Below are 72089 nucleotides of genomic sequence, written 5' to 3'. Positions count from 1 at the left end.
ATAATGTGATTATGATAAAGATGACACGTTTTCCCCTATTTGGATCATGAATTATGTAATGTTACATTGATAATCTGTTGAATAATTAGAAATATTCACACGTTATAGCAGGCTAGTAAACACTTAGCGCGTGAAATCAAGGAAAAGATTCCATGTATGTTGCCGACTGAATTCGCGTCGACTTGTGACAGTAACGTCTGTGTTTTACCAAATACTGAATCCTAGTTGTATTACATATATGCAGTTATCAACTACTAAATACATATAGACTGCTGTATTACATATATGCAATGCTATTGTCTGATGTATTACATATATGCATTAATTTTATTTTTATAGGCAAATGGCGTTTTCACATAATGCGGTGTGTATGATATGAGGCTCATGGAATGCTTCAAGTGTAAGAATGAATTTTACGAGTGTTGTTTCATTGATGAAGATATTAGAAAGACTGAACAATTAAATCTTCTTAGAATATTGTATGTTGCGATTTTGTTTTCAGATGTCAGCGTATGCAAGCAACGGGTGATAGATATGCAAGAAAACACTGCATTGGAAAAATCCAACAGTGGAACTAGTTAAAAGGGCGTACTTTTTATTGTTTATATTTTTGTTATGTATGATAGATTTTTGCATCGGTTATTAGAACATGTGATTGAATTTGTATATGAATGTTATAGTATACTTACTTTATGTTGTAATTGATGTAAGAATTTTGTAACCGACTGTTGCGGTTAAAACTTGTATCACATGTTCATAAATGCAAGTGATGCATATACGCAATGCATTCATACATCACATATAAGCAAGCATATAATACAACCATACAGTACAAACGTATGATGTTAAACAAATGTTATATATATTATGGTCTATGGAGTGCCAATATAGATTTTTTTAAATGAATTTAATACAAATACAGAGTGCATATATGCAATATAGCCATACATTACATATATGTATTACAAGCAATAATGTTAAAGGAATTTCCCATATTATGGAGTGCACGCATACAATGTTTAAAAGAAAGTAAAAAATTAATACAAGTATGTGATACAAACGTACAAAACACATATGTGATACAGACATACATTACATATATTTAATACAAACATATAATGTTGAACAAATGTTGTATATTATGGAATGCTCGTATATAGTGTTTAAACTCCAAGTAAAACAACCAATACACATAATTAATACAAACATACAATACATATATGAATACCCAAGCATATTTACTAGAACATTCATAATCAAATATATCAATCTATTATAAATACTTATAAACAAACAAAAGTAGTCATTGCCGACCCATTAACCAACTCTATTTCTTGTTCGTTTTGTCAAGTTAATATGTTTTTTTCTCTAATGTTTGAATTCTGCGTACGTTTGTCTCTGAAAGAATTATCCTCCACTTTGTACCTCAAAATCTTTCCTTATGCTTATGTGCTTCCCTTTGTCAATTATGTCACCCTGTGTTTAGAATACTTTATTCTTGCATTGGTTGCATGACTTGTATACCGCGTGTTGTTGTCAGTGGTGTTTACTTATGTTCTATTTTGATGCAGGTGGCATGTTATCTCTATATCAGTTAAATGATAAGTGCTATTTTTTTTTTCAAATAGCATCTACAAACAAAAAAACACGCATACATTTTGATTTTATTTAAAACTGACATAAATTTAAGAATATGCCAATACTAAAATTATACTATATATTAACAATTACTAAAATGCCCAAAATTTAAATGTTTTTATCTTCTTTCTGATTAACAAGAATTAAATCAATATTTACGGCTACAAATTTTGACTCAATACCAACGAATGATTAGACTTAGTTGGTGGTTTATCTTAAATTGGTACACTAGAAAAGAAGCTAAAAGGAGCGCTTAGATAGATTGAAAGTTGCACAAAAGTATATGTTAATACATACTACAAGCTAAACTAATCTATTTAAAGATTATTAAGATTATATACAACCACACGCTTAAACCCAGATCTCTCCAGCGCATTAATGAACCAAAAGTAACACCTTTAAAATTCACTATCACTTAATAATAGTTAAAAACAACAAATAATAAAATGATGATATTAACGATTAGAATCAAAGCCAAAAATCAAGAACAATTGACACGTTGTACCATAAATAAAAATGCAAGTGTGTGACTTTGGTTATGATATGGTTCTTGTAATTAGACAGAATTGTTTAGTTGTATTAGTTTGGTTTTCTCGACTTCATACACTCGACTTATTATGTCTTTCATATTGCTTTGAAAGCACAATTAGTCTTGAAAAATTTCATTCTATGAATACTCCAAAGACTACTATCATTTTAACAAAATACTATAAAATGCAGAGTGATTTGAGCTAAAAGTTAAGAATGAAAATTCATTTGATGATTTAGTTTAAACGTTGAGTTTACTCTAGTATTTGACTTAACTTGAAAAAAAAACAAACTACCCAAATCACCACTCTATATAAAACCATTTTCAATGGGTGGAAACTAGAAACGGATCTGGTACATCACGGGTCACGTCGGTTATTTGTCTAACGCGAATCCAAAGTAGTTCACTTTATTAACTAGCTGTTGTGAATGTAATTAAGTGTTGTGTGCATACCGTGATCTAGTTGTTGAACAGCTCCATTGCTTCAGCTATGGACACCTCAGGTTCTTTTGTCACAGAGGTTCTTTTATCACAGTGGTTGGATGATATAGAGACTTGGAGGGGTTATGTACCATGGCTCCTTATACCTGCAAGTAATTTAGGAAAATTCAATCTATAGTATAATGGACTGTAATATATAAGATTTCTTCAATCGTCTAATCGAGTTAATGCTTTGGCACATGAAGGTTCTTTCAGTTGTTTAAGTTTCTATATATATATTAATGCTAAAGAAGCCTAGAAACTTATCCATCTAACCAAGTATGCAATTGAAGCACCGAAACTTTAATTTAAAGTTTTAACAACCATACACTGATAAATGCCTAAAACATGATTCAAGCATATTAAGCTTAAACACACAAATACCATGTAACCGACAAACAAGCCTTATATCATAACAAAATAGACTTTTACGTAATACTAAAAGTATTACACATACGCATACGCAATACTAATAGTCTTACACATATGCAATACTTTGTATGACACGTAATTACTCATTTCTACTACTCAAGTATCTCCTAATAATCTATTAACTCATGATTAATTAATTAAAATTACAAATCAATACACGATAGAAACAAATTATGTTTTTTTCTCTCAAGTAATAGCCATTTTTGAACTATATTATGTAATTTCTATCCATTTTTGACCTAAAATCACTAAACTCTGGAATTAGTGTATAATAATTGATTGCAGAACTTGCAAATATAACAATATCTAATCAGTCTAATAGGAAACCGATGAAAATTAGTAAAACAATACACAATTAAGGAAGATACACATCTGAAATCAAAGATACCTTGAATTGAAATGTTCAATGGTTGAAATCGAGGCTGGAGATACAATTAGCGACTGCATATGCGTAACAGCGCACAATCAGAGGATCGATTTACAATACATTCAACGATTTAAGGTTCATAATCATCAACTTGAGTTGATTCATGATGTGTAGGTTAGTAGGTGTTTGGGGAAAGTCCATCACAAAGAGAAAAGGTCGTACAGGGGAAGGCAACAAAGGGTGTTATCTAGTTGGGCAATTTACAAAAATAACCCTCTAATTAGGAGTTCTCTAGTTCTCTCCCTAACAAAGAGTTCTCTCTTGATCCTTCACCTATATATATATATGAAATTTTATATATTTTCACCCGTGTGCAACACGGGATCTAACCTAGTTTTCAATATATTGTACAATTAATCATCTTAAATATATATAAACAAACCTTTAAAAGCTCTTTGTCTGGTTTCTATAGTTTCTCTCAAGTCACAAGATTGCTTTATTTGTAAATAGAGGCTTATCATGCTTTTAACCTGAATTAATAGGTAGGAGTCTCACCAAACCTAGATTGCCCATAAACAAGTTATAGCATCCCATTAAATTTAAAAATAATCTCACCAACTATTTGATATGAAAATCCTACAAAATAGGGATATACTAAAAATTAATATCTTATTTAAAAAAAAGATATTATTTATAATTAAGAAACTGTTTTGTAGTAAAAAAAGAAGAGCGGGTCATAGGTCTCACTAAACCCAAATAGCTTTTAAACCAGGTTATAACATCTCATTTATTTATAAAACCCTTTCATCATTATATGCTAAGTGTATTTGACGTAGGCTGGCGTGGTCTACTCAAAAACAATTAATTAAAGACTTAAATACCTTTAAACTAGTACGGGTAAGTAAGGTCATCTCCACTGGGACTCAAGGAAAGTGCTAATTTTAATACTACTAATTTAATTATTACCTAAGTCGGATAGACGATGTCAAGCGGTTTTTAGAAAAAGATTAATTAAAACTAACAATTACTTAAAAAGATTTGTAAACAATATTAATTAAAAAGTATTCATTCTAGGTTCGGGTTATGTGTTCCATACGTTAATCACAGATTCTTTCGTCTTTGGTTCTATAATTATTGCTAATCCTATGGTTTGATTGATGACAAACGATAACTTAAACCGAATTGTTGACACAAATGAACCGGACACCTCAATTACCAATTCATGTTTTATGATAATTAATTAAGTAACATTAACCGATGATTATTAGTTCAATGACACAAGAGCCTAACCCTAAATGTTGATGAACAAACCAAACAAGTGATGTACTAATCAATAATCGCAAACACAAATTGTTTAAACAACCAAGCAATCAATTGAACAAGAATAAAGCAATAAACTAACTCAAGTTCATAAACATTAAGCACGAGAATCTGTTCTCAACAGTATATCACACAAAACCTTAGCCTAGAACGAACACGTGAACTTAGCCGAGCGTCGACATAATAGTTAAAACACTTATCTTGATGAACATATGATCAATGATGGAACCGAAAGCTTCGGGATGGATGAAAGTCGTCCTAAAACACCTCTTCTGCCTCTGGAAGTCGTAATAATCCGACTAGTGTCGAAAAATCATTTATATAGTGCAAACCCTAATTTTTTCCGACTTTGAGCATCTTCGCGTACCGCGAAGGACAAAATAGTCGCGTCTTGATTCCTGCAACTTCGCGTATCGCGAAGTTGCCCCTCCTGGAAGATGCACTTTTCAGCAGAAAAATTATTTTATTCTTTTCAATGCCTCGTGATGCGTGCACTCCCAATCTCTCACTTTTAAGCCTTCATTTCAAGCCCGTAAATATCCTCGATAAGCTCCATAACTTCCAAGTTCCTGAAAACACATAACAACTCTTGAAGTACCAATGTTCGTTCATTTATTTAACTAAAATTAACTAATTAATATATAAAATTAACTAACTTTTACCTAACCATCACACCCCCACACTTATCCTTTTTCGTCCCGAAAAATATTTTGAAATTGAATCAGAATCGGAGATCATTCTCAAAATACTTCATAGATTATCTTAATTAAGCACAAAGAACACAAAAACCACGATTGCCGATATTGTTGTCCACTTTAACCCTTGCCTCAATACTTACCAGGAAAAATAAGGTGTGACAGTTTTATTAGTTCATATGATTAAAATGGAACCCACACCTCAAAGCCCTGAAGCCGCCTTACCATGCTTCATTATAGTTTTACCGAACCAGACCACCCCTACTTGACTTAAACCTTAAAATTAGACGATCAAAATTTTGCACATTTGTACAATTTTTCAAGCCCATATGTAATAGCTAAGACAATCTTGGATATTTTTATCGAACCAAAACCTAAACTTAAGCATTAAAGTCCACCAGAATGGCCATTATATACGATTAAGGTGCAATTAGGTAACCAACTAGTAAATAGCCCCCACTACATGACATACCCCCACTATCAAGCAATACCCCAAAGTCCATCACTATACGTGAGTAGGCACGAATTCATCTGTAGGGATTACATATGACGTGTCCTGTGTGGTCCGTTTCTTAATGGTAATGAGATGCGAGCACGGGGACCCCATATGACTAACAGCGTGGATGATCAAGTCAGTAGTGAATTTGTACTTTTAAAGCACTTTTGCGATCATGTTTATTGACTTATGAATTGGCAGATAAACTACGGGTTTGCTCTTTGAGCTCTTTTAAAATACATAAATCCACTTAGGATTTACGCATACCCAGATGATAAACCGCATACCAACCCATGGTCTCCGAACCCCTGAGCATCCCATCAATACAGGATTTAAGGCCATAAAATCATACGCCTATGAAGTGTTAGCCACTTAAACTAGCAGTATTTTCATTTATGTTTATATCACAAGCCATCTAGCATACTCTAATGTTAAGCCTATCCAAGCATTATACTATAGACTATTCATATTAAAATATATTTTTGGTGTTCAAATCTAATAAAAAGGCTTGAGTATGGCCTAATCTTTCATTCCAGTCCTTACACAGGCCTAGCCAAACAAACAAAACCCTGAAGGCGTTTCCCACTAAAAATCAAGCATTTAAAGTTCAATTAAGTCTACAACCAAATTATCCTTTCATTCTCAAGGCTGAGCCTACAGACACATCTCAAATTAATTGCGTTCCCGTTTTATTTATCTCATATTATATAACAATTTTGAAAAACAACCCCCGATTTTTCTATCATTTTCCATTTATTGTGCAAAAAAACTTAATTCAAGGAGCATTAAAACTTTTTAAATTTTCAATTTCTCCCCCATCCCCACTCTTGAGGCAAACAGTGTTCTCAATGTTTAAAAATATGACACTAAAATAGAGACGGGGTTAAAATTCACTTTGACAATTTTAAAAACCGGGCCTAATGTGTTGGTGGTTATTTATTATACATTTATACAATTACACTTTTAACACAAAACTAATAAAACAAATGAGGTTATGAAAACGAAATCACCTGATAAATAAGAAAAACTCTCATGTGCAACTCTCGTACCCTCGGTGATCTCTCGGTGAACCTTACCTCCTCAACTCTCAAAATAAAATCTGCAAACTGTAACGCCCGTAAATTTCGTTAATCGGCTCGATCTTTTATAAATGTTTGTCAAAAAAGCCAGGGTTTCATCTTTCTAATTTGGAGCCTTGTAATACGTTTTAAAAGTTCGTTTATCCATCCTTTTTTCCCAAACATCCCCTCTCATAACTTTAAGTATTATATTAGTATGTAGCACCCGACATTTTTGTTTAACAGCATGCACGTTGTAGAGTTTGTATATTTATCAGGTTTGAACCGGCTTACTTCAGGGACCTCCTTGTCATACCCGTAAGTTGAATTAATTAACTTTCCGCTCAAGTTGTTCCACCTTTCTTATATGAGGGACTAGAATGTAACTTGTTGTTTTATTTCATAAAAGAAAAACCCTAGCCCCCTCCCTTTTGGCCGATCGCAAGAGAGTAGCAGCAGCAGGGGTTCTTTTTCCTTTTTCCAGCCATAATATAAGTACAAAACTCATATTCAAGGTTATTCCAATGTTCCTACTAGTCTTCTAACGCGCTTATTGGTTGTTAGGGTTGAGTTTTGGTTAAAAGGATTTCTGACAGATTCGTACTCGTTTATTGTTCGGTCTGTAACTCGATGAAAATATTTTTTTTTGGTCGATTCTTGTTTCTATGATGTTCTACTTTGAGTCTAGTTTTCAGAAAGATATAATACGTAATTTTTGGATGAGATTTGAATGCTTTTTATGATTTTATAAGATCGAGTGTCAAAGCTGATGCGGGATGATGGATTCTGGTCTGTCTTCCTGACATCATAACTCTTTTTCGACAAGTCCAAATTAGTTGGTTCCACTTCTGGAAGTTAATATTTTAAGTTAGGAACCAAACCCAATTGGAATCGTTTAATTGGGCTAGTTAATGATTTTTATAAAAATAAAACCATTTTGTTGCGCACTGAAATAGCTGCACATACCTTTCTATGTTTGAGGAATTTTTATTATTTTTTTGTCCACTAGAATAATATAATAAAAATATTTTGATAAATCTAACACATTTATTAAAGTTTGGTAAAAATTTTAATAATTTATTTCAAAGTTTATCCTATGTAATTAAATGTATCTTCGCATGCTAAAATCTGCACGTTTTACTTGTTATTGATCGATAAGTTCGTTTTAGGCTTAACCGGTGGATGTTCAATTGTGTTCTTGTCGGGGCTGTTTGAAGTGAGTTTTTACACCAACATCTTCCTAGGTATGTCTAGTATTACATACTTTAAAATCTTGTCCTTTGGTGTTTGTTTGTTTGGTCAACTAGTTGTAGTTTGAAAGATTGTTTTCGGTTGGCTAGAATAGTGTTTTATTGTGTTTAACGTGAGGGATGAAGTAAGTGATGACCAATTCAGTTCAGATAGTTTCGGGTTAATGTACAGGCTGAATTGGTTGTCGGTTACTCAAACGGGTCGGTACAACGCGCATTCGCGTTTATTGATTAGTCGGTGCGTTGTGCTTGCGACTTACCGACCCATTTGACTTGTGTAGTGTCGTGTGGACTTGTTGGATGTGAATTTATCATATTGGGTCCACACGGGGCTGAGTTGGATGTTAATTGCCTAAACGACTCTTAAACACGCGTGTTAGTTTCACCTAGTACTTCTGGGGGTAATTTGGGAATTCTTTACTCCCGGGAGTATCTAAGGGTCGTGTTGGTAAAATTAAGGCCCCGGGGGCTGTTATGATTGAGTTTGATGAGGTCGAGGCCTTAGGTAACTCAAACCATGTTAGAACGCCTCGTAGGATAAACGAGTCGATTCGGTACCGTTAGTAATTATTGTTCGTAATCCGACATGCTTTTGAGTTGTGGGAGTACTTAAGGGTCCTCTAGCCTGTTGTGATTGTGTGCCTCGTGTCAGGTGAGTTCATGATGCCCCTTTTAACTCTTTTTATGTTTTTGGCTGGCATACACACCCTATTTTTTACCCGATTTTACTCGTTTAAACTATTTGGATGGCATTACGTAGCCTTATTCGTATTTGTGGATTTATGAAATGATGTGTGATTTATATTCTATGCCTTAGGATATTTTAGACTCGTTTATGATCATATATTCCTTAAGGTTATACATATTACTTATGGTCTAGGCTCGAGGATGCTATTAGGCCCAATAGTAATTCCCTGGTTATCCATTATTTATGGATTATACGTGATGATATTGCTTTGTTGGTTAATTGATTTAGATGTTTGTAAGTGTGTATGTGGATGTGTATGTGTTGGTAAACTGTGACCGGGTCAAATATGTTACTCGGGGAAGACCCGGGGTGAGGAGGCCCGTGTTGCATGTTTATGTCCCGGCGGGTCAAATATGTTACTTGGGGAAGACCCGGGGTGAGGAGGCATGCCGTTATGTTAAACCGTGGTCGGGTCAAATATATTACTTGGGGAAGACCCGGGGTGATGAGGTCTATATCACGTGTTTGGGTATGTTAAACCGTGACCGAGTCAAATATATTACTTGGGGATGACCCAGGGTGAGGAGGCTCGTGTTGCGTGATTTTTGTTTTATTAAACTGCGACCGAGTCAAATATGTTACTTGGGGATGACCCGAGGTGAGGAGGCTCGTGTTGCATGATTTTGTTGGTTTTTGTTAAACCGCGGCTGGGTCAAATATATTACTCGGGGAAGACCTGGGGTGAGGAGGCCCGTGTTGCGTGTTGATCATGAAAAGATATTTATTTATGATTTAATCAAGAAGAGTTATTTATTATTTTATTGACTTGTGATTTGACAAAGGAAAGTTATCTCTCTATTTACTTATGATTTTCTCCTACATTTTATACCTATGGAGTTAAATTATTTAATGGATGTACTTATTGAAAACTTGAACTCACTCAGCTCAAGCTGACTTTGTGTGTATGTTAGATTGACTTTCAGGTTGAGGATTGGGATTACCGCTTGGACGTGCTAGAGACTGCTCGGACGGTTGAAGGCATATCTAGTCGAAGAATTGATAACGTAAACTGTTTCTTTTTATTTATTACTATAAGCATTTAAAATTTGGTTTTGGGCACTCTTCCCGGTTTTTGGGGATTTTGATGTTTATTATTCCGCTGTTTATTACTCTGAACTGATTTTAATAAGATGAACATGTTTGGTTTTAAATTTTTGAGAATTTTTGGATATGATTACCAACTGTAGGATTCCCGAGATTCGGGGTCTTACACAAACTCTCAAACATGTAGAAGCAAGCTTCTCACAAATGTTAAAAATATAGGTCTTTTAAACCGTTTGCAAAACCATTAACTTTAAATTACCAACCGAGATTAATAAATTTCATAACCAAATTTGTTAAACGAGTAAAAATGTTGAAAGACCTAACTCACTTTCGTAGGAATCACGGTTGCATTTAGCGTATGCAACAAGCTCTTTAAACCCCCCGGTAGCCCGAGTGGACGAGTATGGTCTCGTGAGGGTTTATAGTGAACTACACCCACAAAGTTCAAATACAAAATATACAAGTACCTGAATACAAGGCCGGGTTGCCTCCTGGTTAGCGCTAAGTTTTTGTTAAGGTCTTCAGCCTGACCGTTACCTCATTTTGCGGTTAAGGTGGTCTAATGGAGTGTTTACCTTCCTCCACCTCGTTCTTCTTACTCCTCTAACATAGTGGTACACTGTCCATGATGCTCCATCTTGGCCGAAGCATGCCAACCTTCTTTGTTCATTTTCAAACCCCGGTGGCTTCCTCACCTTCTCCTTCTTTAGTGATTTCTCCTTACTTGTCTTACCTTTCTCATCACGAACCTCCTTTTTTCTTGCATGTTTGAAATCATCACCTGACTTTGCCACCGCTGCAACATGTATCTCTACCGCATTTAGCTCCTCTTTTTCTTTCTCCCGCTTCGACCTGTCAAACACAAAACTTTCTTCCTTGGTGTCATCCTCACTTACATGAGGAAGACACATGTTAGTAGCACCTGACCTAAAAGATGTATTTTCACAAGAATAATCAAATGAATTCGAAAAGATATGCAAAACTAACTTATGATTACCAAAGGCCATGCACACTGTTCTGTCTCGGCAATTGATTTGAGTATTTGATGTTGCCAAAAACGGTCTCCCTAATATCACTCGCGGCTCTTCTTCATTATCTACCGGTGTATAATCATGAACAAGAAAATCTTTAGGATAATAAAACTCACCAACCTTTACCGCAACTCCAACCAACTTCCCTCGGGGCCGTCTTCGAGTAAAATCAGCTAACACCAAGGTGGTGTCAACTTCTTGTAAAGGCCCGAGGTTAAACCGGTCATAAACACTCCCCGGTAGAACACTTACACTCGCACCATAATCAACTAACGCCTTGGTAGTCTTGAACTCGCCAATCTGAATGGGAATAAGTGGTGCCCCTGTTTCAAATTCTTCAACCGTGTCGTTCACTTCATGATCTTCAATTGTGATCGCACTCACGTGTACGTTTTTACCATTTGATGAACTGCAACTCTGATGGCTCGGATCCTTCAATGTGTCACTCGGTAACTTAGATGGATTTCTCTTCAAACTAGCCACTTCTTCTGCTAGCTGGCTCACCTGTTTATCTCTTGCAGCATTAGCCTTCTCTTGGAGTTCTAACCTCTGATTTACACTTTTATTCTGAGCCTCCTGATCTGTCTTCATTTGCTTCAAAAAATCCATCACAGCCTTAATTGGCTCCTCCTTATTACCAGAAGAACTTCCTTGGCCTTGAGCCGCCCTTTGACTTTGTTGATCCTGGTGATAAATCTTGTTATAGCCCCTGACTCCTTTTGATTGTACCCGCTTTGACCATTACCCCTCTCATTCCCATACTGCAGCTGATTTGATTGATAACCTGCCTTTTGGGAATTACCTTGAAAATTCGGGTTTTGTTGCGTGTTCGGGTTTCCATACCTGAAGTTGGGGTGGTTCCGGAGGCCCGGGTGATAGGTGTTCGAATTCATATTCCCATTATTATACCTCTTCCCACCCTGAACGAAATTCACCTCCTCTTCTTCTTCGTCTTCCAACACAACTCCACAAGTGGCCACTACATGGCCTATTCCTCCACAACCCTCACAAACTGGATACGCCTTTCCTGACTTGCCTCTCTCCTTCGTACCTACACCTATCAACTGATCCAACTTTCTCTCCAACCTAGCCATACGATCATCCGACTCACCACTATCCACGGCTTTCACCACTTCTCTTTTAATCATGTGGTTCGACTGAGCTTGTCCTTTTGAATTCATTGCATGTCGCTCTAAGTATTACCAATCTTCATTCTCATCATTTGTCAAAACAACCTATTTGTGGTCGACTGAAGATCACGCACATCATCACTGAACAACCCGTCATGAAATTCTTTAATCAACTCCCACAATACTATCCCATGATGTGGACAAGTTCTCAACAACCTCCTGAACCTCGTAAACGCTTCATGAAAAGTCTCACCCGACCCTTGCTGAAAATTTCTGATGGAGGTGTGGGCCTCGGAAGTTCTTTGCGGTGTGTAATACTCATCTAAGAATTGCTGAGCCAGGTCTTGCCACATGTAAATACTTGCTGGCGGTAATGATAAAAACCACTGCTTCGCTAGATCTTTGAGACTGAACTGAAAAACCACTAGCTTAACTTCATCGGCAGTGAACCCTTGACTTGAGATGGTGGCACAAATAGCATTAAATTCGCTCAAGTGTAGGTATGGCTCTTCAGATGCTTTATTCATGAAAAGTAGGCATCCCGGTTAAGTTGCTTTGTCTCACTGAAAACGTTCTACCTTCTCTAACCGGGATCACAATGGGAAGCGGGTTCGTGGCCACTTGTGGAATGAAGTGGCTTTGAACTCCCCAAACGGGCGGTGTAACAAATGCCCTCGGGACCCCATCATCAAACTCGTACTCGGAAAACTTTGGCTTAGGAGGATCTTGTCTTCTTCTTTCTCGACGGTCTCTTGGTTGTTGGATTGGCTCGGGCGTTTGGTTTCTGGGAGGTGGTTGTTGTTGTCTTCTATAATACCTACCCTCTTGCGCGTCTTCCATCTCCTCTTCATCCTCGAACTCATCAAAATCATCGAACAACCTGCGCCGATTAGCCACCCTTTCATATTCCAACTCGACCCGATTGTTTGGCGGCTCAGATCTCACGAAACGATCATCTATCATCTGTTACTGTCTCTGAACTCTACGGTTTTGATTCTGGTTAACATGTTGATTGAGTGGCGGGTTTGGTGGGTTTAATGGTGGTAAGTCATGGAGTGGAGGGTTTTGTGGAATGGGTTGCTCTTGATGAGGTGATGGGTTAAGATTGTTGGGTTGAAACACCGGTGGAATTGGGTATAGATTATGGTCCTGATAATTCATGTCTTCTACTTTCGGCCTTGAAGTTTCACCCCTTCTTTGTTTTTCCAGGTTTCTTCTCGCGGATTTCTCAATCTCAGGATCAAACTACAACACCTCCTTGTGTCGAGCAAACCTCGTATGCATCAACCTAAAAGATTAACTGCACACACCAAACAAGCACACCCCGCGTAAAATCAACGAAGAAAAGAAAATAAACTAAAATTAAACTATATTTAACTAAATTATGCTAATTTAAGCTAAACTAAACTAGACTAAACTAGCACTAAGCGCGTTGAGTCCCGGGCAACGGCGCCATTTTGACGTACGCTGTCGCGGTCTACTCAAAAACAATTAATTAAATACTTAAATACCCATAAACTAGTATGGGTAACTAAGGTCGTTTCCACATGGACTCAAGAAAAGTGCTAATTTTAATACTACTAATTTAATTATTAACTAAGTCGGACAGTCGATGTTAAGCGGTTTTTAGAAAAAGATTAATTAAAACTAACAATTACTTAAAAAGATTTGTAAACAATATTAATTAAAAAGTATTCATTCTAGGTTCGGGTTATGTGTTCCATACGTTAATCACAGATTCTTTCGTCTTTGGTTCTATAATAATTGCTAATCCTATGGTTTGATTTATGATGACAAACGATAACTTAAACCGAATTGTTGACACAAATGAACCCGGACACCAAAATTACAAATTCATGTTTTATGATAACTAATTAAGTAACATTAACCGATGATTATTAGTTCAATGACACAAGAGCGTAACCCTAAATGTTGATGAACAAACCAAACAAGTGATGTACGAATCAATAATCGCAAACACAATTTTTTTAAACAACCAAGCAATCAATTGAACAAGAATAAAGCAATAAACTAACTCAAGTTCATAAACATTAAGCACAAGAATCTGTTCTCAACAGTATATCACACAAAACCTTAGCCTAGAACGAATACGTGAACTTAGCCGAGCATCGACATAATCGTTAAAACACTTATCTTGATGAACATATGATTAATAATGGAACCGGAAGCTTCGGGATGGATGAAAGTCTCCCTAGAACACCTCTTCTGCCTCTAGAAGTCGTAATAACCAAAGGAATAATGATGAAGCTTCAAGCAACAGAAACATAACAGAATCTACCCAGGAGATTCATGAGCAGTATTTCGTTAAAATGAAGGAAATGATCCACAACACAATAACTCCATACATAGACACAATGAGAGAAGAGATACATAAGATTCAACATTCAAATAAGACAATTAAAAATCATCCATACCGAAATCCTTCTCGTCAAATCACCAAAGACAATTTAGTAACCCAAGGTTGTAGTTTTGAGGAATTCGAAGCCTTTAAGCCAAAAGAGTTTTATGGAGACCAAGGTGTCGTACCAGCTTTATGATGGCTTGATGAGATCGAGACCATTGTCATTATTAGTCAATGTACTGAGATTCAAAAGATTTAGTACGCATCTCTGAAATTTAAAGGTGAAGCCCTAAAATGGTGGAACAATCTAGTCATGTTAAAGAGCAGAGAAACCATATATCAAATGAAATGGGAAGCATTCAAAGAAATGGTGTTACAACAATTTTCCCCTATTAACGAAATCGACCATATTCAGATTAAATTTCTAGACCACAAAATGGAAGGCACAAATTTCAAGGACTATAATGCCAAGTTCTTTGAATATTGCGAATCAAATCCACGCCTAGATAATTCAGAATACAACAAGGTTATTCAGTACATATACGGGTTACCCGAGGATATAGGAAACATAGTAAAAACCCATATGCCACCAACAATATACTTGGCCATGAGATTAGTCGAATACTTGATCAATAATATGTCAAAGGACACAAAAGTTATAGAGGAAAATAATGCAAAGAAGAAAGAAACAGCAACAGTAAAACAAATGAAAACAAACAAGGAAAGACTAACTTGTGAGAATTATGGTATACAACACTTTGGAAAATGTCGAAAACAAAACAAAAGCAACGCATCAGTCATATGTACCTACTGTAATAAAGTTGGTCATTTTGAAGATGACTGCAGAAAGAAAACTGTTACATGTTTCCGTTGTGGTGAAAAGGGACATTTCAGCACAGAATGTCCGAAGAAGACAAGTCACGCAACTGGAAGTGGTATTAAGAAAAGAATGGCAGAGTCATTATGTTACACACAAGAAGAATATGACAATCAAGAATAAAGAAGGATAAGAGTATGCCAAAGGGAATGTTCAAGAATCCAAGGCATTTGAAATAACTAATAGTTTAGTTAAACTCTTATAAACTGCTTGTAAACTCATTTTAAAATGAGAAGTTTTGTAATCATAATAGGGTCTTTAAATCCCTAATGTAAATAAAGAAAAATATTAGCATACAGATCATTGTGATAACCAAGAATGCTCATATTTATTATCCCTAAAGGAAGACAATCAAATGTATAAAAAATAGAAAGTTTTCTGACATCCAGAACAGATATCATATTGAATTAATTCATCATAATGAGAAAGGAAAAGACAAATTAGATGTCAGGAGACATCAAATATGACAGGACAGTATACCATTGAGATAAATTTTTATCTACAAGATCTGCAGGAAATACAGCTGATAGGATATCAACTATGGTTGATCAAAAAGTCAAAAATATTTAGGGAATTTGAAATTTAAACATGACTGATCATTAACGCAACATCACTGACAAAATACAAGAAAATCAATGATCACAATCAAGATGGAGTAGATTCAACAGACTGAATCCAAGGAACAAACAGAGTTAACATCAGTAAATATTTAGAATACAAAAAAGTAAGATAAATAATTAAACACAACTGGCCACTGTGTTTAGCAATTTATAATTACTTATGATATTCTGAATCATTGACTGATAAAGTATTTAGCAATTTATAATTACTTATGATATTCTGAATCATTGACTGATAATATCAATTAAGATGCAACGATTCAAGAGTTCCAATTATTCATCAAACTCGGGGTAAAATACGAGAATCGGAATAGAGAGAATCTAATCATTCAAACCTAAGTCAGTGAATCTCGAGGACGAGATTCATTCCAAAGTGGGGAGGATGTAACATCCTAGAAAAATCCCATATTTATTTTGGACTAAAAATGTCAACTTTGAAAGTTAAGGGATTAAAAACACTCACAAGACAAGTAATGGGAAAAATGAGATAAGGAAAATAAAGATATCTCATGTTAAGAAAATAAGAAAATTCCATCCCACATGGAAAGATGAAAGAAAATGGAAGCATTCTACATGATATAAATAAGGAAGATAATTTTCATCCCACATGAAAACAAGCAAAGAATTGGAACCTATTTACAAGGAAATAAGTTTCCAAAGAAATGTTTTAATGTGACTATCCACTCTCCATAGTCCTAGCGGAGGGTGCGAAGCACCGAACGCGCTCGGACTCGGACTCGGACACGGGCACCGGGACAGGCACGGGCGATGGGCGTAATGTGGCGTTTTGATGGCGCACTTTGCACTTCGCCGCGAGCCGCATAAGGGCCGCTTTAGTATTTTTGGATAGTACAAGGACTGAAAATGGAAATTTGAAACTTGCATCTTCGCGATAAGTGAAGTTACAAAGCAAGCATCTTCGCGATACGCGAAAGGCAAACGACTTGAACCAACCTCGAAGCATCTTCGCGATACGCGAAGTTGCAGATCAGACATCTTCGCGATACACAAAGTTGCACGTCTGCATGTGTGACACGTGGGGACATGTGGCAGCACCTGGTGACACGTGGCAACCCTACTGCTGACTTAGCAAACCTAGAGCACCTTCGCGATACGCGAACCGACACAGCTTGCATCTTCGCGATACGCGAAGATGCAGAATTTCGGCTATAAATAGAGGGGTGTTTGGCACATCACAACTCACACCAACCACTTCACTTCTCACATGTTTTGCATCATTTTACGTGCCAACCTTGAAAAAACATGCCGACCTCGTGAAGCGTGCCAAGCTCCGAAGCTCTGACGGTTTAAGGTGTAGTACGCGATATTAAAACCGAGAACCGCTTGATTAATCTTAGATAACTAACTCCAAGTACCCACATGAAAGGTAGGGGTTCTGATTAAGTTATTATTTTATTATTATGATGATGGCTTAGACCATAGTCAGGGCTATAGCCAAACCTTGATCATATTTAAGCAATAATATAACTTTTCATGAATAGAAAGTTATGATCAAATTAATGTTTCTTCATGCCTAAGAAACATAAGCACTCACATACAAAGGATATAGTCAAAAATAATACTTCTTTATGATTAAGAAATATAACATTCACAGGTTATAGTTAAGATAATGTTTCTTCGTGATTAAGAAACGTGAGATTTTACATATCAGGGTTATAGTTATTCAATGTTTCTTCATGAAAAAGAAACTCAACACATGATTTGTAAACAAATGAAAAGACTACGGGTCTAAATATTTTATTCAAACAAATGATCAGTCAAGGTTTAAAGCTATCAAAACCAGACTAAAGGTCTGTAGCTGGATCAAGAGACGGTCCAAGTATTTATATAAACCTATTTTATAATAGGTCAATCATCATTCATTCATAAAGGTTTTTCAAACGAGATCACCACATCATTCAGACAGACAATCACAATCACAGGTGAATACGTTCAACCTTTTTATAACGTGAATACGTTAAACATTTATAAACAGTCAAACATAATTATACTCTATAAGATAGACAGGTTGTTTGTCTTACAAAGTCAGTCAAACGTTTACATGAGATTACGTGATCTCTAAAACGTTATAATACAAATTAGAGAACAAAACAACTCAGACCGAATACGCATGTGTTTGGATCCAAACATAACTGTTCAGCCTAAACAATCAAAGGCTACGCGGCCGCGGGCTAACAGTCATATCTTGTCCTCCGGAATAGGCTACGTGGCTCGGAGACTTGTATGTGTGTAGGGCAGTGTTACAAATACCGGGTATAGCAATATATCTGCAGGGATATGTTGAGCAATCTATATTTGTATTATAATTGTTATTTAAATGCTTTTAGAGTCAACGATTCACCAGCATATCGCTGACGTATTTTTCCCCACATTACAGGAAAGCAAGCATAGTACAAATAGCAAGGCATAAGAGTTATTTATGGGATTAGATGCTCGCAGATGGAGATGACTCAGTTTTAAATAATTAAAACAAGAATAAACAAATGTTTGTAAACTAAATAGTTGGATATTTATTATCCAAGAGATTTTCAAATTAAATTATTATTTTATTATAAACAAAGACTTCCGCTAATAACCCGCAACTCTGATATATTTACAAAACAGGTACCAACTATTGGTCACACGCCTAGGCCTAGATTTGGGGTGTGACCTGTTCTAGACCTCCAACCTCGCTGAGCTTGAATCACCTTGGCACCAGGCTCCATTCTTACAAATTGAACCTTATTTTTCCCCTTAGACTCGGCGAACCCGACTTTATTTTGAGGGACGGTCATACTTCCCTCAGCATGTACTTCCACCATGTACAATGAATCACACGTGTTCCATAAGCAATTACCAAACTTCCTTTAGTTACCTTCCATTTATGTAACACCCCGATCTCAAGCGGATTAAACGCCGGGGCGATACGTTAAAGATTGTTCATAAGCTCGTAACACTATTAACTAACAACATATTAATTTCATTTCAAATAATCACAAGTACACATTTGCATCAATCGAATAACAATACAGTGATATAAAAATAAAAACTTATTTAAATAATCATAAATTCCAAACTAGTTATCTTCGTTCCTTGCACATCATCGTACCTGTAGCACGTTGAATAATAATAATAATTTTGTCAACAATACTATTGGTGAGAGTTCATAAAGTTTTGTATATGTATATAATACGAAAAGTAGAAAATTCACAAGTCAAGATGTAACGTCGCAATAATAAAGTAAAATAAAAGTAAATACATGATATTCCCGTTCGCTTGACATAAGTCAAATATACTAAGGAACCCCATTCGCTAAACTACTTGGAGTATAGATAATGACAATGATACCACCATACGTTCCAAAAGAAGTTGAAAGATATGCGGAGCAAGTGCGTCCTGTCCGAAGTTTGCTCGTAAGCTCGTAACACTATTAAGTGACAATGGGTATATTTGGCAAAACTAGTTGGTGGCTGTTAGCTGGAAGCTGGTAGCTGTAGCTTTTTAAATATATTTAGGTGTTTGGCAGAGTAGCTGAAGCTTTTAATAAAACTATTTGGGTGCCCGCGCGGTGCAACGAAGTGCGCGCCGAACCTAACATTAACCGCATAATCAGTGTCGGTACGTGATTCACTTGATAATAGTGCACACATAAACCGAATGCAGACGTGTAATTCGTGCAAAAGCAGTAAGCGTGTAACCGGTGGCGAAAAAGAAAGCTGAAATATACAGTAATTTCAAATAGATAATTTTTTAAACCAACCTCTTTTGATCTGAAACCCTTTCCGACTCGGCACCGTTTTAATCTGAAACATGTTCTGATCTGGCCCCTTTCAACTCAAAAACCGTACGGACACGAACCAAACTAAATTAACCCTTTTTGTATCGACTCGTTCCGACCCTAATTTGGTCTTACACATGACCCGAGCTCATCTTACTCGACTTGTTGCCAATCATAACCGGTAATCACATAGTATACTAATTTTTTAAAGTTAAAGAAGTATAGCAATATTATACTCAAATTAAAGAGAATAAAATGCTCTTTTTTATGATGTAATTTGTTTAAAAAGATATTAACGTGTTAAAAAAGTTAAGGTCTTTTAAAGAATCATGGAGGTAGTTAGTTTTGAATAAAGGTAAAATATTTAACTATTATATAAATTAACAAAAGTTGATGAAAGTTCAAGTACCAAACTTATAAATTCAAATGTAAAAGCTTCTAGCTTTTTCTCAAACGCTACTAGTAGCGTTTAAATATAAAGCTTTTTTTCCAAACCTAAGCTTCTTCAACCAAACAAAGCTTTTTATTGAGTATGAGCTTTTTTCTTAAAAGCTTGAAGTTAGAAGCTGCTAAAAGCTCTTTGCCAAACATACCCAATATATTTATTTCATTTCAAATAATCAGAAGTACACATTTGCATCAATCGAATAACAATACATTGATATAAAAAATAACAACTTATTTAAATAATTCTAAAGTCCAAACTAGTTATCTTCGTTCCTAGTACGTCATTGTATCATGTAGCTTGTTGAAAATAATAATAATTTTGTCAACAATAATATTGGTGAGAGTTCATAAAGTTTTGTATATGCATATAATACAAAGGTAGAAACTTCACAAGTCAAGATGTAACGTCTCACCATAAAGTAAAAGAAAAGTAAATATATGATATTCCCGTTCGCTTGACATAAGTCAATCTACTAAGGAACCCTCGTTCGCTGAACTACCTGGAGTATAGATGATGTTAATGATACCGCTGTACGTTCCAACAAAAGTTGAATAATAGGTGGCACAGGTACGCCCTATCGGACTCACCCACTTTGCATTTGAGTATCTGCATGAGTCTCTTCCACAAAAAAAAAGAAAAAGAAAAAAAAAAGAAAAGCAGTAAGTAACTAGCACATAATCATATTTTCTATTAATGAGTGTAGTTAAAGACCCAATGTGATGAAGACACACGATGAAGATACTACAAAAAGATCCATTAAAGACACCGATTCAACTCAATTTTGGAAGATGAAATTTTTTCTTTTATACTCATTTATTCAATTTTGGAAAATAGTATCGTACTAGAATATTTTCCATTACTAACGAGAGTATCATTAGCGCTTTATTTTTAATAAAAAAATGATCCATGTTCTATACCTTTCAGATGTGGTTGAAGGATGGTGAGATAGGTAGCCATCTCAACCACATAAGATAATTCTTCATTAACCAAAGTAAAAACTCGTGTTGTCTCTTTAACGCACTTGCAAGGATTTAAATTTACAACCTCACATATGGTGGGGGTAAACACACTAGACCACTAGATCATGGGTGAATATTTCGTTCTTCAAATCACTGGTTCTATGAAGCGGGATCCCAAATACGTAAAAGGCCCTTGGACCGCCCAACATACAATAACCTCTATAAATAATTTACATGATAAGAATGATAATAAGTCATTTAGTTATATTGGTAATCCTATCGCTCAACTCAAAAGACCTTGAATTTGAACATATACATCTCATTGTTTCATTTCTTTTACGAATGAATAAAAAAACAAGAATGCATGTTGGCATAATTCGAACACATGACATGTGCTATAAAGGTGTGGCATACAACTAGTAGTTATTAGCTAAACGTGTACAAAACACTTTCTGTTAATTTTACAGTTTTCAAACTGAAAGCACCTAAAAAACCCGGTGGTAAATCGAAAGCCCTGTCTAAGACAGTTATTAAGTATTAATAAATGTACCACAAATATGATGACAGAATTGTCTAACACATTATTATAAAATATCATATTTAAAGAAGTCGTTTACTTTTAAAAAATATTTATCCCAAACATGCATATTTTCTAATCATTTTGTTTAAAAACACTTTTAATTAAAGTATATTAATTTGATAATCGATTGATTGATTAAAAAGAAAAAAGTAGATAGAAAATAAAAAAGAGTATATTTTGATTCTCTCAATCATAATAATACTATATTTAACCAAATGCTATTTGCCCACTTACGAATTGCTTTGAAATTATAGTATACCTTTTCAAATTATATTAACAAAACAGTCTTTTCTTTCTTTTCTCTTTTTTTTAACAGAGATATACCAAAAATGTCAGTCTTTTTTGAGTTTCCAGATTTATCCTTAACCTTTTTCGTCGTCGACGATGTGTTAGATATTCACAACGACGTGTTAGTAAGCCAATAAGAGAAAGACACGTGAGAATGAGATTCCTCGAATCAAAAACCTGTTCGAAGTCAACGGTAATAAGTGACAACGACAACTTACCAACCAATAATTTGTAGCAGGTACCAGGTGAACACCATTATAAATATATAATCAACATGTTTGCATCTTTATTCCATCAAGGCAGCAGGATTGATCATACACTCTGCAATCAAGGTGCAGATGAGCATGGAAACAGAAAATGTCGTCGCTTGCCTCGAGAGTTGTGGATTGTTTCGAACCAAAGGTCTTATTGGAGGGAAATGGATTGATGCATATGATGGCAAGACCATAGAGGTATTCAACTTTAAAACTCTGACTTTCAAAATGTAGGTTGCCCACGTAATGCATCGCCGGATAACTCTTTAAATCGTGTAAATCACTTTCAAACTATAGTATTTTGATGTACTCTCGAAATCTTAATTATATAACTCATTAAGAAAACAAGAGAATGGTTGTGTGTGTGTATTGTGAAAACGTGTACAATAAATAGATTGAAGACTTTTAGTTTCGTTCGTACCAGAAATCTAATTAGTCTCGATCGAGCATGCACTCCACACACACCTCCCAACTCAAATTGATATTTAAGCATATTTTTCTTATCCCGGTTGACTAAAATGACTTGATGACACTTAAATCATTAAATCACTAAACAGAAATCAACATAGATTTCTTATGAATGTCCTAGTTGTCAGAAACATCTATATGCGATTATATTGAATGCACATTTATGCATGCCAAACTGATCATTATTGCAATTTAAACTTTTAATGATCATTTATGAGGATTTGGGACTGATTACTAAAAAATTGGCCTAAAGCAACCTTTATTTTACAAAAAAAAGCTGCATTAGGTGAAGTTGTATTAAACCTAATGCAACCTTTTGGTTAGATAACGCAACTGTTTTTTCAAATGCAACATTTTAAAAAGGTTGCATTTGAAAGAAACAATTGTGTTATCTAATAAAAAGTTGCATTAGGTCTAATGCAACTTCACCTAATGTAGCTTTTTTTTTCTTAAATAAAGGTTGCCTTAGGCCAATTTTTTAGCATTATGATTGTCAAAATAATTTGATACCAACAAACACTTGATAGTTAATATATTTGACAAATTGTAACACACTAATCATACTAGTTGTTGTAGGTTCACAACCCTGCTACTGGGGAAGTTATAGCTTTGGTTGCGTGCATGGGCGAGAGCGAAACAAAAGATGCAATTTCTTCGGCCTATAATGCTTTTAGCCGTATGATCTTCAAGTCGCTTACAATACAACTAATTCCAATATGGCTTTAGCCATCATCATGTTATCATTATAATATGTTTCATCACATTTGTTGGGTAGATTGGAGCAAGCTTACTGCTGCTGAGAGGAGTGCTCGCCTACGTAAATGGTATAACTTACTGATTGAACATAAAGAAGAGCTTGGACAACTAATAACTTTGGAACAAGGCAAACCTCTAAAAGAAGCCATTGCAGAAGTCTGTAAATCAAACATACTGAAAATTAATATGGGTACTCACATTTTTCAACACAAACGCACATTTATGATTCTCAAGTTTTGCAGGTTGTATCTGGGGCTGGTCACATTCAGTTCTTTGCAGAGGAAGCAAAACGCGTTTATGGTGATATACTTCCGTCACCACTGCCTGATCGCCGCCTGTTTGTTCTAAAGCAGGTGGTTATTTAAGTCACAAAACTTGTTTTATGCATATATATGCTCTTTTTGAGACATTTTCAAATGATTTGCAGCCTGTTGGTGTGGTTGGCGCGATCACTCCATGGAATTTCCCCTAGGCAATGATTACCAGGAAGGTAAATATTGACCGATTTATTAATAAACGAGTCGATTTGATTCTTATATGAAAGTTTCAAAAGGTTAACTTTTATAATAATATTATGTCAGGTTGCACCTGCTCTTGCCTGTGGGTGTACCGTGGTCATAAAACCCTCTGGGCTGACACCGTTAAGCGCCTTAGCAGCAGCTGAGCTGGCACTTCAATCTGGAATCCCGCCTGTAAGTCTTATAAACATCCATTGATGAACAATGATATGTGTCCATATGTGAAAGTTAACTATGCTTCATTTTATCGAATCACAGGGCGTCTTAAATGTGGTAATGGGAGATGCTCCTAAAATTGGAAGTTCTATACTTGAAAGTCCACAAGTAAGAAAGATTACATTTACTGGTTCAACTGCTGTTGGAAAGAAATTAATGGCTGGTGCAGCTGACACTGTTAAAAAGGTAATTTTATTGAAATCCTTAATATATATAATAATAACAATAGTAATAATAATAATGATAATAAACCTATGATTATTGCAGGTCTCTCTTGAACTTGGTGGCAATGCACCTTTCATTATCTTTGATGATGCTGACCTGGAAGCGGCACTGAAAGCGAGCGTAAGTGAAATACATTTTATATTTAAGAACTTGCATAAAACGGTTACTTTTTTCATATTATTATGCGATTATGTCAGTTGGCAACTAAATTCCGTAACAGTGGACAAACATGTATATGCACAAATAGATTACTTGTGCAAGAAGGTATAACAAAAACCTAAATCTTTTAATCTAATTTTTCCTTTCTGGCATGACAAGAGAACTTCCATCTTTGTAGGCATATATGACAAATTTATAAATGCCTTCTCAAGTGCTGTTCAGAACCTTAAAGTTGGCAATGGTCTTAGTGAAGATGTAGCACAGGTACTTAAAAAAGTCAATTGCTTAAAAAAGTCAACTGATACTTAAAATTATGTTTTGCAGGGACCACTTATCACTGAAGCTGCTGTACAGAAGGTTGAATCATTAGTGCAAGATGCTATCTCACAGGTTTGATTACCATTTGTAAATATCTTGTACTAATATTTTTATAGTTTTTGTAACAATTATAAAAATATTGTTTAATAACAGGGAGCGAAAATTGTTGTGGGCGGTAAGAGGCATAACCTAGGGTTTACTTTTTATGAGCCTACCATTATAAGTGATGTCAAGAATGAGATGCTTATAGCAAGGTAATCTCAAAAACTTGTATGCTAGATTTTACTGTTACATTTAATGTCATATGAGTACAAAAACTTCTATTGAATTGCTAGTTTTGATGTGTATTTTACTAGTAACTCAATCTTTATTATTATAGGCAGGAAATATTTGGACCTGTTACGCCTATTATACGATTTAAAACAGAAGAAGAGGCTATACATATTGCCAATGACACTGAATCAGGTATATATGATCCACATATTGGTGACCGATCGTATTTATTAGTTGAGATTATAAACATATATTTGATATAAATGTTGCAGGGTTAGCTGCTTATTTGTTTACAAACAATATTCAGCGTTCATGGCGCGTGTGTGAAGCTCTTGAATATGGTATTGTTGGAGTAAACGAGGGATTGTTCGCTTCACCGGTAGAAAGAAGTTTATCATATTCAGTGGTTTCTTAAGACCTTAATTAATTAACTAACTAGTATTATTGTTATTTTATTTGGATCACACGCAGGGATCACCATTTGAAGGTTTTAAGCAGTCTGGTTTAGGACGTGAAAGTTCTAAATATGGATTAGATGAGTATCTTGAAGTAAGTACCCGGCACGCCATGTTTTGTTACTTTGGAAAGAATATTTTCACAAATATAAACTGTTTTATCTACACATAAAGATAATTTTTGATGCAATATAATTGGGAAATTTTATTCATATGAACCATGTTGAATTTCCCAAATAGAAATAATGGTGTTCAAATGCCATTGCAACCGAGTAGACTACCCAAACACGGTCTGGTTCATGGATCGATTTTGGTGGTTTGGAGCTTGGAAGCAGCTGTTAAACATTCATAATATAACCTTTTCTATTTTTTGCAACATACAGTTATATATATGTATGCTAAAACATGATCAATGTTTTGCAGATCAAGTGTGTTTGTATGGGAAACATGAGCTGATACAAGTCTATAGGGTCAACATGGTTTGACCCGGGCACGGGCACGCGTGTTAATAGTTGAAATAATGGGGTTTTATTTCAGTCTTATTTTATTAATATGTGGATGAGAATTCAATGGCTTCATAATCAATAATCATATTTTAGCTTGTATTCATTTGTTGGCTTTCAATATGCTTTTCAGGTTAATACATGTCTCAAACTGAGGGCATCCAAGTCCTTTTCAATATGTTGTAGTGGCAGAGAGTGGGTTCTTAATAAAGACCCAATTTTAATTCCTACTTACGATATTTTGAGGGGGCATGGTGGCTCAAGGAAGGAAGATTGGGTTTTTTGTGATCTCCAGTTCAATCCTGAAGGCATCCGGGTTTTACCACCAGTGGGTCTTCGGGCGGGTGGTTTTCTCTGGAACCGGAGATAAGTTGAAGGCGCTTAAGGGCTCCGTACGACTAGGTTGAGCCAGCTGGCGGTGGCCTTTAGCCATTGGGTCATCCCGTACAGAGTACCTAGGCATTCTATATTTGTTGACCGTTAAAAAAATTACATGTCTCAAACAAGATAAAAACCAACTTTTAGTAGTAAGACATAAAAATTAGTAAATTGTCCTAGATATTATTATTATTATTATTATTATTATTATTATTATTATTATTTGGGCATATGATAAATTTACAATAAAATAAGCAGTAAGTTCGTTGGAAAAATACAGTATTTTCATGTGCAGTATCAGTGTTAAAAAGGTCACAAGTTCCTAAATCAATAATAAACATGTAAATGCGTAGTATGTATAAGAATACCTGATCATAATCAAGAAAATTAGAGCTTCTTATGAGAAGCTTTCAGATGTGGTTGAAGACGGGTAGCCATCAGCATACTACGTGTTGGACGTAATTCCCTCTAGAACACAAGACAATGCTGGGTTGAGTCAAGTGGGCCGGTTTGAAGCTACGGAATTGGGTGACACTACGAAAACGTCTATTAACACCTGTCTAAAAAATGATTTGCAACGGTATGAGGTCCAACCATTAAATATAATGCAAAGCACCTTTTTATTTTGAACAATTATCCCAACCCGTTGCATATAAAAAGGAAACTAGCGTTGTTTTCTAGACAAAACCTTTAACAACGGATTTTAACCATTATTTTAAAGCGATTAACATGTTCACATGAGATTCCGTTAATATATTCATAACTTGTAACGAATTTACAAAGACCCATTCTAAAAACTTAAAGCGTTTTGTATATAACAACGGTTACAATACTAAACCGTTATAAATACGAAACCTTTCTGTTTTTTTTTATAATAAAAACTACGATTAATATATTTTACGCAAGTTATAATGTAAATTGTTTTATAAGTTTAAAATAGTTGCACATTTATAAGTTGAAACATATGTATTTATAGTAGTGATTTAAAATTGGAAGAGAAACGCATTTATAATAATGGTTTTTAATAAGGTAGCATCTAACAACTAATAAGATTTATTATCGATTAAATGCGTTAGGAGCAACCATAACAAAATCAAATCAATAAATAGAAGATTGATCACTTTGCAAATTTTAACTTGCAAACGTACTCCTCCAATCTACCCGGCCACTTTCAAAATTCTTCAATCTTTCCTCCTACAAAATCCCCTATTTACAACATTATGTATAAAATTCTTCTACGTCCTCTTCCAAAGCCGCCTCACTATAGGTTTTGAACTTTTGTTGGAATTTGTGGTCTCGGAAATATAATACCTTTTGAACAACCTCTTGTTTGTTTTGATTTTTAGATCGATTCCAGGCAACGAGAAATGGAAGGCTATACACATTGGATGAGTGGATCCAATGGTTGGCCTGTCACGTTCTCCTAGATCTCTAGTAGATCTAGAGTTTTATGCTTTCAATGGTTTTCGAAGGTTTGACTTTAGGGGGTATTTGGTTAAACTTTTGAAATTGCTTAAGCTTAGCTCAACATCCTCTAAGACTGATGACCATGTGGCCTTTGAAATGCTAAATGCGATATTGGTGCAATCGTGTTGATAAACGTGTACCCGGGATCCCAAAATGCTATTTAAAGTTGAAGAATTAAATCCAACTAAGGTAAACATCGGTGTAAGCGTATTCACGCATACCCGATATACCAAACTGTTACTCAAAGTTGGAGATTCATATCATCATGTAAGTAATGATAATGTCAGATTATTCATTGGAAACAGATCGTTGATCTTATCGTTGGCATCATGGATGAATGCTAAATTTCAAAACAAGGTTATATGCATTGGTGAAATCATGTAGATAAACACATACCCGCACGGAATTCCAGATACTATTTTTGTTTAGAAATTCTTGTTGTACTAAATCTTTTATACCATTGAACTAATTTTGTTATTGTTAGAAATATTCTTTATTTATGTTGAATTATTATGTTGTATATGACTAAATAATAAAATAAACACATTGAACATTGTTTGTGTTTGTGAAATTCGTAAATTTCGATTCGTATTTGTATTTCTAAACCCGACCCGATGGGTCATTTCGATGTATTATTGATCATTTAATAAAGTATTCCCGACATTTATGTTCAAACATTCGTTCATTTATTTCTACGTTCCATTACTTATGAAATCTCGTGGCTTATCGATAACCCGCTTAAAACGCGTAAATAATCCAAAACCGAAAACCATATAATTTGATTATAAAGTTTAGAGTTAAAAAGGTAAACTTTGAAAACTTATATTAACTTAAAAAGATATTAAGTTTCCTTTTAAAATAATTATGAAACTTTAGGGTTTAAAGTGTAAATATGAATTTAAATTATATTATTATATTATTAAAATATAAAACCCAACCCTCTCCCTCTCTACCCTCACGTTTTTCCGGCGGCGCCTCCGGCCACCCTAATCCGGCGCCGAGGTGGCCGCCACCCCCTTAAAACGCGTTTTTAGTCAAATAAAATATATAAAATCGTTTAGTCTTCAATATACTATCCTAACTAACTTATTAATTTTGTTATAACATCCTTAAACCGCGAATCAATCCTGTGATACTAGCCGAAAAATCCGGAAATCAAATCAAAACATTTAACATGTACACGCTCCGATTCGTAGTATAAATAGAACCCAAACCTTCATTAGAACTTGCTCACTTCTCTTAATGCCCCTCTAATACACGGATTTTCTGTAATTGGGAGACTTCTCTAATTTATTTTCCGGAAACCAGGTTTCGATCAAAACAAAACATATTAAGGTAATTGATATATGATTATTCACTTCGTTGAGTCAATAAACAAAAATCCTAAACTAATTTAAACAAACAGCAAACAGAAACTGAGATTGAAACTCTAGGGTTCTTCTTGAAGAAGATGAACCTAAAGTATATTATATATATATATATATAGATATATATATATATATATTCTTATACTTAAAACGAATGTATCAAGCAGAGCAACTGGTTAGTCACTTGGTTAACACGAGTCAGACCCGGGTTTGAAACCCTGGTCACGCACCCATTTTCTCTTTTTTTTTCATATAAGCTGCTATGTTGTTGTTATTATTATTATTATCTATAAACTGTTAATATATAAATATATTAAAAACCCAATTTAAAATGGATGTCTTTCCCACAACACTTGGTTAACACTCTTCACATACACGGCCAAGACTCTTGTTCGAAACCCGGGTCAATCACTATTTTTTTTATAAAAATTCAGTTCATTTTAATTAACTTTTTAATCAATTTTAATCATTTAAAAATCAAAATAAATGTAGAAAAACCTTTTTAAATTTAATAAAAATTATGTAAATTAACTATAAAATATGTCTCACCATTTTGCACTTAAAAACCAAGTTTCTCGTTTTCGTAAACCGTATCTGAAAATCGTTTAATAAACGTAAAGTAAGCTTTAATATTCCTAAAAATTGTTTTGTCAACACAATAAATATAAATATAATTTATAAACAATAGTTCAAGCTTTTCGAGCATATAAACTTAGTTTCCTCACCATTAAAGTGCTTAATTAATATTAACAACCAACCTTTCGTTAAAGCATAAATAATAATATAATAATCAAAAATATAAAAGTAATGTAAAATAACACCTTTCAAGATATGCATTAATAAACCCTGTACGATTACAGATTAAGTATTGTTTTTACTCAATTTAGTTAGCGCGGATCGCTTGCTTCGGCTTACGTGACGTGTTCGGTTGTGGTTATTCTCAAACGCTTTCAAGTACTCATTCCCTTTTCGCCTCAATCATTAAAGTGAGTTTTTCACCACCCCTTTTTAATGTTTTATTGTTTTGGGGTAGCATATGTATCCATATAAAAATTCAAGTATTGATGTCTTCTATTACAAAACTACAATTCGTATATGGACTTGTGTGTTATTTGTATTACTTGCACGAATATTACTTGCACGATTGGGAAGCCTCATTAAGTATGATCATACGCCCCCTTTGCACTCCGGTCCATTTGTATCGAGTGGAAAAGGGCCTCATTATCCAAGTACGTTGGTTATTACCAATTGGAAAAGACCTTACTTGCGCGATTACCCAAGTACGTTGGTTGTTACCAACTGGAAAGGACTTACTTGCTCGTTTATCATTTGACCATGAGTTGTACGGTTTTTATGTATGTATTTAAAACTATGGAAACTCACCGGCTATTTATAGCTGACTTTATTTTATACATATGTTACAGGTACGGTGATTAGAGGATGAAGTATGAAGACACCTAGATTGCTTAGGATATTTAATAAATGAATTATTTTTTATCTTTGATTTAAACTTGTATTGTTGACTTGTTGAAAAACTTGTGTACTTGGCAATTTAATGAATTAATGTTATTATGGTCACTTAATAGTGTCACGTGTCTTTGAACAATATGTACGTCACACTCGGGAGTTTCCGCTTAAGCCGGGGTGTTACAGTGTTTGACTTTATTCAACTGGTCTCATAAGTATCATATCTAATATTGTTTGTTCATTTATATCGTAACAATCACTAACAACTACCTAACAGCACGTATAAATAATATATACAAACTGACATAATTATAACTGATAATAATATTAATAAAGATAGAATATTTACATAAAAGAAGATAGAGAGTAGACAAATAATATTAGTCAAAATCTTCTAACAGTCAAGTAAAGTGATGGAGAAATGTGTATCTAATCCTAAGGCAGGTTTAATAGGAAGAGCACTTGGCAAAAAATCTTGATCTTGATTAATCATTTCAAATCTTCCTTGATTATCCGGCAACCCTGGCTATGACACTTGTGACAAAATGATTTTCATGATGAATATGGGATATAGAAGTATCCCTCATTCCTGTTCATTGTTGTCACACATATCTCGTAGTAAATTCTTGGAGTAATTGTAAGGTTGTTGTTTCACAATAGGATGAACTCTTTGTTGCACTTCTTGTGGCACATACTTCAATTCACTAACCTTGTGTGAAAAATACAAACAAAGTTGTGTGCAGAAAAATTTCCAATCTTCAGAGAGGTGCTTTTTGTTCACTTTGTTATGGTGAAATGTTCCAGCAAACCCTATCTCCCAAAAATTCTTGCACACGTCATATTGATAGAAGAACTCTCTGCTTGAGCATCATTTATTAGTAGAGCAGAACGAATTTCTACTTGAACAACAACCATTTCTGATCCATTTACCACATCATGAATGTCTCGTTCTAAATGGCCATTTACTGTATAGGTTTGAATAACAACAAAATCCCAAAATTGTTGTATCCATCATCGATATACATCGCTTGATCATTTAGGGCGTAGGCGATAGGACTCCATCTCAGTAATTTAATCATAATTTTGAAGTCTTGGTTAGAAAGTGAGTGGTTTCATCCTTATGACCCAACAGAAAAGTCCAGCTAAAACGAGAAAAATCATCAGTAATAACAAGACAATAGGCTTTTCGGCCTATTGCCAAAGGATGAATTTGACTAAACAGATCCATGTGCAACAACTGAAGAATGGAGTCCATGGAATTGACGGTTTTGGGCCAGTGAGGGAGTTTGTGTTGCTTGCACTTTGAGCAAAAGGACATTTTTCAATGCAAGAAAAGTTTTTAACATGCAAACCCATCACATGCTCACCTTTAACCAACTTATTCAAATTCTTAAAGTTGGCATGACCTAGACGTCGATGCCAAAGTGATGAGTCATTATCCGAGGCCTTAGACAATAGACATGAAGCAGCTTATTGTGAATATGAACTTCGCATGTCTGATATATAAGAATCATTATGCCTCGGAGTACGCATCAAAATCCGTTTTTTAGAGACTTTAAAGCCAGGTTTCAAGATTAAACACTCATATTTTGTGAAGAGAGTGGAGTATTTCTTATCATAGATCTGTGAGACACTGAGCATATTGGGTTGAGGTGTTCCATAAGATTGGCGTCTTCAAAGGTTAGAGTACCGTTTGAGACATTTCCTCTCTTTGTTATTTTCCCTCCCATATCTCCAGCAAAGGATACGTGTCCACCATTGAACGGTTGAACGTCAAACAGCAAAGACTCGTCTCATGTCATGTGTCAGGTACAGCCACTGTCTAAGTACCAAATACTATTGACAGGCCTTTTTGACTGACCCTCGGGAATGTTATAGGTGGCTTGGTTTCCCCCTGGAGCAGAACTTGAAGAAGTTTGATTTTCATTCACAAAGGCCATCCCAGCAAAGTTTAGTGGGTTATCAGCTCACAAAATTGATCATCCTCCCAATCTGGCTCTGTATTGCAGCAGATTGTGTGAGTAGGGCCCTTGAACTTGAGCTTGAGCCAGAGTTTCGTTTTGTTGAGTTCCCTTGACTGATTTGGGGAATTCTTTGACTCGAAGAGTTGTTTTGATCCCCTAGACTTTTGTCACTCCTTTTCCCTCCTTCATTGTCAGAGACTTCTATGATCTTAATGCCATTGGCAGCCTTGGTTGGGTTTGTGCACTCCCTTGCAAAGTGCTCAGTCTCATTGCAGTTGTAGCATCGAAGTTTATCTTTATCAAACCCAATCCCTTTGCCATAAGAATCTTTGAAACTGTTTTTCCCATATTTTCTCATTAAGTTTGATGCATGATGAACAGCCATGGACATCTGGTACCTAATGTCCATCTTCTTGAGATCTTTCTTGTTGATTTCGGGAATGTCTCCTTGTTGGAATGAAGGAAGTAGGAGTTTTCCTTGCAACAACCTCGTGACTTACCATGAATACATGAAATAGTGCAATATGAGAGTCATCAACTTGAGGATTGGAGTGAGATGAGCTACTGGTAGACTTGTCAATCCCATGAGCCTTGAGAGCTTGCTCAATGGCTTTATTTACTGTTTCTATGAATTTGAAGTGGATGATGTTAACTGACTCGCAGTTGACTTGAATGCAGTTTTCTGTGTTGGTTGAGCAGAATACACTTTTACTCCATTGAGTGGATGAACTGTAGGATGAGCTTAACTTAGGAATGATGTGCTGATCCCTGACCCCGCATGATTGAGTGAATTGATATGGTTATTTAATTTGAGCTTGTCGTCCATTTCAAATGATCTTATTGTGGAGGCCAGGTCAGACAAAGATGTTCTGTCTAAATTTGGTGTTCTCTTGATGATGATAACACTGTTGTTCCATGTGTAGGGCAAAGAATTCAACAGCATGTCATCGATTTCTAACTTGTCATAAATGATCCCTGCACTTCTCATCTTGGTAACCAAGGCCTCAAATCTATGGATGAGAGTTCCAATAGTTTCTCCTCAGATATGCTTAAATGTATTAAATTCACCCTTCACCATTGCTTTTTTACTATTTCTCATCTCCATATTCCCTTTAAACTTATCAACCAATGCATCCTACAGTCCTTTGGCAGTAGTTTGCTTTCTTAACGTTTGACAGATTTCAAGTGAAAGGCACACACTCAGAGTACCAAAAGCCTTTTGATCTTCAAGTAACATCTTTCTATCATCATCGTCATAGGCTTCTATAGGTTTATCAACTGGTCCATTAGCAGTCATGGTGGTAGGATGGTGCGGACCTTCTTCAATTGATCTAAGAAGTATAAAGTCATTGATTTTTAGCTAATTCTTGAACCTCCACTTGAATTCATCAAAGTTGCTATTCGAGTTAAGCAGCTTTGGGGGCTTATTAGTAGTTCCAACTTCATTTTCAAACATCAAATTCGTCTTCAACGTCTCAAGATCATGAGTCATCTTGCAAATTGGATTATAAGCTTAAACAGTGTTGCATCAGCTTCTGACCAAAAGTTCCAAGTTCAAACCAGTCGAATCAAGTTTGAAAGTAATCGAATCGAGTTTGAAGTAATCGGATCGAGTTTAAGGTAATCGAGTCGAGTTTGAAGTAATCGAATTGAGTTTTAATTCGATCCGATTCAAAGTCAAATTCAATTCGATTGTAATTTTCAAAAGATACAAACTTCACTTTTAGCATGAATCTTCACGCAGGTACACTTTTTACCACTTTTGAAACCTCAAGCACTTCTTCAAGCCCGAAGAACAAGACCGAACACTTAAATGCACCTTCTTCTACCGATTTCAAATTTCCATAAGCACTTGGCAAGCCCGAAATCCACTTACAACACTTGAACACACAAGAAAGTACAAGCACACACTTCTCAAACACTCAAACAAGACCAAAATTCAAGGTTGTGACCCAAAAACTACAACTAGTAGAGCCGAAAGCTCTTATACCAATTGTAGGTCCCGACAACAGATCTAACAACAAGTTCTTGAATCAATCTCACTTACTAGCTAGCGGATATCACTAGTAAGCAACCGAGATCTCGGATCTTGGAGATGTTTTGTTATTCCAATAAGAGGAAAGAAAGAGAGAAAGTGGGAGAGTTGGTAAATAGATAAGGTTGATAATATGGCAAAAACTTGTTATGTATAGGTATGGTTGCACTATTTAAAGTGCAAGCCATACCATACTTGTTTCATTATAACCGTCCCAATGGGCTCATAATACAATGTCTCGGGCCCAAACGTACATTAGCGAAACCAAAAGCTACCAAGATACATCGTAAATAAAACAAACAAATACAAAAGACTATTGAACAAAACGAGAACAAGTTTTTCTATATTCAATGGTTTCTTATAAGACCCTAGCTACATTAATCAAATATTATTATTATTATTATTATTATTATTATTATTATTTTATTTGTGGAAGTAATCATTCAATTTCCTTTCTTGTTTGGATCAAATACAGGGAGCACCATTTGGAAGTTTTAAGCAGTCTGGTTTAGGACGAAATGTTCTAAATACGGATTAGACGAGTGTCTTTAAGTAAGAACCAAACGCACCATGTTTTTTTTTACTTTAGAAAGAAAATTTTCACAAATATAAATTGTTACATCTACACCATTAGTTGTGCTAAAACATGATCAATGCTTTGCAGATCAAGTGCTTTTGTACGGGAAACATGGGTTGATATGAGTCTGAAGGGTCAACATGGTTTGGCTTGGGCTAGCGTGTTATTAATTGAAACAAATGTGGTTTTATTTTTGTTTGTTTTTTCAATATGTAGATAAGAAATCAAAGGCTCCATAATCATATTTAAACATGTATGCATTTGTTGGTTTTCAATATGGTTTTCATGTTACTACTTACTACATGTCGTTTAAGATAAACAACCATCTTTTAATAACCTAAGACATAAAAAGTTACTAAATTTTGAACAACAATCTTTTCCACCTAAAATCCCCCTATCCTTGTACTTGTGGGATTTGAGCCCACTACACCACTAGGTCATGCATAGGTGAATCTTCGGTTCTTCAACTCGCTGATTATATTGAAAAAAGTGGGATCCCAAACACTTAAAAGGCCCCTGACCGCTCAGTAGGTTTTTGAACAATAACCTCTCTAAATAATTTATATGATAAAAAAAATAATACAAGTCTTTTGTAATCATGTCGCTCCTTAACTGGAAGAAACTTGAATTTGAATCCTGTACTTCTCATTGTTTCGTATCTTTTACGCAGGAAAAAAAATAAAAGGATGTCTATTGGCATGATTCTAGCACATGACATGTGGTATATAGGCGTGGCATCATGATTCAAACAAATGACATGCTTTGTAATTATTTTGTTTAAGAAAACTATTAGTTTTTGTAATAATTGGGAAAACAACCTACCAAGGCCAATACTTATATTTAATTTATGGTTGGTGAACACAATTATATATTAATAGTCACCATATTGTTTCTTCAATCCATTGAGGCAGCAGGATTCATATACTCCACAACCAAGGTTTAAATATAACGTGTTTGGGTTTTAATAGTTCATTGACTTAATGATGTATTCATTGTTTTTATGAATCGAATTCATGATCAAATTAAACTAAGTTTGGGTGATTCAGATAAGCATGGAAACAGAAAATGCCGTGGCTCGCCTCAAGAGTTCTAGACTGTTTCGAACAAAAGGTCTTATTGGAGGGAAATGGATTGATGCATATGATGGCAAGACCATCGAGGTATTCAACTTCAAAACTATGAATTTCAAAATGTAGGTCTTATAGTGTGTATCTGTCTGGATAACTCTTTTATATAACGTACATCACTCTCAAGTTAAAAGTATTTTGATGCACTCTCGAAATCTTAATCAGATAACTCATAAATAAAACAAGAGGATAGGTCAAAGAATTTTATTTTATAGTTGGGAAATCATCACAACATTGTTAAAGAGATACAATGCTTTCTAAAAGAGTGTATCAGTTGTTGATGGTTAAAATTGTTGCCAGAATCAATAGGAACTCTACCACGGGTAAGTGGTAACTAACTTAGTTGCTACTTATGATTGACTTTTACCAGCAATAGTAGTAGCTTGGTTATTGTTGATCACTCTAATAACATTAACCACTCAAGTTGATGTTAGTTGCCCAAGTTGTTATTGATCGAAATTTTTGTTGATTGCTTAAGTTGGAATTTTTTGCTGGATTAGGTGATCTAAAGGAAAAAAAAGTGGCTTTAGATGATTGACTAGAATTTAAGTGGTTTTAGGTAATTTGCTATCTCAAATAGCGGATTACTAGTGCACGTCAGCTTACTTTCCATGTGAGCTATCCATGTCATCCAATTGTTCAACCAGTGTCGTCCATGTGGAATCCGCTATCTCAAATGCGGATTGAGCAAGTTTCCAGATGGCAAATGTCGGTAAAAGGACTTTGTGTAATCTGCTATTTGAGATAGCGGATTCCGCATGGACGATACTTGTTGAACAATTGGATGGCATGGACAGCCACGTGGAATCTATGCTGACGTGTACTTGCAATCCAATATCTGAGATAGCAAATTACCTGAAACCACTTAAATTCTAGTCAACCACCTAAAGCACTTTTTTTTTCTTTAAAACACCTAATTCAGCAAAAAAATCCTTAAGTTGCTACTAACTGTAGTTGTGGCACATTGCCTAATTTTTTTTTACAACGAACGCACACCCAGAAATCCATCGATTGCCCACTTTTTAAAACTCGAACACGCATCACTTTGGTAGGGTAGGCACCTGGTGCCACTAGGTCAAGAAGCCATTAGCAAATCACCCAAGTTACCGTTGATGATCAGTTTCTGTTGACAATCAATTTCTACCTATGCATGCAATTTTTCATCAACTGTGCATGTCTAAAGCAAGATCGACAAGCTTGCGACTATAATAATAGAACTTTCGCTAAGCGTGAGCTCATTCAGCTTGTCAGGGCTTCAACCCTTGTAACCCTCGAGTTTCTTTCGTACCGGGAATCTGATTAGTCTGGAACAAGCATGCACTCCACACCTCCAAACTCCAGTTCATGTTTAACCAGATTTTCCTTCTCTAAATTGACCAAAATGACTTGATGACACATAAATAACTAAACAGAAAACAATATAGAATTCTTATGAATTTCCTAGTTTTCAGAAACATCTATCAGCGATTATACTAATGCGCATTCACTTTTCATGGGGTGTTTGGATATGTATGCTATTGCTAAACTAATTATTGCAATTTAAATTCTAAGGATCATTTTGTGAGGATTTGGGATTGATTGTGATTGTTAAAATAATTTGATACCAACCCTTGATAGAGGGCTGCAAAATATGATCATTAATAGATTTCATACCACACTAATCATATTAGTTGTTGTAGGTTTACAACCCTGCTAATGGGGATGTTATAGCCTCAGTTGTGTGCATGGGCGAGAGGGAAACGAAAGACGCAATTTCTTCGGCCTATAATGCTTTTAGCCGTATGATCTTCAAGTTGCTTACAATACAACTAATTACAATATGGGTTTAGCTGTATGATCTACATTTTAATATGTTTTATCACATTTGTTGGGTAGACTGGAGCAAGCTTACCGCTGCTGAGAGGAGTGCTCGCCTACGTAAATGGTATAACTTACTGATTGAACATAAAGAAGAGCTTGGACAACTAATAACTTTGGAACAAGGCAAACCTCTAGAAGAAGCCATTGCAGAGGTGCGTAAATCAAGCATACTGAATATAGTAGTTATTCATGTTTTTCAACACAAATGCGCATATGTGATTCTCAAGTTTTACAGGTTGTAACTGGGGCTAGTGACATTGAGTTCTTTGCAGAGGAAGCAAAACGCATTTATGGTGATATACTTCCGTCACCACAGCCTGATCGCCGCATGTTTGTTCTAAAGCAGGTGGTTATTTAAGCCACAAAACTTGTTTTCAGCATATGATGTTGCATATGTTCTTTTTGAGATATAGCATTACCAACAAATCCTCTAATTTGCAGCCTGTTGGTGTGGTTGGCACGATCACTCCATGGAATTTCCCCTTGGAAATCATTACCAGGAAGGTAAATATTGACTGGTTTATTAATAAATGGGTCGATTTGATTCTTATACGAAAGTTTCAAAAGGCTAATTTTTGTAATAATATTATGTCAGGTTGCACCTGCTCTTGCCTGTGGGTGTACCGTGGTCATAAAACCCTCTGAGCTCACACCGTTAAGCGCCTTAGCAGCAGCTGAGCTGGCACTTCAATCTGGAATCCCGCCTGTAAGTCTTGTAAACATCCCCATTGATACGTGTCCATAGGTAAAAGTTATGCTTCATTTTATCGAATCACAGGGTGTCTTAAATGTGGTAATGGGAGATGCTTCTAAAATTGGGAATTCTTTACTTGAAAGCCCACAAGTAAGAAAGATCACATTCACTGGTTCAACAGCTGTTGGAAAGAAATTAATGGCTGGTGCAGCCGAGACCGTTAAAAAGGTAATTTTATTAAAATTCATGTTCTCAGTTACTTGAAACTTTATTGCAATCCTTAATGTTTAGAATAACTATAACAAACCTATAATTATTGCAGGTCACTCTTGAACTTGGTGGTAATGCACCTTTCATTATCTTCGATGATGCTGACCTGGAAGCGGCACTAAAAGCGAGCGTAAGTGACATACATTTACATTTTACTATTTGCAAACATTGGCTATATATTTCAAATCTCGAGTAAAAACAATAACTTTTTATCACGCATTTTTCTGTGATTATTTCAGTTGGCAGCTAAATTTTATAACACTGGACAAACATGTATAAGCGCAAATAGGTTACTTGTGCAGGAAGGTATAAAAAGAGACTAAAACCCTTATTATTTTTATCTTTCTTGCATGACAAGAAACTTCCATCTTTGTAGGCATATATGACAAATTTATAAATGCCTTCTCAAATGCTGTTCAGAGTTTTAAAGTTGGCAATGGCTTTAGTGAAGGTGTGACACAGGTAACCAGTTTACACATGTATATTGTTACAAAAAAATGTCAACTGCTTAAAAAAAGTCAACCAACTTGTACATAAAATAAAGTTTTGCAGGGACCACTTATTAATGAAGCTGCTGTTCAGAAGGTTGAATCATTAGTGCAAGATGCAATCTCACAGGTTTGATTACCATTTGTAAATATCTTGTACTAATATTTTTAAAGTTTTTATAACAATTATAAAAATATTGTTTAATAACAGGGAGCAAAAGTTGTTTTGGGTGGTAAGAGGCATAACCTAGGATTTACATTTTATGAGCCTACAATTATAAGTGATGTCAGGAATGAGATGCTTATAGCAAGGTAATCTCAAAACTTGTATGGTAGATTTTACCCTTACATTTAATGTCATATGAGTACAAAAAGTAAGTCCTAACTCTCGTTTATATTAATCAAAAAAGCCCTCATTCAATTTGACTCTTGATGAACCCTAACTCGGTTACATCTCGTGTGTTCTTTTGATGTCTAACCATTACTCGGTTTATATAAACTAACCTATCTTGCTAGCCAAGACATGACCTATTATAATTACATAAAAATTAGTAAATATAACTAAGTATGACCGACGTGTCATTATTAGTCCCTCAAGTTCACCGATTTGTGACTTGGAGTCTGAAATTACGTCCAACAATCACCCCCTTAATTTTGAAACCGTAATTGTAACTCGATTTTTCTTGTTCACCAGCCATCGATCGTCTTCAGTTCTTGATCCAGTCCTTCGGATCACGGTTCAAATCTGATTTCCAACTTTGTAAGTCCCATGACGGATCTTTCAATGTGATATCAAGATACTCAATGATTAGGCGGAAACTAATCACTAAGTCGATTCTATAAAACAACCAAGAACACACAGAAAACAATGAAGAAACTTCAAAACACACGTATATTATACGTCGGGTGCTTAAGTTATTTAACAACTTACACGGGTGAATAATACACTTGAACGAACAACCCTAACTTTGTTAACACATGTTCTATATATATGATTATCAACTAGGCCCAAACCAAACTAAAAGCCCACCGAGATCAACTAATCTCGGTTTACAAACAAAAGCCCAACCCAACAAAGCATAAACCAAAGACTACGACCCAACAATCTCCCCATTGGTTTATTGCTTTATTTCAGCCATTTATCAAAAGTGCCAACCGAAGACGTCTAACATGCTTCTATATCTTCATTTCTGCCTTCCGGCGTATTTACTGTGGCTTCTAAATAGACACTTGGAAGTTGAGTGTCTTATTTAGTGCTTTTATTCCGGTAATAGTAACCCCGGCTAGTAATCCAGCACAGATCATGCTGCTTCCCAACAAAAGTAGATGATCATGACTTTTGTTAATGAAAACAGCAACAAATATTAGGCTTGATTGACTCAGAAGTGTCAAATACGATGTATCTTTGGTAGAACCAACGAATCCTCTGTCACGGTTTGACCGAGAATGCTTCAAAATATCTTTCTGGTTGATTAGGAGAATCTGGTCAGTCCACATCGAAAACCTGAGAACACTATCCATCGTCATCACCATATCACCAATCATCATTACTGACTAAACCTGTAACTGCAAACAATGACTAAAACAACATTCATCAACTTCAAGAGAAATCAAATAAACTTACCAAACTCATGAACCGATTGTATCTAATATTCCAATCAATCATCACCATAAATCCTTCAACCATACTGATTATGGAAACACCTTAGTTAGATTTCTTTACCTTTTAAAGGAATCCGCTTGAAAACATAAGGGGACAAGAAAAGATTGATGGCGGCGAATAGGTGAGAGATTAGATGGTTATAATTTCGGAAGATATTGGAAGATGTAAATTTAAAGAATGATTAATAAAGTGCAATGAGTGGCTTTTAAACTTCCGAGACACATCCATCTGGGCTAAGAACACATATGGACCGAGAACACGTATAGACCGAGAACAGTTATCTTGAGCCGAGAATTCACATCAGTGAAGTTTCCTGGGCCAACTTGATCAGGCCAAGAACTAAGACACCCGTTGGGCCAAAGAACTGGCCCACTAATCCAATCCAGCAGTTGTCAAGGTTTTATGATTAAAAACAATCCCGAGTCATGAAAAATTGATTTCCTAAGGACATCTGTTTCGACACGAGTACACATGAGGTAAAAATAAAAATAAAATAAAAACAAAATTAATTTACATGTCTAGCAGATTTATCAAATATTGGGATCAAATTTCAGCAGTTTAAAACAACCAGCCTTTTAAGAAAAAATCCAAACATGAGATCGTATTGATTAAGATACTCTCACAATGATTCATTTTCAGCATTATTATAACATAGTGAAAAGGTTGAAGGCAGGTAATTAGAAACTTAGCATGACTTTCATTGTGCCTCTGATATGCTTAGGTTCAATTAGGCATAAAGCTTATATGGACATCACTTATGGACCTATGATGCCCCCTATCTCTTCTCAAAGCTTATTTGGCTTTCCCCAGATCATCCCAATTTGACTCCAACCCCCTAGTGCTTGATCAAAAGAATTTTCTTTATACAAAAAAAAAAATTAAGCTTTAAGGTTGAACGTTGGACTTACATGCCATCCGAACTTACAAGCCTTATATTCAAGGTGTTTAGGACTTACTTGTATGCCCCACCCCTGCAGTTCCCTGGTGCCCCTTTAAGCTTATAAAATAAATTTAATTTGTAATAATTTTCATATATATGTACACAAGTTTTTTTTTTTAATATTTTGGCGATCAAGACACTAACGGGCTCGTGTATGACTGGACAATTGCTTTTCTGCCTATTATTCGGAGAGATGTATCTAGGGACATGCAAACATCTTCAAAATGAATCTCCACAATAAGTTTAGCAGATTTAGTTTATATCACTTCAAACTTTTACTTATCATGGAAAGCTACCATACACATCAATGACTAATCAAGAGCCTTTTTAGCTTAATAACTTCACACGTTAGACACACATAATCAATTTATCTATCATTTATCAAAGGTTTGATCAATTTTCATTTGAAAATATTTTAAGCTTCTAGTAAGCTTTAGCTGAATAAGAACATCACTTCCCAGATGATAATTTCAAAGACAGTTTTAAATTCAGTTACCCTAGTCACCTTCATTTTTCAGGTGAATGGCTATCCCATGTGTCTACAGGTAGACGATAGGACCAGACACATACGAGTATATGTCCCTCAAACCTAGGTGATCGACATAGTTTTCAGTGAAAGAATCAAAATAAAGTTTTATGTTCAGTCGCCCCGGTCACTTTCAGTTCTAAGGTTATGGCTATCCCGTGAATCAAGAGTTGATAACGGGAACAAACATATGAGATATGTCCGTTGAACTTGAGTAACCGACGTAATTTTAAGCAACAGAACAAAACATTTTTTTTAATAACGCACACACGCTCTTTTTGTCTTTTTCTTTTTCTCCCCCTAAATTTGTACATTAATTAATGAAATACGAAAATATTTATGTACAAAATTTAACCTCAAAAGTACCCAATCTTCAAAACGTAACATCTTAAGAAACCCTACAAGCACATTGAATCTGGCTGTCCCGACCGGTTTCGTAAATAGGTCCGCCACATTATTATCAGTGTGGACCTATTCAAGATGAATTAACTTCCGGTCGTAACAGTCATGAATAAAATGAATTTTGATATCGATGTGCTTGGTTTTAGAATGTTGGACCGGGTTTTTAACAATGGCAATCGCAGCATCATTATCACCGAAAATAGGAGTATCAAGAAATTCCAAACCGTAGTCCAGCAATTGATGTTGCATCCATATGACCTGAGAACAACAGGCAGAAGCAGCAACATATTTGGCCTCAGCAGTGCTTGTGGACACCGTTTGTTGTTTCTTGCATTGCCACAAAATGAGCCGATCTCCCAAAAATTGACACCCAGCAGACGTCGATTTCATGTCAATATCTTCACTTCCATAATTGTTGTCAGCAAAAGCATACAAATCAAATTATGAATTCTTGGGATACCAAAGACCAAGCTTCGGTTGCCCTTTCAGATATCTAAAAATTCGTTTAACAGCAATTAAATGAGAGAGTTTAGGATTAGCCTGGAAACGGGCACACTGACAGACTGCGAACATGATGTTAGGGCGACTGGCAGTAAGATACATTAGGGATCTGATCATCGACCGATAGTACGTTTGATCTACGGGTTTCCCATCAGGATAAGAAGACAGCAGAGGTCTTTCAGCCATAGGAGTCGCCGCACTTTTGGAGTCCTGAAACTCAAACTTTGCCAACATATCCTCAACGTATTTTCCCTGATGTAGCAGAATCCCTGTCGAGCTTTAACGAACTTGCAGACCCAGAAACATTGTCATCTCTCCCAACGAACTCATCTCAAACCTTTTCTTTATCACTTCCTCAAACTCAGAACAGAGAGCAGTGCTGGTAGAACCAAATATGATGTCATCCACATAAATCTGAACTAGGATCATACCCTTTCCAACAGTCTTTATAAACAGTGTCTGATCAATGGTTCCACGCTTATACCCATGCTCCAACAGATGAGTTGTCAACGTCGCATACCATGCTCGAGGAGCCTGATGAAGGCCGTAGAGAGCCTTGTCCAACTTGTAGACATACGACGGATGCTTGGAGTCCACAAAACCCGGTGGCTGATCCACATAAATTTCTTCCTTCACCTCACCATATAGAAACGTTGTCTTGACATCCATCTGATAGACTATGAAACCCATGTACGATGCATATGCCAAGAAGATCCGAATGGCCTCAAGACGAGCCACTAGAGCATACACCTCAGTATAGTCCAAACCTTCAACATGCCAAAAACCATGAACCACAAGCCTTGCCTTGTTTCTAACAATAACCCCTGAGTCATCCTGTTTGTTGCGAAAAAACCCATCTCGTATCAAGTGACTTCTTCCCAGCGGGTAGTTCAACCAACTCCAAACCTTGAGTTTCTCAACTGATTGAGTTCCTCATCCATGGCGTCAACCCAGCTTGGTTCTTGCAGAGCCATGTCAACTGTCTTGGGCTCAATTTATGAAATGAAGCAAGAATACAAGCAGTTGTTGATTGTTCCAATCTGACTTCTGGTTGAGACACCAGCTTCAAAGGGACCAATAATAATATCAATGGGGTGATCCCGTTGAATTCTTGATGGAATGGAGTGATCGGGAACAGAACAGTTTGCTGGTAAATTGGTTGGATCGTCGAGAGCTTCAGTGAGAGGGTTCCTCCATCTCGATGCTGCTGTACTGTGCGAGTACAATGTACTGGCAACATACTCGTTTGGAATGGCATCAGGGAATAGAGTGCTACCGAATATCTGACGAATAATGCTCTCCCCCTTAACTGGTGACATCTCTGCTAAAGAGGTTTCTTGAGGGGATACAGTGTCGATGATAGTCTCTTCCAGATTCTTTGATGACGGCAGAGTAGTGTCTGAGGGTTCAGACGGGTCCACACTCAGCATAGGAAACTCTTGAGTATTAGCAGAAATATCTTCTTCATCATCGACAACAGCAAAAGCTCCTCCCCCTGAGTTGTCCGAATCAATCACAAGAAACAGATCGAATGGCTTGAACAATTTGTTGTAGTCAAACAGCCAGTTAGGCCCCACACGAGAATCTATCTCATTTTCTTCCAACCAACGCACATCATATGATTCTACGATTTGTTTCGATGCCTTTTTGTAAACTCTATAGGCAGTTCGACCAGCATAACCAACAAAATAACAATCATCTGCCTTGGCTTCGAACTTAGGAGTCGACTCAAGATTCAACAAAGTGCATGGACACCCGAAAGCTCGAAAGTGTGCGACTGTGGGCTTGTGACCATAAACAATTTCATAGGGAGTTTTCATCAGAGATTTGTTGATCAACACCCGATTTTGGATGTAACAAGCGGTGTTGATTGCTTCAGCCCAGAAGAATAATGGTAACTTTGAATCACATAGCATCGTTCTTGCAGCTTCAATCAAAGTACGGTTCCTTCTCTCAGCAACACCATTCTGCTGCGGGGTACGAGCTAAGCTGTATTGACTAAAAATTCCCTTTTCGGCACAAAAATGATTCAGTGTAGAGTTCTTGAACTCCGGGCCGTTGTCACAACGAATTCCTTGAGCTTCAAGTTCAACTGATTTTCCATAAGCACCACAAACTTCTTGATCATGTCAGTTGTCTCACCTTTATTCAATAAGAAAAACACCTAAGTGAAACGGGAGTAGTCGTTAGTGATGACCAGACAGTGAATACTACGAGATAGACTCAAGACATGAACTGGACCGAACAAGTCCATGTGAAGCAACTGAAAGACACTAAAGATGGTATTTATCAGCTTTGGCTTGTGTGATTTCTGATGATGCTTGCCTAACGCACAAGCCACACACTTCTCAATAGTCACGAAGTCCTTAACTGGAAAGCCGCGTACAATATTGTTCTTTTCAAGACGATTCAGGGTTTTGACATTTGCATGACCAAGGCGACGATGCCAGAGCATGGCATTATGTTCCGACACTTTGTGTAACGATTACAACGAAACCAGGTATACCCTAACCGGTAGACGTTAGTTACGTCATATGTAATGTCGGGTACATGAGTTACCATGGTAATTATACGAGAATACATGGTTCATTGTATTGATTGTACGTGAATATATAATTCACCGTATTGAATATGCGATCAAACGATCGATAGTTATTGAAACCCGAATGAATCGAGGGTTCAATTATAGACGAGATATATAATATTTAGTGATGTTACGAAGTATTAAAGCTTCGGGATAAGTGGATTAAAGCACAGAAAAAGGATTTCGATTTAATAGTACGTCGGTACGTTAAACGAAACCTTTAATCCCAAACCGAGCAAGAGACGATCGATCAAGCCGAAAAAGATGCGTAATAACTAATAATATGACGTTTTAAGTTAATGAAAGTCATGGTTTAAGTTTTTGAAGTTTTTAAATCGGTTTTATATAAATTTCATTTTTAAGCCGAAAAACGACCGTTTTAGCCTCGTTTTAAGCCGAGTTAAACATTTAACCGAAAAACGAACTGAACCAGATTATCCAAAACATTATCCGGATTCCCGAAATCCAAACATGTGGCTAAGATTGGAGAAGTGGGTCCCACCCCACCCCTCCTAAATCCCGATCGGAATAAGTGAGGGTATAACCCCCTCATTTATTTTTTTACAACAAGCCATGGCATCATCCATCAATCCTCTCCACACTTTGATCAAAAACCGAGACTTGTATCAAGAAAACCGAGGTAAAAAGTCGAGTTATTTACGTTTCCACCTTTGTTTCTTGAGTTTGTTTGCAAGAAAATGAGGTTTCTAAGATGAAAACCGATTCTTGCGTGATCAAGTGATGTATACGGGTTATACAAGGGATCTTGGTCCAAGAAAGGAGTTAAACGAATCAAAAACGAATTGTTACGGGTTAAATCTTTGTTTTCGTATCATAACCGTAACCATGAGAGAAATGGCTTGATCGTGAGTGTAACTTGCTTGGTATTGTGGTATGTTGTTTGTAGGCTCTGTATTTAGTGGTAGATAAGGCGGAAAGACGAGTTTGTAGCTTGTAGTGGCGGAAAACGAAAGGTATATTCGGTTATGTTCGGTTTTGGGAAATTTGGACAGATTGTTGATGCTTTAGAGTTAGGTCATGAAATTTTACAGAGGTGTTAAACACATGAAAATTTGAGTTCTGTGAATTTTTGGTAATTTTTGGATAAAGGATGAATATTTGGTGAATTTAATGCTCGGTTTTGGCCAAAAATGGTGAAAAATAGTTAAATATCATGAAAAATTCTGGAAAATTGCAGATAAGCTTTTAATATCATGTATAAGTCACACACAAAATTTGAGTTCAGTTGGAGAAGTCTAAGTAGGCTTTTCGGTTAAACGAGTTCTAGGGTGTTCTAGCTCGGTTTTAGTAAAAATGGCATGTAAAAGAAGATTTTGGTTCTGGAAAAATTACAGGGGACTATGTGGATGGCAGGGGACATCCAGGAAAAATTTGGGATTTTTCTAAGATCGTTTGGTATTTACGACATATTTAGTGTTTAAATGGTGTTTAAAAATAGATAAATAAATTTTAAATATAAGAATTAATTCTGGAAATATTTTTATAAAATTTCCCACTGTTAAAAAGTGATTTGTGCAAAATTTCAAGATCCTAGAGTAAACGGATAATTATTTGTGCTAATTATCAAACTTTTAAAGTTAAAACGCGTAAACCGGTGAAGTTCGCTTAAGCGAGCTGACTGGTGTTTAAAAACCCTAAAAATGAACTATTTTCATATAAATGAGTTAGACAAGTAAAAATAAATCATCCGAAAATAATTCGGATGATTTGAGTAATTTTAACCTATTTTAACAGTTTCCGGTACGCCAAAGACGGAAACGGGTCCCGCGGCCAATCGGGACGTCTAAACCGAGCTATAATTTCACATCTTTAATTAAATTATCATTCAACCACTATTTTCGGGTCGTGTGTGACCAAACTCATTTTTGAAACATAAAAACGGATAACCGTGCTAGGCACGCAAAACGAGAAAAACGACTAATAGTAGTTGTGACCATGGAACTCTAAACGACATCACAATCTGAGTCCGGAGAAGTGTTTCTGGGTTAACCTTGCCCCCAGAACGGGTACAGTGCTGGGTTAACAGTGTCCCCAGATGTACCAGTTGATACGGTTAAAAGATTATATAAACAATAAGTGTATAATAACGATCTTAGGGATCATATTACAGATTGGACGCGTTAATTGATAATATTGTTGTTACCTGCTTGCGTGTGCTAAGGTGAGTTTCACGAGCCCCTTTTTCCGAATTGTTTTTAAATATTTTCCCGGGGCGGAAAGCATGTTATTATTTAAATGTTTAAGTACATACTGAACTCATGGATTTGCGTGTATTTATAAATATTTGATTGTACGGGAATCGTACGGAATGGGTACAGGACTGGGTTAACAGTGTCCCCAGATGTCTTTGGAAGTGTTCTCGGGTTAACATTGCCCCCGGAGTGAGTACAGTACTGGGTTAACAGTGTCCTCAGGGGTCCCTAGAAGTGTTTCCGGGTTAACATTGTCCCCGGAGTGAGTACAGTACTGGGTTAACAGTGTCCCCAGATAATATTATATTATGATATGGATTTATCGTGGTTTACTAAAATTGTGAAACTCACCAACTATTCGTAGTTGACCCGTTTTCTCACATGCTTTTCAGGTACAATTAAGATGAAGTGATTGCTTACGTGCTAAGTGCTTGATGTGTGTAAGATTTGCGTGCGGGATGTTAGGAAACATTATAACAGATAGAATTATGTATCGTATTGTATGATGTGTGTATCACCTAGACGGTAATGAAATACGAGATAATGAAATTTTGAAGTATATTAATGCATTCAGTTTTCTTTATAAACAATGTGGTTGATATCAGAGGTGTCTGTCGCATCCCGTTTACGTTTCCGCTGCGGTTGCGGGGTGTTACAGAACTTGGTATCAGAGCCATTGGTTATAAAAGAATTAGGATGTCTTTAAAAGATACCTAAAATATAACCAGTAGCTCAAGTATTATAGGATCTGAATATCAACTAATAATTTATAGTGACGAGGTCTGGATGAACTTGGATGGACAAGTGAGTTGTTATGGTCCGGAACATAATAACAGACTTATCCGCACGAGGGAATTCAGGGGAAGTCACGGGGTACATTAATAGGTAAAAATGGCAACATATGTGTAAAGTATATAATATTATTTATACGTGCTAATGTGTATATATATATATATGTACATATCTTGTGGGTACATGTATTGAGAAATGGGACCCGGATAAGGAACCGGGGGATGAAATAATAAAAGTACCGAGGATGCTGAAATTTCTAGAGCATCGGTTGATAATGAGTCTGACTTATCGGGCCATAGTTATGATAGTACTAAGTTAGATCTCCCGTTTGACATTAACCAGAAATATCTAGTAACCGTCACTCCCAACCAAAATTGATAAATCCCTTACCCTACCAACACCGGTACCGTATATCCTAATAACCCCCTATGTTCACCCGAACCGCCAACCCTCACGTACGGACGGACCTGTACGTGAACCTATTCTTATTCCGTTAAAAAAAAATTGATAATAAATGAGTAGATAAAAATAATATATAGAAATATATATATATGTAATTCTCACTCTCAAACATAGGAGACATACCACCTCCAGATCGAGAATTACCGATTTTTGCGAACCTAGAACGCCTGAGGACATTGACTGAGCAAGTGATAGAGTTTCCCATAATAATAATTGATAATATTTGAAGGCAACCCATGTTGCGCGATTACCTTGAACCTTGTAACTCCCTATGTTATCCTTACATCCGTTAGATGTCTATACCTATGTATTCTCGAATAGAATGATTACCCATACACAAAGAGGTGTGGGAATCATTATAGCATAGTTGGTTGTTCGTTCGTAGGTGGTATACCGTGTATGCCGGTTATACAAATAGACACGGATAGTATAACTCCGTGGTACGTAATCGTTGGTGCTCACGGTGAGCATGTATCGGTTATGCTGACATGCAGAAGGATATTGAAATCAAGCATATTAAAACATTAATCCTTATTGAGAAAGATCTATATGTCAGTTGGTGACAAGGGTTATGAAACATATTTAAACGTTAACCGACGTCAGGTTAAGTCCATGTGTTATTATATTTGTGGGACATATATATACTAGATACTGGTATGTGTAATATGTATGATAATATTTGGTGTGTATGTGTACCTGCTGTTATGATTGAGCTGGTAACGAGTTATATGGTGAGATTAGTATTGATTACTGCGTACGGGATGAGTACGGCAGAATGACATAAAATGAGTAACTCCAATGATGGAGATTGATATGATTCAGTTGATGGCTCAAGGATAGCAGATGATGATACCGAATGTCGTATCACAGATCACTGCTAGTGTTGATGCAAATGTGATCGCAGACTTATAGATCGAACAATCACATGATTATGAATATTTCAATTCTTAGTGTTATTACTAAGAGTGTTAATGTCCCACCGAATACTATTATGACTACAAGTATTAGTTATAAACTAAACATGAATAGTAGTCGTAATGAATTAGATCCGGTATGAAGGATATGTTTATCGGTTGTGTTAAGGGGATTATTAATAGTTTACTGATGGTAAAGGGAGGAATAGATTAGCGAGTGGATAGAAAAGATCGAAATGGTTAAGGATATTGGTAAGAGTCTAGAACATTGTGTAGTGAAATATGCTACAGATATGTTGGTAGATTATGTTGTATCGTGATGGAACACGATGGTACAAAATTATAGTTAGAAAATTATTGCTCAGATGATATGGTCAGGATTTAAAATTCTTGTGCTAGAGCACTTTTATTCGAGTAATTAAACTCAGAGATTGGAAACTGAGCTATGAAAGATAGAAATGTTGTGTGCTGATCACTTAGAACACACTAATCGTTTGAAGGAATTGTCATGTCTGGTAACTTGGCTAATTACTCCTGAAATTAAGCGAAGTGAGCGCTATATTGGGAGCTAACTCCATCGATAAGGAGTATAGTCAACCCTGTAAAATATACAACCTTTGGAAGGGTTGTGTCACAAGCCAGCATTGATATATTTGATTCTATAGGAAGCGGAATGGAAGGACGTTAGGTGAAACGTCGAGTGTTAAAGAAGGGAAATGATAAAGGTATAGTGCAAGATAGACTTGTGAATAAGTAGGTATGTCCTACAACCCAGAATTATACTAAGACTAGTTCTGGTGTGAAAACATGAACCGCATAAAGGGTCCTTCCTTAAATGTGGAAAATATAGTTATCGGCAGAAAGAAGAATGTCGGGTGATAGTAGGCCACAGGTATGGTAAAGATGGACGTAATGCCCCAATTGTATAACCAACTGAAGCCATGTGGACCGGCAACCCCAACCCATTCGTGTACAACCACTCCGAACCCAACAACCTCAATAACAATCCATCCAAAGAAATCAAATTATGCCAAACAGTTGTACTTGCTATGAATGTGGCAGTACAGAACGTTTCAAGAGAAATTGCCCAAAGTTGAACCAAGGTGTCGTTGGAAGACGAACCTCAAGACAAGCATCAACCTCGGATCAAGCAAGGAGTCGTGCTTTTGTGAGTAATTCGAATAAAGCACGTCATGATCCAAAGGTGGTATTAAGTACGTTGTAGTTTTAAATCAATGGGCTTCAGCGATATTTTTACGGTCGTCGATAGAAGTTAGTTCCTGCTAACCTCCTATCATTTGGAAAGATACCGATTAGTGAAACTATAGAACCCCATACGGTAGAATCGCTAACGGTAAATCCCTAATGGTTAACTAAATTGTTCGGAATTGTCCTATTACTCTGAACGATTAATCATTTCCTTATTGACCTACGACCAGTAAAGTTAAGAAGTTTTGACGTAATAGTTAACATGGATTGGCTAACTCAACATGAAGCTGAAATCAAATATGAAAAGAAGATGATTAGAAGCTCTCCTTCGGACGATGAAGCGATTAGATACAGAGAAAAGTGTACGGTATTATGTTACCACTCTAATCTCATCTTGAGATGTTATAATATTTACGACAAGAAGACGTGGTGTATTTAACAAACGCGATTGCCAAAGTATTTAAAAGAAAACATATAGAAGATGTTTCAGTGATACTTAAATATCCAGAAGTTTTCCCAGAAGAACTTCCTGGATTACCGCCAACCCGACAGGTCGAATTCAGAATCGATTTAATACCTCAAGCTGGCCCTGTTGCTAAAGCATCTTACCGACTTGCGCCAACTGAAATGCAAGAATTATTGGATAAAGGTTTTATACGACCTAGTTAGTCGCCATGAGATGCACCAGTGTTATTTGGGAAATGAAGGACGGAAGTGTTAGGATATGTATTGATTATGGAGAATTGAATAAAGTGACGAACAAGAATAGGTATTCACTTTTTCGAAGTAAATGATCTGTTTAACCAACTGCAAAGGGCGATTTATTTTTAGAAAAATTGGTCTTAAATATAGTTATTACCAAATGAAAAATCCAAGAGGAGGACGTTGCAACAACAGCGTTTCGGACTCGCTACGGCCACTATGAATTCTTAGTTATGCCTTTCGGGCTAACAAATGCGCCTGCAGCATTCATGGAACTCATGAACCGAGTCTGTAACTTTATTTTGACAAATTTGTCATAACATTCATTGATGATATTTTGATATATTCGCAACGTAAAGAAGAGCACGATCGACGGTTAAGGAAAATTGTGGAAGTGTTAAAGCAAGAGGAGTTGTACGCGAAGTTTTTGAAATGTGATTTTGAATAAAGAATGCATAATCCCTTGGTCATGTTGTAAAGCAACAAGGATTTCACATAGACCCAAATAAGATAGAAACCATTAAAATTGTGCCAAGCGCCGATTTTAAGTCTCCCCGATGGAGACGATGGTTTTGTCGCGTATTGTGACGCATCGCGTAGAGGGTTAGGATGCGTGTTGACGCAGTATAATAAGGTTATAGCCTATACTTCCCGACAGTTAAAAGTACACGAGAAAAATTACACTACTCACGACTTAAAACTGGGAGCGGTTATCTTCGCACTTAAAATCTGGAGACATTATCTCTACGGTACGAAGTGCACCATCTTCACCGATCATAAAAGTTTGCAGCACATATTCGATCAGAGAACTGAATATGAGGCAACGAAGATGGGTCGAGTTGTTAAGCGACTATGACTGTGACATCCGTTATCACCCCGGCAAGGCTAACGTTGTAGCCGATGCCTTGAGTAGGAAACATCGGGTTAAGCCATTGCGAGTGCGAGCACTGGGGATGATAGTCCAGTCTAATCTTTCGGACCTGATTCGAGTCGCTCAACGTGAGGCGTTGAAAGAGGAACAATTGGAAAAGGAGGGACCTTACGGCAATGAGAAGAATTTCGAACAGCGCGTGGACGAAATTCTCTACTTCAAAAATCGGGTTTGGATCCCGACCCTCCATGACCTTCGTGATTTAATCATGGACGAAGCGCATAGATCGAAATATTCCATACATCTGGGATCGGATTAGACTATTGATGATGCGAATATCTGAAAGGATCTTATTAATGGCTGAGTTGGAGAAAGATATGGATACGTATGTTGGAGGATATTTGAGTTATGCAAGAGATAAGGCTGCACACCGAAAACCCTGGGGAACGCCACAACGACAGAAAAATTCGCCAATGATAGTGGGAATAAATTACAATGGATTTCGGGACGCAAATTCCCATGATATATCAAAGGCATGAGGTAAATTAGGTAATCGAGGATCGATTAACCAGTCCTCGCATTTCATCCCAATCTATGACGATTACCACAATGAATTCTCGCCCAAATTCATGATGATGAAATGGTAACTCGTCGTGGAGTACCATTTTCAATGATCTCAGATCGAAATAGTCATCCTACTTCCATTATTGGAAGGAGGGGAAGGAAGCATCGAGAGCTTGAAGCTTTCTATGGGTGAAGTAGTTATCACCAATTTGTTAAATTGAAAATGGGCGTCGATCAAGCCATAAGATTTGAATTGATTCGAGAAACAACCAATCGGATTTATAATGTTTAAGAGAAGTTGAAAGTAGCGCGAGGTTGGCAAAGGATTTATGCCAACGTTCAAAGGAAACCATTGTCACTGAATAGAGGTGACAAGGCATTTTAAGGCATCACCTTAGAGAGAGGTGATATGAGGTTTGGCAAAACCGAAAATAGCTTCTTAATATATTGGACCCCATGAGAACTATCTCCATGGTTGGTCATTTAGTTTATCGATTAAAGTACTTCAGGGGCTAAGTACTATACATGATATTTTGCCATGTATACGGATTGAAAAGTGCCTAAGCGATGAGGCAACGAAAGTACTAGTAATAGAGGTACTCATAGAAGACATGCTTGATATCATAACTAATTCCGTAGAGATAGTAGACGGGAAAACTAAACAGTTTGGACATACCAAGCTTTATTAATTAAGATTAAGTGGAATTCACAGCGAGGACCAGATTATACTTGGTAACGCGAGGGTGAATTCTGAAGGAAAAACCCCCCACCTTTCTCTCGAAAGGAGATAGTGGGCGTGTAAAATTTCGAGGACGAAATTTCTTAACGGGGGGAGAATGTAACGATTCCGACGAAACCAGGTATACCCTAAACGGTAGACGTTAGTTACGTCATATGTAATGTCGGGTACATGAGTTACCATGGTAATTATACGAGAATACATGGTTCATTGTATTGATTGTACGTGAATATATAATTCACCGTATTGAATATGCGATCAAACGATCGATAGTTATTGAAACCCGAATGAATCGAGGGTTCAATTATAGATGAGATATATGATATTTAGTGATGTTACGAAGTATTAAAGCTTCGGGATAAGTGGATTAAAGCACAGAAAAAGGATTTCAATTTAATAGTACGTCGGTACGTTAAACGAAACCTTTAATGCCAATCCGAGCAAGAGACGATCGATCAAGCCGAAAAAGATGCGTAATAACTAATAATATGACGTTTTAAGTTAATGAAAGTCATGGTTTAAGTTTTTGAAGTTTTTAAATCGGTTTTATATAAATTTCATTTTTAAGCCGAAAAACGACCGTTTTAGCCTCGTTTTAAGCCGAGTTAAACATTTAACCGAAAAACGAACTGAACCAGATTATCCAAAACATTATCCGGATTCCCGAAATCCAAACATGTGGCTAAGATTGGAGAAGTGGGTCCCACCCCACCCCTCCTAAATCCCGATCGGAATAAGTGAGGGTATAACCCCCTCATTTATTTTTTTACAACAAGCCATGGCATCATCCATCAATCCTCTCCACACTTTGATCAAAAACCGAGACTTGTATCAAGAAAACCGAGGTAAAAAGTCGAGTTATTTACGTTTCCACCTTTGTTTCTTGAGTTTGTTTGCAAGAAAATGAGGTTTCTAAGATGAAAACCGATTCTTGCGTGATCAAGTGATGTATACGGGTTATACAAGGGATCTTGGTCCAAGAAAGGAGTTAAACGAATCAAAAACGAATTGTTACGGGTTAAATCTTTGTTTTCGTATCATAACCGTAACCATGAGATAAATGGCTTGATCGTGAGTGTAACTTGCTTGGTATTGTGGTATGTTGTTTGTAGGCTCTGTATTTAGTGGTAGATAAGGCGGAAAGACGAGTTTGTAGCTTGTAGTGGCGGAAAACGAAAGGTATATTCGGTTATGTTCGGTTTTGGGAAATTTGGACAGATTGTTGATGCTTTAGAGTTAGGTCATGAAATTTTACAGAGGTGTTAAACACATGAAAATATGATTTCTGTGAATTTTTGGTAATTTTTGGATAAAGGATGAATATTTGGTGAATTTAATGCTCGGTTTTGGCCAAAAATGGTGAAAAATAGTTAAATATCATGAAAAATTCTGGAAAATTTCAGATAAGCTTTTTATATCATGTATAAGTCACACACAAAATTTGAGTTCAGTTGGAGAAGTCTAAGTAGGCTTTTCGGTTAAACGAGTTCTAGGGTGTTCTAGCTCGGTTTTAGTAAAAATGGCATGTAAAAGAAGATTTTGGTTCTGGAAAAATTACAGGGGACTATGTGGATGGAAGGGGACATCCAGGAAAAATTTGGGATTTTTCTAAGATCGTTTGGTATTTACGACATATTTAGTGTTTAAATGGTGTTTAAAAATAGATAAATAAATTTTAAATATAAGAATTAATTCTGGAAATATTTTTATAAAATTCCCCACTGTTAAAAAGTGATTTGTGCAAAATTTCAAGATCCGAGAGTAAACGGATAATTATTTGTGCTAATTATCAAACTTTTAAAGTTAAAACGCGTAAACCGGTGAAGTTCGCTTAAGCGAGCTGACTGGTGTTTAAAAACCCTAAAAATGAACTATTTTCATATAAATGAGTTAGACAAGTAAAAATAAATCATCCGAAAATAATTCGGATGATTTGAGTAATTTTAACCTATTTTAACAGTTTCCGGTACGCCAAAGACGGAAACGGGTCTCGCGGCCAATCGGGACGTCTAAACCGAGCTATAATTTCACATCTTTAATTAAATTATCAGTCAACCACTATTTTCGGGTCGTGTGTGACCAAACTCATTTTTGAAACATAAAAACGGATAACCGTGCTAGGCACGCAAAACGAGAAAAACGACTAATAGTAGTTGTGACCATGGAACTCTAAACAACATCACAATCTGAGTCCGGAGAAGTGTTTCTGGGTTAACCTTGCCCCCAGAACGGGTACAGTGCTGGGTTAACAGTGTCCCCAGATGTACCAGTTGATACGGTTAAAAGATTATATAAACAATAAGTGTATAATAACGATCTTAGGGATCATATTACAGATTGGACGCGTTAATTGATAATGATTGTTGTTATCTGCTTGCATGTGCTAAAGTGATTTTCACGAGCCCCTTTTTCTGAATTGTTTTTAAATATTTTCCCGGGGCGGAAAGCATGTTATTATTTAAATGTTTAAGTACATACTGAACGCATGGATTTGCGTGTATTTATAAATATTTGATTGTACGGGAATCGTACGGAATGGGTACAGGACTGGGTTAACAGTGTCCCCAGATGTCTTTGGAAGTGTTCCCGGGTTAACATTGCCCCCGGAGTGAGTACAGTACTGGGTTAACAGTGTCCCCAGGGGTCCCTAGAAGTGTTTCCGGGTTAACATTGTCCCCGGAGTGAGTACAGTACTGGGTTAACAGTGTCCCCAGATAATATTATATTATGATATGGATTTATCATGGTTTACTAAAATTGTGAAACTCACCAACTATTCGTAGTTGACCCGTTTTCTCACATGCTTTTCAGGTACAATTAAGATGAAGTGATTGCTTACGTGCTAAGTGCTTGATGTGTGTAAGATTTGCGTGCGGGATGTTAGGAAACATTATAACAGATAGAATTATGTATCGTATTGTATGATGTGTGTATCACCTAGACGGTAATGAAATACGAGATAATGAAATTTTGAAGTATATTAATGCATTCAGTTTTCTTTATAAACAATGTAGTTGATATCAGAGGTGTCTGTCGCATCCCGTTTACGTTTCCGCTGCGGTTGCGGGGTGTTACACTTTGGAAAACAAACATGTAATTTCGTCAGGAACGTTCTTGTTCATGTCAATCAGGTAGGCATTATCTTTTCTCTGAGATCTGACCAGGACCCATTCTTCTGGTATGACGATACCAGGTTTCAGAATCAAGCATTCTTTGTTGGTAAAGTGTGTGGAAAAACCCTTATTACAAATTTGTGACACGCTGAGCAAACTGTGCTTCAATTCTGGAACATAGTTAACATTTTCAAACTTTAAAACCCTATTACTCATGGTACCACTTTGTGTAATCTTCCCTTTCTCTCCTCCCGCAAAGGAAACATATCCGCCGTTAAATATTTGAATGTCACTCAGCTGAGATATGTCCCCTGTCATGTGCCTGGAACAGCCACTATCAACAAACCATGGTCTGATAATATTCCTCCATAGTTGTTCCTGCACAGTGTGCGAGATTAGTTAGTTTTGGGTGCCCAGTCCATTGTAGTTCTGGGTAAGCCTGACTTGGTCAACCAAGTTACGGGTTGCCATGACATATCATCATGATTATCAAAGATAGAGTCAGACGATGATAAGGACTTTGTTAGTTCATCATGATTATCAAAGATAGAGCCAGACGATGGGTAAGCCTAACTTGGTCAACCAAGTTACGGGTTGCCATGACATGCCATCATGATTAGTTTGACTATCTCCAATCTCGATGCTTCTAACTCGGCAGTTAGTTCAGCTATTTTCTTTTAAGCATCTAGATGGTGACAGCACTTTATGCTAAAATCTGATTGCAATTTGGAAAAATCTTGTTTTTATGCCTCTATTTTGTCATTTAAAACCTTTTCAAGTTTCTTAAGTGTTAAGTTTTCATATTTTACACCCTCCATTTCCCTCATTAAGTTACTGTTATGTATTTTATACAAGCCTACTTTATCAATGCATGATTGAGAACAAAGTACAGGACTTACCTCAGTTTGTTTGGTGGAGGTGAAGGCCATGAAAGAATGCTGAAGATCCTTGACCTGCTCCTCAACTTCGTTCTCCTCTTCATCAACATCCATCTCAGCAAAATTTGCAACTTCATTGCTTAAGTTCAGTGCTGCCATTTGATCCTCCCAAGAGAAGTTCTGAACCACCAAACCTCGTTCAGCCGTACTTGAACTTGCCATGTTCTCTTCTCTTCCACCATTTACCGGAACCGTTGCCCTCTCTCTATTTCATTCTTTAGCTGGATTGGTACACTCACGAGCAAAATGATCCGGCTCATGACAATTGTAGCACCTCAGAGAGCTTTTGTTGAATCTCACTTTCTGATTAGAAGGCACATTCCAGTTGTTCATGGCTGTCCTCTTGGTGAACTTCTTTGCTCTAAAAACAGCCATGGCAATTTGCCATGAAATATCCATCTCCTCCACATCATCAGGATGTATCTGATCCAGCTCAGCAGCCACCACGGGTTGCACTAGGTCTAGAAAAGCATTATAGCAGTTCATAAAACCTGCCATTAAAGCTATGTTCTCTTGAGTCTCTTTGAAAATAATAGGAATTTGAATGGGAGACTGGCTGGAGGTGGCCACAGAAGCTTGCGATTTCGGTGCAGGAGTTGATTGTGGAAAGAAAACAGTGGCAGCTAGTGTAGGTTGTGGAATGGGTTGACTTTGAGATAAGCTGAACACGGAGAAAGTCTGTTGAGACTGCTGCGGTTGGGCTGGCTGACCTTTGAACAGTGAGAAGTTGTCTTGTGAAACTAGAGCATTGTTAGCCGTAACTCCATAACCAGCAGTATTGTAGGTACTTGCATGATTGATAGCGCGCTGCTTGTCATCCATGTCACAAGCCTTGATAATCGCCATCACCTCAGAGAGAGTCAGTCTAGCCAGATCCTTGGTCTTCTTACTAACAGCCACATTTAAATCCCAGCTCTGTGGCAAAGAGTTTGCCAGCTTGTTGTTGATCTCATCAGATGTGAGGTTTATATTTGCAGACCTAATCTCCGTGATCAACGAGATGAACCAGTGAAGCTGTTTTTCAAGAGACTCTCCCAAAACATAGTTGAACATGTTGAATTGTTGTCTGAGAAGATCTTGCCTGCTTCTCCTCATATCTTCATTTCCTTCAAACACTTCAATGAAAGCCTCCCAGAGTGCTTTAGCAGAATTCAACTCTCTAAATCCCAAGGCAATTTCAGGTGAAAGTGCCATGGTCAAAGTAGCCAGAGCCTTCTCATCTTCCTCAACAATGTCAAAGTCAGCATTTGTATACAACTCAACTAGCTTTGTCTCCACTTCTTTGGAGCCATCCCTTCGATAGGTAATAACCTGATGACCTCTAACTATGCTTCTCCACAGTTTCGCATCCTTTGCTTTCACGTACTTCTCAAATCTGAACTTCCACTCAGCAAACCCTTCTGATGTTAGTAGACGGGGCACACGAGTGGTAGTCCCCATGATGGAGTCGAGTTCTTGATGAAGTGTTGCATTTGAAGACATACTGACACCTGATAGATCCATGATATGCTAAAAGTAGTTTAATAATTATTAACTAAATTAACTAAAAATAAACACTAAGTAATACTCTAGACTCTCTAAAACTCGACTAAACTACTAACTGGCAAGTGAACCGATCGACTCTATTAAAAGCTAAGTAAGTCCGGATATCGAACCCACGAGACTCTCTAAATTACGTTTATTAGCTAATTAGACTCGACTACAAACACGACTTATTAATTTATATTTGTTTGGGGGGTTTTATTTGAAATACTAATTTAATACTATAATTAAAAACTAATTAAGAAAACAAGTAATTTAAAATGAAAGTAAGAGTTTGTTATTTAAATAAGATAAGACGATGATGAGAAAACTACCTAGGCTAGACTCCCCTAAATTTTAGTAATGAATTAACTCGGGAAAATATTTAGTTATGAACTGGGATCGTAAAATAGACACTTAAAAGAAAACCCGAGCAGGACCCCTGACCCTTCTCAAGAGACACCTGTGGGTTTCTAACAAGTTTTAATGCACACCAGTATTAAAAATCAAGTTCCCTTACGGTCACCTAATTAATTATGATCTAGTTCCTTTATACGAAATCCTACCTTACAGCGCGGAAATCAAAGACAATTCAAAATATTTAATTGATTCAATAGACAATAATAAATAATCAACCCTAGACGGACTTCTTACGAAGAACTAAATCTAGCAAGATTAAATAATAAAGATCTATCAACAACCTAGCACTTTACAGATTTTAGGTTAGCAGCACAGTTAGTTTTATTTGACAATATTATTCCTATGATCTTATCATGACATCAATCATAAAATAATCAAGAACACAAAGTAATTGACCTAATAGCAACCTATCATATGACAAACAATAATCAAGGAAAGCTATGGAATAAAACTCGTCAAACAATCCTAAGCATTCATACGCATCAATTTAATATATTTAAATCTTTTACTAAATCATAAAAAACCATAACAATAAATAATCCCATATCAAAACAAAACATCAAAGTAGGTTCATCATAACCTAGGCAGTCTAAGGGTTTAGCCAACAACCATATTCATGACCAAAAGATAATAAATAGGTTCAAACAATAAATTTATAACAAAAATAATAAGTTCAAACCAAATAATAAAGATGTTTGGATGAGTAGACGATGAACCCGGACGCTGTCAACGACTTTCTTTCTCTTTCTTTTCTGTAGCCAGCTCCCCTCTAAACCTTCTGTTCGTCCCTCCTGATCACGGCTCCAAAGAAAATTAATTATAATGATTCCTTGATTGGCGTCTGCTCTTTTACTCTTTATGATGACTTTTTATATTAATCCTCGTAACCGACTTCGTATATTATTCTCTTGATTCCTTCACATGGGCCTGGGTTCAAATCCATTCGATTTGTTCGGCCCTACCAATTAATAGGTCAACAGAAAATATATAAATTAATGTAAAAAAAAACAAAACATTAATAATAGTGAGTGAGCATATGGACCTCACGTGATTTTTATTTTATTAAATATATGCATATTATATTTTAGTAAATGACTTATAAATAACTCATAAATATAAATATATAAGAAAATGATAATAATAATAATAATAATAATAATAGTAAATACACAGTTTATTTTAAGTTTCACTTGTTGTCTCAATCTTTGTATAAATACCGTGTTTTAACTCGTTATCTCTTGAAATCATAAAAACCCACATATGAACCATTTAAGAATAATATTCAATAAAAACCTGGTTCAAAGATATTTAAAAGTGTTGGAAATATATATATAACAATATGTATATTTTAGATCACATCAATCCATAATATACTTAACCGAAAACTTGACAGAGAAACCGAAAACAGCAAATTTCTTCCGAAAACACAGAATGTTGACCGAGAACTGTCAACAATATCCGAAGACACACAAAGTTGCCCGAGAACGACGAAATCAACCCGAGAACTTGAAAATTCTCTCGAAAACCTTGAATGTTAATCGTGGACCTTGAGATCTTCCCGAAAGCCTTGAAATCAACCCGAGAACTGAAACAGATTTGCCGAGAACTAGAAATAGTTCAAGATATGGTAATCTTGAATATTTAACTAAATCCCGAAAATGATAAGATTTAAATTAAACACGAGATTTACCAAAATCTATTCCAAACCAAACTTTCACCAGCCGAAGAACACGAAGAACAATCTTCTTCAAGCTCCAAAAATCCTCAACTAAAGAAAAAGAAACAAACACCCGTAAATCACTGTTGGAATCCTTGATATCACTAATAACCGAGCCTAGAATAGGTCTATAGGCTCTGATATCAATTGTAAGTCCCGTGACGGTTCTTTCAATGTGATTTCAAGATACTCAATGATTAGGCGGAAACTAATCACTAAGTCGATTCTATAAAACAACCAAGAACACACAGAAAACAATGAAGAAGCTTCAAAACAATTAGGAAATATAACCAACTATGACCGACTTGTCATTATTGGTCCCTCAAGTATACCGACTTGTGACTTGGAATCTTAAATTACATCCAACAATACTTTTATTGGAATTGCTAATTTTGTATTTGGTTAGTACTTCAATCTTTATTATTACAGGCAGGAAATATTTGGACCTGTTATGCCTGTTATTCGGTTTAAAACAGAAGAAGAAGCTATACAGATTGCTAATGACACTGAATCAGGTTTTTATATATGATCCATATATTGGTCTGATCATTTACGTCTTTTTTGTTAATTAGTTAAGATTAAAACATATATTTGATATAAACTTTGCAGGATTGGCTGCTAATTTGTTCCTGAATCAAGCAATGTGATTAAATCAATTGATTATGAAAGATATTAATTTAATAATTAGTCGATCGATTGATTAAATAAAGAGTAGATAGAAAATAAAAAGTGTATATCTTGATTCTCTCAATCAAAATAACATTTATTTAACTAAATGTATTCATCCACCTATGAATTCCTTGAAATTATAGTTTTTTTTTTATTTAAGTTATATTAATAAAACCCATGTGATAATCCTCAAATAAAAAAAACCTGTTGGAAGTCAACGGAAATACGTGTGGCTGGTGAACACAATTATAAATTCATAATCACCATTTGCACTTCAATCCAGGAGGACTCATATACTCTGCAAACAAGGTGCATTGATGAACTTGTTAGGCTTTCAATAGTTTTTTTTTCTTTTTAATATATATCAAAACAACTGGATTTTAGTGATTCAGATGAGCATGGAAACAGAAAATGTGGTCGCTCGCCTCCAGAGTTGTGGATTGTTTCGAACCAAAGGTCTTATCGGAGGGAAATGGATTGATGCATATGATGGCAAGACCATCGAGGTATTCAACTTCAAAACTCTGAATTTCAGTTGGCGGTCAAAATTGTTGCAACATAATTTAGTTAGCATCAACAGGAACTCTATCACCGGTAACTAACTTAGTTACTACTTTGATTACACACTAATCATATTAGTTGTTGTAGGTTTACAACCCTGCTACTGGAGAAGTTATAGCTTCGGTTGCGTGCATGGGCGAGAGGGAAACAAAAGATGCAATTTCTTCGGCCTACAATGCTTTTAGCCGTATGATCTTCAGTTGCTTACAATACAACTAATTACAATATAGCTTTAGCCATCATCATGTTATCATTATAATATGTTTCATCACATTTGTTGGGTAGATTGGAGCAAGCTTACTGCTGCTGAGAGGAGTGCTCGCCTACGTAAATGGTATAACTTACTGATTGAACATAAAGAAGAGCTTGGACAACTAATAACTTTGGAACAAGGCAAACCTCTAAAAGAAGCCATCACGGATGTTTGCAAATCATTCATGCTCTTCAACACAAATGCACAGGTTGAGTTCTTTGCGGAGGAAGCAAAACGCGTTTATGGTGATATACTTCTGTCACCACAGCCTGATCGCCGCATGTTTGTTCTAAAGCAGGTGGTTATTTAAGCCACAAAACTTGTTTTCAGTATATGATGTTGCATATGTTCTTTTTGAGATTTAGCATGACCAACGATTCCTCTAATTTGCAGCCTGTTGGTGTGGTTGGCGCGATAACTCCATGGAATTTCCCCTTCGCAATGATTACCAGGAAGGTAAAATATTGACTAATACTTATGAACGAGTCAATTTAAATATTCCATTCCTGTTTTATCTCAAACGGGTCAAGTAAATAGGTTGAACGGGTTGAGAGTTTCAAAAGGATAATCATTGAAATGATATTATATCAGGTTGCACCTGCTCTTGCCTGTGGGTGTACTGTGGTCATAAAACCCTCTGAGCTCACACCTTTGACCGCCTTAGCAGCAGCAGCTGAGCTGGCCCTTCAATCCGGAATCCCACCTATAAGTCTTACAAACATCCACCAGTGACATTTATCCTTGTGTAAAAGTTAATTTTGCGTCATTTTATTTAATCACAGGGTGTCTTAAATGTGGTAATGGGCTCCTAAAATCGGAAGTTGTATACTTGAAAGTCCACAAGTAAGAAAGATCACATTTACTGGTTCAACAGCTGTTGGAAAGAAATTAATGGCTGGTGCGGCTGAGACTGTTAAAAAGGTAACTTTTTTAAAATTCGTGTTCTCAGTTACTTGAAACTTTATTGCAATCCTTAATGTTTATAATAATAATAAGCCTATGATTATTGCAGGTCTCCCTTGAACTTGGTGGTAATGCACCTTTCGTTATCTTTGATGATGCTGACCTGGAAGCGGCACTAAGAGCGAGCATAAGTAACATACGTTCTAATATTTGCAAACATTGGTTACATACATGTATAAAATCTTTAAGAAAAACAGCAACTTTTTAACACGCATATTATTCTGTGATTATTTCAGTTGGCAACTAAATTTTATAACACTGGACAAACATGTATATGTGCAAATAGATTACTTGTGCAAGAAGGTATAACAAGAAACTAAAACCCTTATTATTTGTATCTTTCTTGAATGACAAGCAACTTCCATCTTTGTAGGCATATATGACAAATTTATAAATGCCTTCACAAATGCTGTTAAGAGCCTTAAAGTAGGCAATGGTTTTAGTGAAGGTGTGGCACAGGTACCCAGTTAGTTTACACATGCATATTGTTACTAAAAAAGTCAACTGCTTAAAAAAGTTAACTGGTAAATAATGTTTTGCAGGGACCACTTATCAATGAAGCTGCTGTACAGAAAGTTGAATCATTAGTGCAGGATGCTATCTCAAAGGTTTGATTTGATCATCATTATCTTGTAGTACAAAAATTACAGTTTTTATGACAATTGTAAACATATTGTTTGAAACAGGGAGCAAAAGTTGTTGCGGGCGGTAAGAGGCATAACCTAGGGTTTACTTTTTATGAGCCTACCATTATAAGTGATGTCAAGAATGAGATGCTTATAGCAAGGTAATCTCAAAACTTTTATGATAGGTTTTACTGTTATTTTGATGGCTATAATATTTCTTAAACCGGGCTGTAAGTCTGTAACAATAAAACTTTAGATTTGAAGTTATTAGAATTTTTAGTTTTGATGTGTATTTGACTAGCATTTCAATCTTTATATTACAGGCAGGAAATATTTGGACCTGTTACGCCTGTTATACGGTTTAAAACAGAAGAAGAGGCTATACAGATTGCTAATGACACTGAATCAGGTTTTTATATATAATCCACATATTGGTGACTGATCATATTAATTAGTTGGGATTAAAACATATATTTGATATAAACGTTGCAGGATTAGCTGCTTATTTGTTCACAAACAATATTCAGCGTTCATGGCGGGTGTGTGAAGCTCTTGAATATGGTATTGTTGGAGTAAATGAGGGGTTCTCTGCTTCACCGGTAGAAAGAAGTTTACCGTATTCAGTGGTTTCTTAAGACCTTAATTAATTAACTAAGTAGTATTATTGTTATTTTATTTGAACCATGTGCAGCTAGCACCTTTTGGAGGTTTTAAGCAGTCTGGTTTAGGACGTGAAAGTTCCAAATATGGATTAGATGAGTATCTTGAAGTAAGTACCCAACACACCATATTTGGTTTCATTTTTAGAATATGCATAAGTTATGTATATGTATTATATTCATGAACACCCTCAAATAAAACACACCATAATTATGCTAAAACATGATCAACGTTTTGCAGATCAAGTGCGTTTGTATGGGAAACATGGGCTGATACAAGTCTGAGGAGTCAACATGGTTTGACCTGGACTGAAATAACTGAAATACTTGTGGTTTGATTTCTGTTTTTTTTTTCAATATGTGAATAAGAATTCAAAAGCTCCATAAGCATATTTAAACATGTATCCATTTGGTGGTTTATAATATGGTTTTCAGGCTACTACGTGTCTCAAACAAGATAAACAATCATATTATAATAACCTAAGACATAAAATTTAGTAAATGGTCCTATTCAACACAAACAAAATAAGTTTTAGTTTTATCAAGCTGGCAATAATATAACCATTTTTTACTGTGACATCTGATGTGCAGTTCATCAACTAACCACTTACAATTAAATATGCAGTATGTAGTAAGTTGGTTGGGGAAACAAAGTCATATTTTCATTAGTTTCAGAATCAATGATGTTTTAAGGTATAAACATGAAAATGTGTTGTATAGATAAGAATACCTGATCATAATCAAGACCTTTAGAGCTTCTTAAGAGAAGCTTTCAAATGCGGTTGAAGACTGGTGAGATTGGTAGCCATCTCAACTACATAAGATAATTCTTCATTAACCAAAGTAAAAACTCGAGTTATCTCTTTAACCTGTTCAACAAACAGAGCAAACTACCAAACCTGCATAATCTATCTTACAAGTGGCAATTTCAACCCATTTAAGATACTTCGCTCTAATAAGTCAGTATTAAAAAGTTTAATTATTTGTACTGCATTATGATTACCTTTGAGGCATTTCCAACAAGCTCACTTTGAAGCTTCACCACTTTGTTTTCTGCATCATATGTTCCTTTCTGCAATGGAAAACTAGGATTGATGTTTGACTTAAGTAATATTAATCTGAGAAGGTAAACGCGATAACCTGAATTTCAACAAGACCAGTGCTCTGTGCGATGACAACCTCAATAGTTCCATCAGGTTTCGGCCTCCAGTAACCGCTCTCAGCATGTATGGGCTCTCCAGAATTCAGTTTCCAAGTCTTCTGAGTGTAAGCTATTACAGGCTTCTCTCTCATACACAAAATTCGTTTCATTAGTATGCAAATTCAATAAAAAAGTTAATATAACTTTAAAAGTTCCTACAAAATGCAAGTAAATACAATATCCACACATCATACATGAATAGAAGAATGAGCTAACAGTATCTTAAGAACTTGTTTACAGAAAACTAAACAGATAATGGCAGGGGTGTTAAACGGATCGTGTTCATGGGTTGGAATCACGATCTAGAAAATTTGACGCAAGCCCGAAAATCGTGTAAGACATGTCAGCTTGAACACGACCCACATACTCACGGGTTGACCCAAAAACGACCTGTTTGACACGAAACTTTTTTAAATTTACAGTTTTACAACAAAAATACAAATTTATATAAAAAAATCACATTTTAATCATAAAATCTTATGTCAATTTCCTGTTCAGTTTTTTATTTAGGCATGAGATACTCAACCAATTTAAATTATTACATAAAACATATTTCAAAAAACAAAATAAAAATAAATGAATCAAACAGTTCAGCCCACGAACCCGGCCCATTTAGCTGAACAGGCTGGCCGGTTCGACCCAAACTGTTTATACCTAAACCCAACCCCGTGAATTTCGTGTTAGCTATGCAGTTGATATCGTTGCTATAGCGGTTATCGAACCTCTAGCAAAATATCGGTCAAAATAGTAGTACCAATAATATCGGCTATATTGACCGATATATCAGTTTTTTAAGTCTTAATTGTCAATTCTCAGTGCTTAATGTTAGTGTTTTAAGTCTTATTACTTGCTACAATTCGATTGTTAGTGTTTTGTAAGTTGCAAAAGGTTAATTTGTTAATGGTATGAGGAGAGTATACTGAATAGTTAGCGTTGAATTGCTATATGTTTAAATTCAGCATGAATGATATTAAAATAACCGATATCTCAAGTATCCGATATTTTTCAGCATTAACTGCATAGCGTGTTAGGTTCGCGTTAAATTTGACATGTGACAGTAATTTGCTAAATTGGTAGCTATAATAATTAGGGCTTATTTGACCATAACACAATTGCATACAAATATGTTCAAACTGAAACGTTTAAACCAATAAATATCTCTCAATTGAGTAGTAGTTCAGTGAAGAATCAGAAGCAGTATCAACTAACTGTATAGTAGTATATTGGTAGAGGTGTATGTATATATATACCTTGTTGCCAGGATGAGTGAAATTGAGTTCTTCACCGTAAGCAAAGGAGGATATGGTTGGGAAACCACCTTCGCCTTCGCCTCTCCATGTTCCGATCAAATACGACAGCGGTTCCACCGCCGGATGCACCACCACCGTCTTTCCGGCCATCTTCCTGATTTTGATTAGTTCCTCCGCCCAATAGTTTTTGCGAGCAAAAACCAAAGTCTATGTGAACAATTCTGTTATCCTAACCAAATACGCATTGTTAACGGAGCTCGGACTTAAAATTAAACGAGACAACTTAGCTAGGCTCTAGCTTAATTTTGAAATTAAACGAGCTTAAGATCGAGCCAACAAGCCGAGCCATGACTCGAGCCGAGCTGGGTCGATTTTGGCCCGGTTATAAAAATGATCCAAATTAGCTCGGATGTTTCAAATCAACTTTTTATAGCTAATTTTATTCGAGCTTTTATCGAGCGAGCCACAAGCCTGAGCTTCAAGTCTCGAGCTTTTTAACAGCCCTACCTGACTATATTGTTTTAACAACCTGGTGTGACGAAAACCTCATTTATTTATTTTTATTATTTTGTATTTTATACCTCTATTTTCATCTTATATACCTTTATTTTTGACTTCTAATTTTTAAATCTGTGTCGTAAGGGTCTATACTAGGGTTGTTCACGAGTCGAGCAAAACCGAATGAAGGCTTGCTCGTTGCTTGGCTCGTTTACAATTGAACCGAACCGAACCGAATGGCTGAATTTTGAACCGAGCGAAAATCGAATCGAGCATTTTTTGATCGAGCATCGAGCATTTTCAAGCATTATTTATTTCTTTTTCACTTTTAAAATTTAGATAAGAAACAAGTTTGAAGGTTGTAAATAATATATTTTATAAACAAATTAGTAGTTATAGGCAAACGTGTAATAAGTTGTAATTTTTATGATAAATATATTTGAACTGAAATATAATGAAAATGTAAACAAACTTTTGGTATTTTAAAAACTTGAAGAACAAATAAAACTATGAAATTAATGGAACTGGTAAAAATTTGAAGTGTTATAAAATTGTATACTTATATTTATGTATGTTGTTTATATATTTATATATTTGTTCATATATAATTATATAAAAAATAAATTAAAAATATTCGAGCCGAACCGACCGGACCTTTGCTCGTTACTTGGCTCGTTTTCAAACCGAACCGAGCTTAGTGGCTCGTTTACAATCGAGCGAAAACATGAGCGAGCATTTTTCGAGCAATTGGATGGCCCTACTCTATACTCTATAATATAGTCTGGACTGTTATAATCAAGCTTGAAACCGTCATATTATAACTAGCCTAAAATATCATAACCGAACTAATTTCAACTAAAACAAATAAAAAAAATTGAAACCGTCATATTATTACTGAGCTTGAAACATCATAACCGAACTAATTTAAACTAGAACAAATAAAAAATAATTAAATCGACCCATTACTTACATCTAAGGCTTCAAGAAACATGCAAACAAGTCAAGTTAAATGGACAGTTTTCATTTTTCCGCTTATTTTCTTTGAATTTTATTTAAGTTTTGAATCTATAGGCTAACCGGGAAAAGATATGAGTGTCAATCTTGTGTTGATAACGTATGAATTTTGGACAAGTGCTATTGATTTTAAGCTTGTTCATTGACTTTTGAAGTAGGGTTGCCGCTGTTAACCGAAACCTAAAACCTAACCCCGAGAAAACCAAAATCCGTACTTAAACTAAGCTGGCCCAAAAAACCCGAACTTAAACCGAAATAGTTTGGGTTTGATTTCTAAGTTTTGGGCCAACCCAAAAAAGCCTGATTTTTAGGGGTGTTTGTTTGTCTCTGAATGAGGCTGTTAAGAGGAGATGATGTGAGGGTGTTTGGTTTGCTTAAATCACTCATCTGAATGATTCCATTTTCCTCTAAATTGCTCAGCTGGAGATTGAAGCATTTTACCCACCCACACCACCTTCGCTGCTGGCTTTCTTTCTCAGGGCCTGTTTGGAAAGGCTCTGAATCAGACCATTCAGATGTGAATCGCTTAATGGCTCCATTCATATCTTATTCGTTCAGATAAACATGTCGCTGAATGAGAAACCAGACCAAATTAACCCTAAACTAATACAAGGTTCGTTCATCCCTCCCTCCCAAATCACAACTGCTATGGTGTTGCTACCCAATCGACTAGCCATTGCACAATCGCATCTATTACCCAATCGACTGCTACACCCTTCGAACACATCTGCTCAATCGATCCCATCTCAGGTAATTTTTTTCTCCAATAGCAATTTGTGAATTTTATTCCCGAAATTGATGATACCAAATCTTTAATACCACATTCAAGGTGTTTGTAACGCTGTAAATTGTTATTACTCGTCTTTTGTAGTTGTCGTTTTATCTAACTAGTATGTGCATATTGATATCCAAAGTCTTATGTATTTGTATTAGTGTTTGTTTTGGTTTTTGGTCTTCCGTAAATGTGATTCTGTGTTTTTTTTTTTATCTAATTAGTATGTGCATAATGATGTCACTTCATCGTTTATAGCATATAAAATATTATGTCCCAAAAGATGCATCATTATTCACATGATGAACTGAAACATTACTGCACAATGGCTAATAAAAGCTTTCATTCATGATTTCATATCAAATTACTTCACACATTTAACTGTTAAGAATGAAAAATAAACAATATCTACAGTTAACCAAATACACAGTTTACAACAATAATCAAATGACCAAAACCAACTAACAACCGAACCAATCGCCAACCCACCAACCAAGAACAGCACAAGCACAATCCCAGCCAACTCCGAGTGCTGAAGTGGCATGGTCTTAGAGCATTCTCATCCCACCCCCTATCCCTAAACTAAAAATTACACTAAAACTCACTACATTTTCTCTCTCCGTTTCAATTAAATAATATTTTTTATACATTTTATCATCTTTCCTTCACTTACAACACTCTCAAAATATATTAAAAAATTATAGATGATGAACAGTAACTTTTCAAATATACAGAAAAATCACTATTTTTTCTAAAATATAAAAACTCTTCACTCACAACACCCAAAATCACTCTCTAAATTATAAAAACACCCCTCACATTAAATGAGGGGTTGGATGAGAATGCTCTTAGGAGCCACCATC

The 72089-nt window shown here is 36.0% G+C and overlaps 2 protein-coding genes and 2 pseudogenes across 8 annotated transcripts; 3 read left to right on the top strand and 1 right to left on the bottom strand.

Annotated features, from left to right (window-relative positions):
* Nucleotides 1-22449: 22449 nt before the first annotated feature.
* On the top strand, nucleotides 22450-26265 carry LOC143544214 (succinate-semialdehyde dehydrogenase, mitochondrial-like; annotated as a pseudogene). Its single transcript, XR_013137211.1, has 15 exons — nucleotides 22450-22582; nucleotides 23429-23528; nucleotides 23628-23764; nucleotides 23851-23961; nucleotides 24036-24098; nucleotides 24190-24300; nucleotides 24385-24528; nucleotides 24610-24687; nucleotides 24765-24831; nucleotides 24905-25116; nucleotides 25198-25298; nucleotides 25424-25509; nucleotides 25590-25696; nucleotides 25789-25866; nucleotides 26196-26265. The product of XR_013137211.1 is annotated as a succinate-semialdehyde dehydrogenase, mitochondrial-like (transcript).
* Nucleotides 24576-69092, bottom strand: LOC143544212 (peroxynitrite isomerase Rv2717c-like). Of its 5 annotated transcripts, none has more exons than XM_077036362.1 (5): nucleotides 68943-69092; nucleotides 67632-67772; nucleotides 67495-67563; nucleotides 67222-67360; nucleotides 24576-24663 (listed from the first exon to the last, which is right to left on the bottom strand). In XM_077036362.1, exons 1-4 carry the CDS (start codon nucleotides 69090-69092, stop codon nucleotides 67241-67243), a joined length of 480 nt encoding a protein of 159 aa, XP_076892477.1. In that variant the 3' UTR covers nucleotides 24576-24663; nucleotides 67222-67240. The 5 variants fall into 5 exon arrangements, with proteins under 5 accessions (XP_076892477.1, XP_076892479.1, XP_076892480.1 ...); XM_077036364.1 differs by having other exon boundaries at nucleotides 24595-24675; XM_077036365.1 differs by lacking the exon at nucleotides 24576-24663 and adding an exon at nucleotides 39427-39587.
* On the top strand, nucleotides 36583-39475 carry LOC143544206 (succinate-semialdehyde dehydrogenase, mitochondrial-like). Its single transcript, XM_077036355.1, has 7 exons — nucleotides 36583-36690; nucleotides 38337-38436; nucleotides 38533-38669; nucleotides 38753-38863; nucleotides 38959-39021; nucleotides 39113-39223; nucleotides 39296-39475. Exons 1-7 carry the CDS (start codon nucleotides 36583-36585, stop codon nucleotides 39473-39475), a joined length of 810 nt encoding a protein of 269 aa, XP_076892470.1.
* Nucleotides 63818-66843, top strand: LOC143544213 (succinate-semialdehyde dehydrogenase, mitochondrial-like; annotated as a pseudogene). The gene is made up of 14 exons (XR_013137210.1): nucleotides 63818-63935; nucleotides 64078-64177; nucleotides 64276-64541; nucleotides 64637-64699; nucleotides 64835-65164; nucleotides 65256-65327; nucleotides 65443-65509; nucleotides 65580-65665; nucleotides 65749-65814; nucleotides 65893-65993; nucleotides 66156-66241; nucleotides 66325-66431; nucleotides 66524-66601; nucleotides 66733-66843. The product of XR_013137210.1 is annotated as a succinate-semialdehyde dehydrogenase, mitochondrial-like (transcript).
* Nucleotides 69093-72089: the final 2997 nt, after the last annotated feature.

Source organism: Bidens hawaiensis, unplaced genomic scaffold, assembly GCF_021521415.1.
Source record: "Bidens hawaiensis isolate Kalapana, Puna unplaced genomic scaffold, B.hawaiensis_p1.1 tig00013494_1, whole genome shotgun sequence".
Lineage (NCBI taxonomy): Eukaryota > Viridiplantae > Streptophyta > Magnoliopsida > Asterales > Asteraceae > Bidens > Bidens hawaiensis.
The sequence above is the reverse complement of the archived record's forward strand: the minus strand, read 5'-3'. Positions and strand labels throughout refer to the sequence as shown.

Bases quoted from the DNA above. Each gene is read 5' to 3' on its own strand.
- LOC143544206 (XM_077036355.1), top strand. From the start codon at position 36,583: ATGGAAACAGAAAATGCCGTGGCTCGCCTCAAGAGTTCTAGACTGTTT. The intron at 36,691-38,336 runs GTATTCAACTTC...TAGTTGTTGTAG, and splicing joins ATGATGGCAAGACCATCGAG to GTTTACAACCCTGCTAATGG. The intron at 38,670-38,752 runs GTGCGTAAATCA...CAAGTTTTACAG, and splicing joins TAGAAGAAGCCATTGCAGAG to GTTGTAACTGGGGCTAGTGA.
- LOC143544212 (XM_077036362.1), bottom strand. From the start codon at position 69,092: ATGGCCGGAAAGACGGTGGTGGTGCATCCGGCGGTGGAACCGCTGTCG. The intron at 67,564-67,631 runs GTTATCGCGTTT...TTTCCATTGCAG, and splicing joins CTGGTCTTGTTGAAATTCAG to AAAGGAACATATGATGCAGA. The intron at 67,361-67,494 runs GTAATCATAATG...TTTGTTGAACAG, and splicing joins TTGTTGGAAATGCCTCAAAG to GTTAAAGAGATAACTCGAGT.